Raw genomic sequence first — 60,948 nt, forward strand, 5'->3', positions numbered from 1 at the left:
TCTGCTTGAACTCAGTGCTGAATCACAATTTTAGAAACAGGAGAAAAGATATGATTTATTATTTAAACAGCCGTAACATTAAACAAAACCTTTAGCAAAATAACTACATAATTACTGTTCCACCATGTACACCTGTCACTGCTTTACATGGAGTCAATTTGGATAGAAAAAAATACACAAGAGAAGATAATTAAACAGAAAAAATGTGAAATTAATACTAATAAATAAGATCACAATGTTTAAGTAATTAGTAAAAAGGAACCAAATTACATCCAGGTTTTGTGGTATAAAGCAGGCATGATTATCTGTGCTTATGACAGCAGAACTGAAACAAAAACCATAAAAACCTGCTAAAGGAAGCAGTTTTGGGTCATATAAACAGCACAGATAAAATATTAAATGACTTTTCAAAAAATATTGAAGCTCATAGAGAAGGTTAGTCAGTATTCACTGGTTCCTCATCCTTCCCTCTTGACCTCTAATCGCTGATGGAAGTAAAAGGCGCTGCCTGAATTTATCCTGCTTCATCCTGCAGATTTTGCTTCCTCTGAAAATTTATGATGCTGCAAAAAATGTTCTGCTATTAGCCTCTTCACACACACTGTTAGAGCACTTTGTCTGCATTCACACACTCTCACACTCTGGCAGTTCAGTACTCTCCCACCAAAGCTTCAACATGCATACTTGAAGAGGCAAGGCTCGAATAACTAACTTTCCCATTAGTAGATCAACCACTCCACCTCCTGAGCCATAGACACCCGAAAACTCACTGCTGTTTATTCTGCACCTCCTTCTGTGTTTAACGAAACTGGTGTGAGTCAGTAAATCACAGCAGACTGATGAGCAGGAGGCACAGAGGAGAAAAGAGCTAAAGGAGGAGAAAACTGAGATTAAAGAAGGACATCAGGATTTGCCTGAATTCAGACAAAAACAGTGTGTAATAAAAGAGGAGTTAATACAACAGCAGATCATGGAAATCACAGCAGCTGAGAAAACAGCTACAGCAAAGTTACAGACCCAACAAGAAGACTCACAGGACTCCAACTAAAATGAGAAACCTGGGAAAGAAAGCTCTAAACCAGGGGTGTCAAACTCCAGGCCTCGAGGGCCGGTGTCCTGCAGGTTTTAGATATCACCTTGGGTCAACACACCTGAATCAAATGATTTGTTCATTACCAGGCAGGGAGACATCTACCTGGACATGGATCACCTGCTGCTGCTGCTGCTGCTGTGGAGCACAGGTAGGACTCTGACACACATATTAAAGTTAAAAAGAGAACTTCAAGACATGTTGAGGAGGTAATTTAGCGATTTGAATCAGCTGTGTTGGATCAAGGAAACATCTAAAACCTGCAGGACACCGGCCCTCGAGGCCTGGAGTTCGACACCCCTGCTCTAAACAAACAAACAAAAAGAGAAGAAGAGAAAGACACACAACAGGCCGATCTCTCACTGTATCTCCCCTGAAATAGCATCAGCAGATCCAGAGCTGATTGTCACCCATCCTTCAGACATCACCAAGGAAACCAGCGAGAGGAGGTGGAGGTTAGAAAAAAAACAGGAATATTAAAAGCTGAATAAGAAATATATGAAGCTGAAAGTCTGTATGCATAAAAGTTTAAACTTCTAATGAAGTGACTGTAAATGTATTGTTTCCATAATCTCAAGATTAAATTATAATTAAAGTTCAAAAGTAAACTTATGATGAAGAATCAACACATAAGGGTTTGCTGATAACACATTTAAAGAAATGTTGATGATTGGTATCTGTGGAAAATGAAGAAATGAAAGTCGTGTGGAAAGCACCAAATGGATCAAACACACAGATGACTGGAAAGGAAAAGGAAATTCGATTTTTCATCACTGAGTCAGCAAGACTTTAATTTAAATGTTTAGAAAACTAAAGATGACGAGAACTATTTGTTGTTATTTGCAGATGTTTGTTCAGTAGAAACCAGTCTGTGTTTTTACAACTGAGAAGTTCATCTGGGTTTGAGACAAGCTCCTCAGAGGTCGTTCTCCGCTCCTTCAGCAGCACGAAGACTGAAGTTACAGAAAACCAGCTCAGTGTTCTCAGGTGTGCTCGGCTTCTGCCCCCAGCAGGCCTGGAGAAACATGACAGGACATATCAGACTGACTGGATTGATCCACCAGTGAGAGCTTTGTCCTCAGTTACAAACATGTGTTCAGCACCTTACAGCCCACATGAAGGGCAGCAGAACGAGCCACACCACCCCAGGGTTGGTACATGCTACACCAGAATATACAATGAAACAGTTCTCAGTCTGATTCTAAGGTTTTCAAATGACAGAACATTATCACCATCATCTCTCCTGCTCAGGAGATTATCAAAATGATTTGTTCCTATGAAGCTGAGACTTTCATCACACAGGAGATTTAAAACTGATCACATGCTAATGGTTATAAGTTGTTATTTAAACAGTGCCAAGTTATTTTCCTGAGAATTTGTTCTGGGGAACTTTGAGATAACATTGTTAACTTCTGTCCTACAATCCAGGAACACCACCCACACCAACTTTCCTTGTTTTCCTGTGAGTAGGTTTTTTGTTGTTGTTGTTGTTTTTTTTATAGTGGTCACACTGTTAAAATTCTTCTGGTGAAACTCTGTAAAATGAAATGGGAATATAAAGAAAAAGGATGGAGGTGAAAATTGATTTGATGTTTAAGTGTTAACAGCAGTGAGTGAGTCTTTATATTTCCACAGGTTTGCAGACAGTGGCAGGTGCCTGCAGGATGCAGCTGCTCTCAGTAGTGACACCAGGGCTTTGGAAAATGTGAAGGAGGGAGTAAATGTTGACCTTTAAATGTATTTAAAGCATTTTACAGCTTTTCAGAGCTGAAACTGAGAGGTGAGGAGATGTAGTGGCCATCTCTCACCCTCTGTGAGTGATCAGAAAGGAAGGTTTTTATCCAGAGGCAGATGGAGTGAGGCAGTCCCAGGTCTGTCAGTTTGCTCATCAGTTTGCAAGCAAATATGGTTTTAAATGTTGTGCTAAAGTCCCCAATAATTAAATATGCATGTACACAGTGCACCTTTGTACAGTGGCTTGCAAAAGTATTCAGCCCCCTTGAACTTTTCCACATTTTGTCACATTACAGCCACAAACATGAATCAATTTTATTGGAATTCCACGTGAAAGACCAATACAAAGTGGTGTACACGTGAGAAGAGGCGTATATTTTAAAGTAGAGGCTTTAAATTATTAGGTAATGTTCAAATAATTTTATCATTCCAGTGTTTTCAGTGTGGGAGAAAGTACTTACTTACAAGTTACACACTATGAAAGGCAGAAACAAGTTTAATATTCAGAAACCTAAAGTATGTATCAGCAGCAGAATGGAGCTAAAAATAAATGTTTGTTTCAGTTCTATGAAGCTTTGAGTATTTTGGATTAGTAGTACTGCTGTTTGTTGCATCATATTGCTGTAATTGTTTATATGCTTTATATATTCTGAGGTAAGTTGATCTATAGTGTTACATCATATTCTATAAGGATGTTATGTGTTTGTATACTTTCTGCCCAGTTTGACCCATTTAGCAGAAGTCAGCCTGTTTAAGGCTCTGATATCTATTCTGTGTGACTTAAAGCAGTTATGACATGGTCTGATTTTCTCACCCAATAAAGGAATATTTAATATATCAGTCTACTCTTCATTCTATCAGAAACAGTTTTCACAGCTCGTACATTTGCTTTTTACACATATATGTAAGCATTGAGCCAAATTTAGTAATGCCAACAAATTAAACAAACAATATTTGTCTCTTATATATGATACATCTATATATACACTGTCAAAGATACTTGTCTTTGAGTGAAGATTTAAGGTGACAGGAAATATAAATAACTGCAACAATCTTGGTTCACTGCTGTAATAACTAATCATGATAAATATATGTAACGTTGGACCCAAGAAACATGAGCCGGAGCGAATTTGACGACAGCAGAACTTTTATTTAACACTGTGGTTTACTGGGACACAGACACTCCAGCTCTCTCTCTCTGCTGTCACGACCGCCCTCCTCCTCCGACTGTCACTGCCAACATATAAAGAGACACAATCACTGTCAGATCCCAGCACACCTGTTCACCCCGCCCCTGCGCCGCCCCGGGAGCTCACTGCGTCACCCCTCCTCTGCAGCTGGCCAGAGACCACACCCACGCCACAATATAATACTAACTTTAATATTGGCCATATTATATTTACATTACCAAAGTGAGATGACATTAGTCTCATGAGCAGCATAAGCAACATAATTGTTATTTACTAACTAATCTTAAAATGACTGTTCAGTACAGAAATGAAGCCCAACAATCATGTTTTACAGTCCCGTGGTCTCAGCCTCAGATACTCAACTAATCAAAGTGATGTAATAAAAAAATGAGCGAACAAAGAAACATTTTTTCTCCTTCATTTCTGTCAAACGATGCTGTATGAAACATTTCTCGTGGTTAGATCCATGGTTGCTAGACAACCTGAGCAGCGCGACGAAGGCTAGACTGTCCCATTTCACAAGCCTCTCACTTCCGCAGTTCACGTACTCTGAAGCGTGCGGTCGCTGGATTGGGACACAGCCTCTGTTTCTGTGTTATCTGGCTTCATGGATAGATAAAATTGGGTGCCATCTGCATAACAGTGAAAATGTATGCTATGCCTTCTGATGATACTGCTTAAGGGAAGCATGTATAATGTAAACAGAATTGGTCCAAACACTGAACCCTGTGGAACACCATAATTAACCTTAGTGGGTGAAGAGGACTCTGCATTTACATGTACAACTTGGAGTCTATTAGATAGATATGATACAAACCACTGCAGTGCAGTACCTGTAATACCTACAGCATACTCTAATCGTTCTAATAGAATATTATAGTCAACAGTATCGAACGCTGCACTGAGGTCTAGCAGGACAAGCACAGAGATAATTTCACTGTCAGAGGCCATAAGAAGATCATTTGTAATCTTCACTAAAGTTGTTTCTGTGCTGTGATGAGCTCTGAAACTCAAATAATGCCATGCAGACTGTGGGGATGTGAGGAAGGAGGACCCAAAATGCAGGACTCTTTGATGAAGGCGGTGCGTTTATTTACAGTGATGTAACAATCCAAACAACAATAAATCCCCACTGCGATCCCGACTCCCGTTCCGTGTCTTCTCCTTACTCCCGTGCTCCGTCTCCGCTCCTTGTGTACAGTCTGTCTGCTGCTTCCTTGTTTCCACAAATCCTCCTGTGGAAATACACATACAAAGGCAGCCGTGAGTACCTTTATATAGCGGCAGACTGGCACTGACTTCGCACATTTACTGAGAACTGACAGGAAGTCACTCAACAACAACAATAATAATAATAATAATAAATTTTATTTTCTGAGCGCCTTTCAAGTCACCCAAGGACACTTTACAATAGGATAAAACACATAATAGAAAGATGACAAAATAAGAACAATAAAACAAAAGCACAAGATAAAATTAACAAACAGTGGATTCACAGCGAATATGCAGATTTGATCAGATGGGTTTTGAGTTGGGATTTAAACTGGGGGAGAAAACCAATGTTTCTTACTTCTGGGGGTAGAGAGTTCCACAGCCTGGGAGCAGAGCAGCTAAAAGCTCTGCTTCCCATGGTGGTGAGGCGGAAGGAAGGTACAGCAAGCTGGATAGAAGAACAGGATCTAAGTGAACGGGCAGAACAGGTAGTGCTTAACAGGTCAGAAAGGTAAGGAGGAGCGAGGTTATGAATGGCCTTGAAGGTGAGCAGAAGAAGTTTGAATATTATCCGGAATTTCACTGGAAGTAGGCAGAATGGGTGAGATTATTGATGTGAGATTTATAGGAAAGTGAACTGTCTAGGATGACACCAAGGCTCTTAACCTGAGGAGAAGGGAAAACTGTGGAGTTATTGATGGTGAGTGAGAAATGGTTCGCCTTCAAAAGGTTGGATTTGGTGCCAATAAGGAGGATTTCAGACGAGAGCGGAATTATTTTAGTTGAATAAACTGGGAACGGTCGAGGAGATATGATTGAAACCAGGCAAGGGGTGTGTCAGAGATGCCGAGAGAGGAAAGTCTGCTTAGAAGTACAGAGTGAGAAATGGTGTCGAAGGCTGAGCTCAGATCTAAAAGGATGAGAATGGTGAGAAGACCAGAGTCAGCTCCGATTAGAAGATCGTTAGTGACTTTAAGTAAAGCAGTTTCTGTACTGTGACATGAGCAAAAACCAGATTGAAATCTCTCGTAAATATTATTATTAACCAGGAGTAACTGAAGTTGAGCTGCAACCACTTTTTCGAGTATTTTAGAAATGAAGGGTAAATTGGAAATCGGACGGAGGTTGTTAAAGTTGTTAGGGTCTAAAGAAGTTTTTTTCAGTATAGGAGTGACTAGAGCAGTCTTGAATAAGGAGGGAACGATACCGGTGGTGAGAGAAGAGTGAATGATAGCAGAGATGAGTGGGAGTAAAGAAGAGAGGCAGGATTTCACAAGCCCTGTGGGCATGGGGGCAAGATGACATGTGGCAGGCTTTGATTTACATATGAACTCAGAAATATCGGCTAAATCAGGAAGATGAAAAGTGGAAAACGTTTCAAAAAGGAGAAAAGATTCTGGAGAGGGGGTAGACACAACATATGAGCTGAGTTGCTGGTGGATGTTATTGATTTTCGTAGTCCAGAACAGCATCAAGGAGTTGCAGGTTTCAGAGGAATAGAAGTGTGGTGGTAAAGCGTTGGGGTTTTGAATTAGTTTGTTAAAAACTGAAAACAGAGTCCTTGCATTACCCTCATAAGAACTGATAATACCAGAGTAGAAGCTTTGTTTGGCCTTGCTGATGGAGTCTTTATACTGAAGTACATGGTATTTATAGATTTCTGAATCAACAGTTTCTTATATTTACGCTCTAGCTGACGAGCTTTGGCCTTCAAAGCTCGGAGGTCAAAGGTAAACCAGGGAGCAGAGCGAGCGTTTTTACAGGAGCCAGAGAATCAAGGACAGTGCGTAGACAATTATTATAATATAACAACAAATCATCAGGAGTAGAATAGAAGTCCGGAATCTGAACATTATCCAATCTGGTAGTGAGAATGTCCATATCAATGTTCTTGATGTCGCGGAAAGAGATGAGACGGGTTGGCTTGGTAGAAGAGCAGCAGAGAGTGAGGTTAAATGAGCATTCCGGTTGCGCCGTAAGATGGCTGCACCGACGAGAGCTCCCAGTCATCTCAGCAAAAATGTTATTATTTATTTTGTACTGCTTTCAATTTCTGTGCACACAGCGCGATCATACACTCGGTATGACAGACAAACGCTTCTAGAGCTACGTTCGTCAGCCAGTTTGGACTTTACAGCGGGTTTCGACTCCGTGGACGCTCTGCTGCCTGGGATCCTTTGTTTACTCGCGCGACGTCGAGGGAAAACAAAGAGGGGGAAACGCGCCGGAGTTTTGTGCCGAACGCGACAGAGAAACAGCAAGCCACCTCTCCCCAGCATCCTGCTCGCGAATCTCCAGTCTCTGGACAACAAACTTGACGAGCTGCGTGCACGGATTAAACACCAACAAGACATCAGGAACTGCTGCGTTCTGGCCTTCACAGAGACATGGCTGGAGCCCAGCGTCCCCGACTGCGCCATCACGCCGGATGGATTCACTGTTTACCGGGGAGACCGAACGAAGGACTCAGGCAAGAAAAGGGGAGGAGGGGTGTGCTTTATGGTTAACTCCTTGTGGGCTAGAGATGTGTGTATCTTAAAAACTTACTGCTCTCAGAGCCTCGAGCTGCTGACCATTAAAGTCAGGCCTTTTTACCTCCCGAGGGAGTTCAGCTCAGTTCTCCTCTCAGCTGTTTACATTCCTCCACACGCTGATAAAGCTACGGCTATGGACGAACTGTATGACATCATTACTGGACTTGAGAACAAAAATCCAGAAGCTGCCTTTATTGTGCTGGGAGACTTCAACAGAGCCAACATGAAGAAGGTTCTCCCCAAATACTATCAGCACATCTCCTTCCCCACAAGAGGTGATCAAACATTGGACCACTGTTACACTCCATTCAAAGAGTGCTACAAACCCTTCCCCCGCCCAGCTTTTGGTAAGGCAGACCATTGTTCCATACTGCTGCTGCCTGCATACAGACAATGACTGAAACAGGAAAAACCAGCTTCCAGGGTTATTTACAAATGGGACAGTGAGGCTGAGGAGGTCCTGCAGGACTGCTTTGACACAACTGACTGGCAGATATTTGTGGATGCAGCTGATGGCAACATCAATGAACTCACAGACTCTGTCACTGGATATATTGGAAAGTGCATGGATGATACCATCACAAAAACCACTGTCCGCATATATCCAAATCAGAAACCCTGGGTAAATAAAGACGTTCGCGCCAAGCTAAAAGTGCGGACCTCTGCCTTTAACTCCGGGGATGCTGATGCATATAAAGCAGCCAGGTATGACGTCCGAAAGTCCATAAAAAAGGCCAGAAAGGACTACAGGGACAAAATGGAGTCCAGCTACCACAGCTTTGACACCAGGCGACTGTGGAATGGACTGCGCTGCATCACTGACTACAAGAAGGTCAACACAGTCAGTGTTCAGCCCACTGCATCTCTTGCAGACGAGCTTAACAACTTCTATGCTCGTTTTGACGCAGACAACAGAGAGCAGATCCTGTACCCTCAGGAGGACAGTGAGGCTGCAACTTTAACTCTGAAAACAGAAGCTGTGAGATGGACCTTTAAAAAGGTAAATCCTCACAAAGCTCCAGAACCAGACAGCATCCCAGGCCGGCTACTCAGAGTGTGTGCAGACGAGCTGGCAGAGGTGTTCACCAACATCTTCAACCTCTCCCTGAGGCAGTCAGTGGTCCCCACGTCCCTCAAAGCATCCACCATCATTCCCGTTCCCAAAAAATCAGTGGTCTCCTGTCTGAATGACTACCGTCCTGTTGCACTGACATCCGTCATCATGAAGTGCCTGGAGCGGCTGGTCAAAGGTCACATCTGCTCCTCCCTCCCTGACACACTGGACCCTCTTCAGTTTGCCTATCGGACAAACAGAGCCACAGAGGATGCCATCGCCCTGGCAACGCACACCACCTTCACTCACCTGGAGAAAGGGAATACATATGCAAGGATGCTCTTCATCGACTACAGCTCGGCATTTAACACCATCATCCCCTCAAAACTTGCCACGAAGCTCGTCGACCTTGGGCTGGGAACACCGATCTTCAGATTGATTCTAAACTTCCTCACAAACAGGCCCCAGGTGGTGAGAGTTGGTAAGCACACCTCCTCATCACTCATCCTAAACACAGGAACGCCACAGGGTTGTGTGCTTAGCCCCCTCCTGTATTCCCTGTTCACACACGACTGTGTTGCTAAACACGTGTCCAACATCATCATCAAGTTTGCGGATGACACAACCATCATAGGCCTCATCACAGACAATGATGAGACGGCCTATAGAGAGGAGGTGATGGCGCTGTACGAGTGGTGTCTGGAAAATAACCTGACTCTCAACATCAGCAAAACTAGAGAGATGATAGTGGACTACCGGAAACGACCAGTCAGGGAACACCAGCCCATCCACATCAACGGTGTCAAGGTCGAAAGGGTCAGCAGCTTCAAATTCCTTGGAGTCAACATCACTGAGGACTTCTCCTGGACCCTTCACACAGACACTGCTATCAGGAAAGCTCGCCAGCGGCTTTACTTCCTGAGGAGGCTGAGGAAGTTTAGCATGAACGCCAACATCACCTCAAATTTTTACAGGTGTGCAATTGAGAGCTTGCTGACGAGCTGCATCACAGTTTGGTACGGAAGCTGCTCTGCCAGCAGCCGTAAATCACTACAGAGGGTGGTGAAGGCAGCAGAGCACATCACTGGCACGAGGCTTCCTGCCATTCAGGACATTTATCTCCAGCGATGCCTCCGTAAAGCACACAACATCATCAAGGACCACAGCCACCCAGCACATCAGCTGTTCTCCTTGTCACCATCTGGCAGACGTTACAGGAGTCTGTCTGCTCGGACTACAAGACTCAAAAACAGTTTTTACCACCAAGCCATACGACACCTCAACCACAACACTTAAACACACACAACACAGCACTCAGAAGCTACCCTGCAGCTTCACAAGTACTCTGTTTAATCTGCACTGGTCACTCCACTTTATTGTTATTGATATTTATATTTAAAAGTGCAATACTGTGATTTTCTGCTGCTCATTCCTGTGCAATATCCCATCTGCCCTCCCGTCATATTTCTTTTCAAGATTTTCTTATTTAATCACTAGTGTACATATATTTATATTTATAGATACATATATATTTAGTCATCTTTTCTCTTTTACCTTGTCTCTCTATTTTGCTCCTTACCATTTTTCTATTTTCTTTATTATTTTATTTTATTTTATTTTCTCCTACTGTATCATGCTGCTGAGTGACTGCTGCTCGTCAAACACATTTCACTGCAATGTTGACCCTGTGCTAACTTGCATATGACAAATAAAACTGAAACTGAAACTGAACTGAAAGGAGGAAGATAAGATAAGATAAGATAAGATAAGATGAGATAAAATAAGATACCTTTATTAGTCCCACGAGTGGGAAAGTTCATGTTAAGGCTGCCGACCTATTGCACGCAATGGTGGCGCCATCTTACCCTCCGACCATACATACGTTACACAAAACATCACATGGGGAAGACAGGTCAGAGAGGTATAACAATGAAAAATGCACCACATGAGGAAAGATAAGGAGAAAAAAATAACTCCCCCAGACTGAGCTCCAACAGGGAGATCAGTTTGAGAACAGAAAAAAAAACCACCTCTGCATATAGCACATGAAAAAAACTCTTAATACACCAAAGAAACACATGAAAAGCCACAGGGATGGGTAAAGGGTGAGAGACAGCCGATGTAGACAGTACATTGCTGGGCCTAGAGATGGATTTTTAAGTAATGTTTTAAGTACTGCCAGCTTAAAAGCCTGTGGTACATAGCCTTTTAAGCCTATGTACCATATTTAAGATTTAAGATTAAAGCATTAATTAATGACAAGACTTCTTTGACTAGACTTGTAGGAATGGGGTCTAAAAGACTTGCTGATGGTTTGGAGGAATTACTGAAGTTAACTCAGGTAGATCAAGTGGAAAAAAAGGATCTACATAAATATCAATGGTGCTGAAAGTACCTGCATAATGTTACATCTGTAAGACGATTTTGCGGGATTTTTTTCTCTAATGGTTAAAATTTTATTTGTGAAGAAGTTCATGAAGTCATTACTAGTTAACATTAAAGGGATGGTTGGCTCAACAGAGCTCTGACTGTTTGTCAGCCTGGCTACAGTGTTGAAGAGAAACCTGGGGTTGTTCTTATTGTCTTCAATCAGTGACAAATAGTAAGATGGCTTCATGGAGGGCTTTCTTATAGAGAAAAACAAAATTTTTCCAGGCTAAATGATGATCCTCTAAATTTGTTATATGCCATTTTCTCTCCAGCTTACAAGTAATCTGTTTTATACTACGTGATTGAAAGTTATACCAGGCAGTCAAGTATCTGAATTAAGGCTCTGTTTTTCAGAGGAGCTATAGTATCCAGTATCATACGTAGTAAAGAGGTAAAATTATTAACAAGATAATTGACCTCTGTTGTAGTGGTGCTCAGGTAGCTGCTCTATGTTGGTACAGGGCATTGAAGATGATAACAGTGGGTGGATTATATTCTTAAACTTAGTTACAGCATTTTCATAAAAACATCTACTGTGATGAAGTCTACTCTCCAGTGCTGTGTAATCAGTTATTGTAAATTTAAATGTTATCAGGAAATGATCAGACAGGAGAGGGTTTTCAGGAAACACTGTTAAATGTTCAGTTTCTATGCCATATGTTAAAACAAGATCCAGAGTGTGATTAAAGTGGTGGGTGGGTTCTTTTACATTTTGAGAAAAGCCAATTGAGTCTAATAAGAGTCTAAATACTGTGTTAAGGCTGTCTTTTTTTAGCATCTAGATGGATGTTAAAATCACCCATAATAATTATTTTATCTGAGCTGAGAACTAAATCAGATAAAAAGTCTGAGAAATCAGACAGAAACTCTGTGTAAGCATCAGGCTTTCAAACGAATTAAAAGTCTGTCTTGGTCTTTCGTTGATTAATAGGCTGGTGGGAAAAATTGCTGCCACACCGCCCCCTCAGCCTGCGCTTCAAGGTTTCCTCATAGTATGACTCGGGGGTGTTGATTCATTTAAACTAACATAATCATCCTGCTATAAGCAGGTTTCTGTAAGGCAGAGTAAATCAATTTGTTGATCAATTATTAATACATGTACTAACAGACCCTTGGAGGAGAGAGACCTAATGTTTCATAATCACACATTTTACTGTTTTACTCTTTGGTGCAGATGTGGATACTGTATTGTTCTTTCTTTGTAGTTTTTTTTTTACGTTCAAGTCATTTTTTTTTTTGCTTGTTTTTAGTTTGTTTTTTGTCTGTTTGGGAGCTGACACAGTCTCTAAGGAGACGGGGTTTTGGGGGAATAATGTGAGGAGAGAAGCTGCAGAGAGGCGTGTAATGATGGAGGTTTGGTTTGAGTTTAATGTTAAATCATAGCAAACAGCAAATACTTGATTTCAAAATGACCTTTAATATTCTAAATGTAAAGTTTTTCATTTTTTAAAGAGCATTACAATCGCCTCATGTAGTTTTTATTTTGTGTTTCTGTTGCATTTTCTATTTAAGTCTGTTACAAGTGTATTCATATCGTATTCAGATTACTTCTTCAAATAACTGTCCACACTGTTCTTCAACACAAAATAATTAAATAATTTTTACCAAAAGTAAGTATAAAATACTTAATTGTAAAAATTAAGTGATATAACAGCAAGTACAACTACAATAGCAGAAAAAAAAATCATTTTTATGAAATAATTGTACAAAGATTTACCAAAGACTTTAAAGGTAACAAACACAATTCCAAGTGTTGATTATTTTTTCAGATTATTCTGAAAAAATAATGAAGGGAAATCTTGTTTTATAAAAATGATTGAAAGCCATAATTACACATAAGAGCACTTTTAGAATATCTGTAGTCGATAATGGGAAAAGGTCCAAATCTCAGCTAAATCAACTCTGTAGGTGCTTCAGCTGTTCAGTGACAGACAGTTGAGGGACATTTTTTGTCTCATTAAAATGACACAATGTTTGACTCACTCTGACTCTGAGTGATGGCTGTTTTTGAGATATTACAACAGAAGTGTCAGTGGGAATAAAAAAAGGATGAGTTTTTCAGGTTGTACCTCAGAAGTCTGCATTTAGCTCATTTTCTGCATCTCATGACACCAGCAAGTTAAAGAACTCAGAATTTGGTTTTTATAAGCTGCAATCAAATAACTGAGGCTAGCAGAGGCAAGATTACCAGGCACCAGGAGGAAAACAGTGGACCCTGGTTCGTCTCAATGCTCAGCAAAGAGCTTGTCTCTGATATGAAAAATATTCAAATGTCAGTTTTAGGCTGATAAGATAGTATACATTGAGCTGAAACAGGCTGACAGTCACGGCTCATGTAACAGTGGAATGAGAAATGTTTCCATGTGATTACAGCACCAGTCCATGAAATGCCTTTCGCCCAACCACATGAGATTTGCCTGAAAGAATCCAAGGTAAAGATATAACACACGCTATGTGTCATAATGGCAGCCAGCACAAATCCTCCCTTTTTGGCCTTCTCTGCTTCCAAATCAACTTCTTCTGTTGTACATGAATAATTAATTAGATTCATACTGAGGAAAATGGGCAAGATACTGAACCTCGAGTTTCCCCCAGAGCATCAATCAGACTGTGCGCGCGTTTGTGTGAATGTTATATAAGGTGCTTGGTATAGAAAAACTGCCTGTATGAATGTGTGTGTGTGAATGGTTGAACGAGACTTGTAGTAAAAAGTGGGTGGTGCTTTGTCACAGAAAGGTCCACAGATGCAGCATAGCAGTCTGACGAAGGAAGGGAGCAGTGGTCTGGAAACAGAGAGACAGATCAAAGCAAAACTTTCTGTTTCAGGAAGAGCTCTGTCTGATTTTCATGATTTGCTGATCACTTTTCCTTGAACCGCTGCTTCTCTGGGTGAGTAGTGTGACAAAATGTAAAGGCAAAGTGTGTGATCTGTGTCATTCTCTTCAAATTGTTCGGAGAGCCCTTGTGTGCTGTGGAAGAAGATCTCTGTCATCAGGACAGAGAGGTTTCTTGTATAAAGGCGATCATTTAGAACTACATCACCCTGACCTGCTGTGACTCTTCACTTTTAGTGGACACGTGGAGCCAAACCGCGGCAACAGATCTGTCGTGGCCGGGGTTTGGGGCCGATTCCAGGACTATTCTAGTAATCCTGTGCTTTAGTTCTTCTGGTATTTTTCAGTTCAGGTTTGAGTCCCTGTGATAGGTATGACTTTGAGTTTATGAGTTGATTTTATTGTTATCTCTTCTTGTGTCGGCCGTGACCTCATATTTCCTCCTCTGTGTTTGTTTTTGCTCTCCTGTCTTTTCTTTTCTCCAACAGTTTGTTTAATGTTAGTCTTCATGTCTCCATGTCAGTTATCATTTGGTTATTTTCTGATTGAGTTTAAAATTAGTCTTATCTGGTGCCTTGCATTACAATGACTTTTTCCTCTCTCCTTTATGACTGTCTTTAGATTTCTGATTCATTTGGACTTTTGGACTTCTGCTTTTCTCTGGTTTTCATGCTGTGTATTTACCATTTTGGATTTATGTGCTATGATCTGAAATGTTGGCCTTCTTTGCTCTCGTTATTAGTTCAGCAGGTTTAGTTTGGTTGCAGCCTGCCTCTGCATACCATTTCATGACAAGAATAGCGCCACAGCTTAAGACAGGAAACAGATCTCCTCATGAAAGGAGGTTCAGCTTTTCCAAATAAGCCAGTTAGCTAGGGTGACCAACTGTCCTCTTTTTTGCACTTGTTGACTTGTAAAAGCCTATATGACATTTTTTTTTTATTTCACCATTCATTAACTGTACAGAGAAGTTCTCTTTAAGCAAACAGTATTATAAAAGTTCTTCATGACTGGGCCAAGTGTCCTCTTTTTTGGAAATCAAAATATGGTCACCCTACAGTTAGCCAATAAGCCAATAATGCCTCAGCTATTCCTTCTTATTTCAGTAACACACACTCAACTGTGAGGCCAAAATCAACAACGAGGGCTCTCAGCCTCAATGAGTGAAAAGTGCTCTGTTTTTAGTGGTGAAAATTCAGAGTTTAAATGTGATGTGTTATAAAAATGTATTGTATCTTTTGTGGCCTGAAGGCTGATTGTAAAACTACAACAGCAAATGTGGCTAAGACAATCATAATGACAACAACAGTAACAAAACCAATGTGCACCATAGCTGGAAGCCACAAGTTCAGCATGACATAAGACTGTAAAGTATGTTGAACAGAGTCAGTGAAGCCAAAGAGAAGTCCCTGAGGGGAGATTACAGGTGCTGAATTAACTTCAGGATGCTTAAAATACTGCTCATGTGTAGCCATGTCTAAAGTTTTTTGTATATCTTCACTTTTGTTTTCTAAAAACGTGTCACAAACATGTGCAGGTCAGATTTCTGCTAGAAAGCAATGACCTGCAGTTTTTTTTATATACATGTGCATTTATTGGGTTGGTCTCTCTCTCTGCCCACACACACACACTACTCCCTGGTGGAGTAGCAGTGTGGAGTCACCCACACAGTAGAACTTTGAACAGCTGGCTTCACTTATCAGTTAGCACTCAGATCAGGAACTGACTGGTTAATAACTCAGGCCAAGAATTGAAAATTCTCATAGATCATCAGGCTGCTCGTTTCCTCAGCTAAACTATTGAGTTTTTGAGAGTTGTAATCATAGCAGAATTTACACAGCTGTAGGCAAAAATATAACTTTAATGATCTACCTGCAATATCTATTGAATTAATCTTTAACTTTAACCTTGCTTTTGGCACTTTTTCAGCAAACCACCTGACAAAATTACCTGTATTATGCATTACGTTAACTTCAGTGAATTCAAATTAATTCAAATAAATTCTATTTACAAAGTGCCAAATCACAACAACAGTTCCCTCGGGGTGCTTCCCGGTCATTCTCTTTTAAATAGCTGTCTGTATTAGTGACTCCCCTAGTACCAATGTAATCAGTATCAGATTACTTAAAGACATGAACTACTGGCTGTTGTTCACCTCATCAGCTTTTATCTTTTGATAATTCTTTCTTTCAGTCTTCTCAGACAGAAAAAAACTGAACGTGTGACACTAAACCATGTTTTAAAAAACTGATACAGTGAAGCGAAGCTCCGCCTCTTTTTGCTTATGGATAAACCCAGAGGACAGCATCAGAGAGATATGGATCAGCTGGTGGTGGTGGTTCTGCTGCTGTGGAGCTCAGGTATGATTCTGCTTTGAAGACCAGCAAACAGCTGGCCTACACACCAGCCTCACCCAGAATCAACCACATCACATCAAAGGTTCAGAGGAAGAGAATAAAAATGGAAAGTTTGAGAACTTTAAGAGTGAAAGGAATGGAAGTTAGAATCCTTCAGATTAGATTTTGACAACACATTTAAGAGAGTTTTAACAGATCTAGCAAAAAAATCTTTGGACAGCTCAAGAAATCCAAGATGAGCTTGTAGCAGAATTATGGGAAGAGAAAAGTATAGAGAAGGAAAGTAACAGCTCATGATCTGAAGGCTGCCACATCATCTGTCAAACATGGTGCAGGCAGTACAAAGGAATAAAATAAAAGGATATTTTTTCAAGTATTAATATGCCAATGAAACATTTAATCTTAAACAAAATATTCATTTTTAACTCAAGTAATTCCATCTGTGACTTTACATTTATACACCAAACATATAATTGCAAGCAGGTAAAATAAGTCGGTCAATTCACTGACATGTTTCAGAGTGTTTGCTCTGTCCACAGCTAACTGCTGAAGGTTGTGCTCTGATTGATTTTCCTCAGGACTTCAAGCTAAAGAAAACTACAATTCAACAGGTAAATATTAAAATCAAAAGAAATATATATAGAGAGGCAAAATCAGCAGTGAAGTTTGACATTAATTTTTCAAGAAGTAAATTCATTTCTTTACTGATGACTCTCTGCTTTCTGAGTTCAGAGTTTGTCAGGTTGATGGGAGGAGTCAGTCGCTGTACAGGAACACTGGAGTTGAAAAATCTAGGAGAATGGAGACCAGTGGATTTCTCTGACTTCAGCCTAAAAACAGCAGCTGTTGTCTGTGAACATCTGGACTGTGGCTCTGCTGTTTCTGCAGAAGCAAGAAATGAGTCCTCAGCCAGATCTGTGTGGAGGATCAAGCCTGACTGTGTTAGACATGGCGCTGCACTGAGACAGTGTGTAGTATCAAGACCCACTTACAGTATTGTGAATCTCACCTGTTCAGGTGAGCCCATCATACATCACCTGTGTTATTGATGTATTAGATTGTGACCAGTGTCGGTCAAGTTACTTGAAAAAAAGTAATTAGTTACTAATTACTGATTACTTCTCCAAGAAACTAATCCCGTTACTTTACTGATTAATTACTTTTGAAAATAAGTAGTTACTTTTTTTTACTTTAAAAAAAAAAACATGATACACAACCTGAATATGTAATAAAGCAATAGACCTTTCAGCCCAATTCTATGTTTTCTACATAATCCATCATATAAAATTTAAAAAATTAATTAAATGAAAAGGTCTCTTTTTAAAACTTGTTTTAATAGTTTTAATCTTTTAACTTTATGCACATTGCATCAAGCAAAAATGAAATTATATGCAACAGTCTTTGACTTGAAATTTGTTTAACATTTAAACCTATATTCTGCATATTCCAGCACATAAAATGTAATAATTTTTTCACTCACTCTTTCAAATAGATACAAGTAAAACACAGTAAAAAATAAATCAAATCAAAGATTCAGCAACACTAATTCCTGTCGCTCTTAAATCCATTTCCATTTTTTAGCAGGAGTGGAGTGGAGGTTTGCCCGGTGCCGCAGCGGTCATGTCAGTGGGGGGATCCGGGGGTTTCTCCGTGAATTTCACATTCTCGTGGCAGCTTGCTAGCTGCTTGCTCAGATTTGAAGTTAAATTTTTCACTGTAGAAAGAAGTTTTCTTCCCACGCAGAGTGTACAGTGGATGTTTTTTGTCACTTTTTACAGAATCAAACTCAAAGTAATGTCAGTTCTTCCAAGCATGGTCGTACTTGCTCCTGCACTCCATATAATTCATTGTGGATCTACACACGTCTGTTGCTGCCACGGACACCACGCGCTCGTACGTCATTGTCATGAGACACTCTCACAAATAAAATCACAGTTTAGTAATGCAGTAATGCAGCGTGCTTATGGGAAAGTAAAAGTAATCTAATTACTTTTTTGCAATAGTAATCCCTTACCTTACTGGTTACTTGAAAAAAGTAATTGGATTAGATTAACGTTACTCCTAACGTGTTACTGCCCATCTCTGGTTGTGACACACACAGTAGATGACTGTTCCAAAGCAGGGACAGAGCTGAGCATCAGGAGACACCAGAACCAACAATAGGCTCCTGAAAATCTTTGAGCTTCCTTAGTTGCCCTCACAAGCAAAAGAACAAGTGAGCTATTGGTCACAAATTTGAAGATCTCAGTCTCACAAAGATTGACATATTGACAAACTTCTTTAGACTTGGCAGTTTTTTTTTAAAGAAAACAATTCAGCCAAGTATCATTTTAGAAAAAATGTTGACTTTTTCATGCAAAGACCGTGGAATTGCTCAGCAGAGGCCTTTACAAATCATGATGATGTACCCTCAATTGAAAATAAAAGACTACTGAGAGCTCTTCAAGTGTATACACTGTAAATGTGATGCTAACATGTCTCCAGTGTGTGATGTTATAAAGATGTATAAATGATGAAGTTATGTTGGAGTTGTGTTGGGTTTGAATCAGTGAATAGTTGTTTGCTGCCATCTTTTTCTTGTGTGTCTGCTGTCTCTGATCTCTCTGTTTGATCTTCTCTGATGTCTCCAGACTCTGTCAGGCTGCTGAATGGTTCCAGTCTGTGTTCAGGCAGACTGGAGGTGAAGTCTAACCAGAGCTGGTCCTCAGTGTGTGAAGCTGACTTTGACCAGCAGGATGCAGAGGTGGTCTGTAGGGAGCTCGGCTGTGGGCCTCCTTTGGCCCTCCAGGGGGCGCTCTATGGAGAAGTGGAGGCTCCAGTGTGGAGCAAAGAGTTCCAGTGTGGAGGCCATGAGTCTGCTCTCCTGGACTGTAGAAGCTCAGGCTCAGCTAGAAACAGCTGCTCACCTGGCAAAGCTGTTGGACTCACCTGCTCAGGTAGAAGAGGAGCTGCAGCTTTGATGTGGTTCAAACTTACTTTATTCTTTTACTGATGACTCTCTGCTTTCTGTTAGAGCTTAGACGTGTCAAGTTGGTGGGAGGAGCCAGTCACTGTGCAGGTATACTGGAAGTGAGCCATCTGAGGAAGTGGAGACCAGTCAGTCACTCTTACTGGACTCTAAAGGCAGCAGCTGTTGTATGTGAACATCTGGATTGTGGCTCAGCTGTTTCTTTGGAACCTGAATTATCAGGAAAATCTTTGTGGAAGATCAAACAAAATTGTATCGAATCTGGATCTGCTCTGTGGGAATGTGCAACATCAGGTTTTTCATCTCACATCCTGAAGCTCACCTGTTCAGGTAAACCCGTCAGTCAAAAATCTTCTGACATAATCAGAAAAAGATCTCATATAGACACTCAGGAATGTTAAATATTATGCATCTTCATAAGGTGAGTTTTATGTTTCAATATTACTGTTTTTAGGCTTCAGTTTCCATCCTGCAAAGGCCAACACCACAAAACATATAATGCTTGTTGACAAAAAACAGATTGTGGTCTACCACATTTTAATGAAACAAAAAATTTTCACAAAGTCCAAAAGAGTGTTATAATGACAGACTCCAAACAATAATTGTGTTATGACAGTGGAAATGGGTTATAGTCTGCTCAGTGTTTCAGCATTACAGATATATAAGCAAAGAATGCTTTTCAACAGAGTAACTAGATATGCTGTACCTTATCTAATAGTGTATTTTTATGTAGCCCACCTTTCATTTGAGAAATGTCCTTAAACCATTTTTTAGCCACAGTAGTTCTTAATTCTGGAACTAAAAGACAAAATTCATAAGTACAAGAAATACGAATATAATAACTAGTTTGTTGAAACGATTTTACTAAAACACCTCTCAGTCCTGAACACAAATCCTACTTACTGTGTTTTAAAAGCTATGAATAAACTGTTGAAAAAAAGGTATGGCGGCATTTAAAAATGTATCCTAATGGCGTAAAGGAGATGTTTTATTTGAATGTTGATTTAAAATCCAAAGGGAAGATAAGTTATGACAGACGAAAAAGTATTGCAAGTGTTTTTATTTATTCAATTACAGAGTTATTTCTCTCTCCATGTTCATGTGTGTCTGATGCAATGGCTGTGTCCCAATCCAGAGACCGCACGCTTGAAGTACGCATTTTAAGTGCGATTACGTCACCGCGACGCGACGACGGCTGTCCCAATTCGAAGTGTACTTCAAATGCATACTCCAAATGCGCTGTCAATTTCCCCAAATATCAAGCGTGGTCCGGTGCACGCTTCGTGGTCCCATATATCCCACAATTCATAGCACGGCGGTGGGTGTGGATAATTTTGCCGCAAAATGCGGCAGAAGGGAGCGGCCGAAGAGTAGACCTTCAAAAGTAAGTACTGAATATTATGTCACTTATTTATGTGCGAATGTTTAATAATGAAGAACATTAAAACATTACTGTTGGCCACATGTCGGCAAAGTTATGTGACATTAGTGATGTTTGTACTTTCAGCGTTAACTTGGTTTTAAAGCCTTTACTTTAAAATATACGCCGTTCAATAGTTGGCCTTAATCTTACAGAGAATGTGACGATTTTATGGATAATTAAAGTCAGTCATATATCCACAAACACAACAAGCTGAAAGTCAGTGATGCTGCTCGGTTTGCAGTCCTGAATATCACGGCACAAGCAGGATCCACTGCACTGTTAATGTTAGCTATGTTATATTGCTGCCTCTGTTCGGTGGTGTCGAGCCAAACGGACTTTAACGTGTGTTTGAACGAGCTGACGGTTCACTCGTTAAGCTGAAAGAAAGATGCTTTAATCACAGGAGTCACACATGTGTCCACTGTACCATCTGGGAACTCTTCTTGTTTAGCACTCGTAATAACACAAACACTAAATCCTCCTTCTCTGTTTTGTAGCAGTGTATACACCTGAGACTGTCACCTGTCTGTCTGTCCTGCACTCTCTCTTTTTCTTTCTCTCTGATTGTGTAATAAAAGTATGAACATGTATTTATAAGTTACACTTGTGTTTGAATCCTGCAGCTTATCACACATTTGATTTCCATGTGTGACAACTGCAAGTGTCCAGAGTGAGGACAGACTGAGGGACCCACTGCTGCACATCATCTGTGAGGCTTTGCACCCCTGATGATCCACCATGACAAACTCAGCAGTGTGTGAGGAAGAGGAGGAGGAAGAGCCAGCAGCAGCTGACAGATGGAGAGAATAGACAGACTGTTCCCTGTTTGTGAAGGACTGCTAGAAAAGTTTAAAATAACTAATTGTCTGTCCTGAATCAGTCTTATTGGGTAATGTTCAAATAATTTGATCATTCCAGTGTTTTCAGTGTGGGAGAAAGTACTCAGGGCCTTCAAGTTACACACTATGAAAGGCAGAAACAAGTTTAATATTCAGAAACCTAAAGTATGTATCAGCAGCAGAATGGAGCTAAAAATAAATGTTTGTTTCATTTCTATGAAGCTTTGAGTATTTTGGATTAGTAGTACTGCTGTTTGTTGCATCATATTGCTGTAATTGTTTATATGCTTTATATATTCTATAATGATGTTATGTGTTTGTGTACTTTCTGCCCAGTTTGACCATTTAGCAGAAGTCAGCCTGTTTAAGGCTCTGATATCTATTCTGTGTGACTTAAAGCAGTTATGACATGGTCTGATTTTCTCACCCAATAAAGGAATATTTAATATATCAGTCTACTCTTCATTTTATCAGAAACAGTTATCACAGCTCGTACATTTTGTTTTTATATATGTAAGCATTGAGCCAAATTTAGTATTGCCAACATATTAAAAGAACAATATTTGTCTCATATATAATACATCTATATATACACTGTCAAAGATACTTGTCTTTGAGTGAAGATTTAAGGTGATAGGAAATATAAATAAATGCAACCTGAATCTTTGACACAGAGTTCAAGCTCACTGCTGTAATATATCCTGTAATATATATCATAATAATCTGACAATACATATAATATTGTCACTCCTTTTATTGTGGTTACATGAATATGCATAGGGTCATTAACATATGACGTCTACATACACACAAAGAGTACCTTGCCAATGTTTATTAAAAAACATTCAACTTAATAGGCAAAAAATACTTAAGTAAATACTTAAGTAAATTTTTTGTCTTCTTCTTTTTTTTTCTGCTGATCCGAAAATTGATCTGATCCGTGACGGAAAAAAACGTGATCCGATCCGAACCGTGAGACTTTTGATCCATTGCACCACTAGTAGTAACTACTTACTAGTTACTAGTAAGTAGAAGTAACTAGCAACTATAACAAATTACTTTTTTAAAGTAAGTTGCCCAACACTGGTTCTTAAGCATCTAAATACAATTATTTTCAGCAAATATGTCAGTGTACCTTTCACTAATAATATAATTACTTCCAATACTACTATTGCTAACAATAATAATGTTGTTGTTGTTAATGGATTTTTTTTTAAGTCTCCAGTCTCTCCACCTGTTGAACTGTATAAAATGTAAATGTCATGCTAACATGTCTCCAGCGTGTGCTATTATAAAGATGTGTTACTGATGAAGTCACGTTGGAGTTGTGCTGAGTTTGAGTCAGTGAATAGTTGTTTGCTGCCATCTTTTTCTTGTGTGTCTGCTGTCTCTGAACTCTCTGTTTGATCTTCTCTGATGTCTCCAGACTCTGTCAGGCTGCTGAATGGTTCCAGTCTGTGTTCAGGCAGACTGGAGGTGAAGTCTAACCAGAGCTGGTCCTCAGTGTGTGAAGCTGACTTTGACCAGCAGGATGCAGAGGTGGTCTGTAGGGAGCTCGGCTGTGGGCCTCCTTCAGTCCTCCAGGGGGCGCTCTATGGAGAAGGGGAGGCTCCAGTGTGGAGCAAAGAGTTCCAGTGTGGAGGCCATGAGTCTGCTCTCCTGGACTGTAGAAGCTCAGGCTCAGCTAGAAACAGCTGCTCACCTGGCAAAGCTGTTGGACTCACCTGCTCAGGTAGAAGAGGAGCTGCAGCTTTGATGTGGTTCAAACTCACTTTATTCTTTTACTGATGACTCTCTGCTTTCTATTCAGAGCCTCTCAGGCTGGTGGGAGGAGCCCACCGGTGTGCAGGTGCAATGGAGCTAAAACAGGGAGAGTGGAGAGCAGTCAGTCACTCTTACTGGACACTGAAGGAAGCAGCTGTTGTATGTGAACATCTGGACTGTGGCTCAGCTGTTTCAGTACAAGCGAAAAGTAATTCAGGGACGTTTCTGTGGAGGATCAAATCTGACTGTGTTCATTCTGGATCTGCTCTGCGGGAATGTGCAACGCAGAGTTACATTTTATCATCCGTCCTGCATCTCACCTGCATGGGTAAGCACATTAATGAAATATTTAGATGCTGGTCAACATATTTACTGAGAGAAATATGAAAGTAAAAGTAATTCCAATAGTTTCAAAGTATTTCCTTCAATTAACGTATACAAGTATTACATGTTTAGTTATAGGGGAATTAGCAGCAACACTACAAGGTTCACCAACACAATTACTGAGAAGGGGGGGGGGTTGTCGCTGCATACAGTGTGGATAGAGTGAAGGTGTGTTTTTGGACAGTCTCCCAGAATATTTTCAACCTAATTTTTTTTTTCCACTGAGCAGTGTCACCTATGCAGGGCATGGTCATTTCTGTTGGAGCTAGAGGTCTGTGCAATAGTGATGGGATTTCCGTCTCTTTTTTAGAGAACCGGCTCTTTCAGCTCGGCTCACTAAAAAGAGCCGGCTCTTTCGGCTCCCAACCGGCTCTTCGGGTTGTTTTGTTGCTTTAATTAATTTATTATTAACAACAATATAAAATTATGCACAAAAGGAATTACTAATGTAAAAAAAAAAAAACCTTTGTTTTTCTTTATATATGTTTATATATAAATATATATGGTGGCCCCTAGAGACAAAGCACGTACAAATTCCAAAGCACATTTCTAGCATTAACTGAACTTCCAAAAAAGAGCTACCTAGATCACTTAAATTACACAATTGAAAGCATATGTGTATTGTTTGTGTATTTATACACAAGCACTCATATATATTCAAATAATTTTTTAAAAAAAAGTTCATTTACCTGTTACTACCACACACCAAATCCGGTCGTTGGTAATTCCTGGCTTGTGTAGCCACTAGGTAAAAAAGCTCAACACTGCGCCTAGCATCCTGGAGCACTTCTGTGTGTTTTGTACGTGTTTTGGAGTTTTTACGTGTTTTGAAGTTTTTACGTGCTTCTGGGTTTGTAGGTGCTATGGAGTTTTTATGTGTTTTGGAGTCTGTATGTGCTTTGTCTCTAGGGGCCACTGTAAATATACTTTTATTTATTCACTCCACATAAAATGTAATAAATAAATCATATAATACAAAAATCAACTATTCACATTATAACTTTTAACTATTTAAATTTTCAGCTTTTTCCTTTTAAACAAATTTAAATCGAAACAACAAAAACACTGCAAACCACAACACAATTAAATAAAAATATGAAAACAAAAAGAAGATGCACATTCTCTGTCATGTAGGCCTGCATGAATAAACTTTCTGAATCCTTTATCATCCGCAACTGAAAATAGTTGTGGATGATTTCTATACCTTTCTAATGTGACGTTGTTGTCCCTGGTAGTGATGCGCGAGTCATGAACGAATCGTTCAATACTCGAGAATCACTTTACTGACTCATGAATCATGATTCACAAGCCCAACTGACTCCGCACACGAGCCTCAGTTGGACGAATGGGGTGTGTGGCAGGCAAGTGGTATTTGGGGTCCACTGCAGGGGAGGGGGGTGGAGCAGTGGGCTTGAGGGGCAGTGCTAGGGAGGCTAATGTGGCAGCTGTTCCTCATCTTCCTAATTAGTGTCTTCCCTTTTTAGTGACGCCAGGATAGGAGAGAGTGGGGAATCAACTGGAAAGCTGAGGAGGCACAGAAAATGGTGTGCTGAACTAAAACAGTGTGCATGTCAATGAAACAAGCAACCTGAATACTGTGGGTCCCCATCAGTTCACAGAGACAAAGGCACAAAAAGAACCCGACAGACAAGAAAACATGAACCAGGAATGCAAATAAACTCAGAGATGGTAAAAGAACTAAACTGAAGACTAAACCACATAAAACTTGAACTTAAATCATCTTGATCTTGATCTTTTTCTCTCTTGCTCTTGACGAAGGAGGTCGCACTTTTCTCCTCTCCTCCTCTCCCTTAGCTTCCCTGCTTAGCCTCTTATGTCCTTGTCTAGTCTCGTGTTTTTTGTATTACTTTTCCCTGGAACACTTTCTCACAGTCTGTTCTCTAAAACCTAAAAGAGGAATTATGGATTTGATCAACTGGTCCCTGAATGCAATTGACACCCTTTTCTCAACGAGAAGTCTGGGCTTGGGTGAACCTGAGTGCTGAAGATATCTACCTATTCGGAACCATGATAACAGGGTTCTTGCTAATCGGAGCTGGCTTGGCCCTGGCTTTTCGAATAATTAAGAAAGCGGAACCGGCTGTTCAAACCCCCACAAGGCTGCCCGCTGGGATTGAAACGATGGGACGAGGCGTGAGTTTCTCAAAATGGGCTCATTGAGTGCAACACGGATAAGATCTTGGAGAAGCTTACGGCTGTCGTGAATACTCAGAATAACACCTCTGAGCGCAAATTGAATCACATCTTGGAGAAGCTCACTGCGGTCGTGAGTTCTCAGAATCGGCTCTTTGAGCACAAGAATGACAACATCACAGAGCGTAAGTTTAATAACATCATGGAGAAGCTCACGGCTCTCCAACGGGAGATTGAGAGACCAGTGTCGGACTGTTGAACAGCTTTGAAATTCATATGCATTGTTCGCACAAAAGTAAAAACCACCATCACTTCATGTGGATACCCCTTCGGCGCCAGCTGCGGTCTCAAGGCTGGAGCTGAACAACAACACCCTGATACGGGCTGTGTTAAACTGTTCTTCCCATTCCATGCAAGGCCACCTGGGTTGGCTGGAAGACTGTTTACTTAGCCTGGCAGGGCGAAGGACACTGTCTCAGCTGAACTCTGGACTTATACACACACACACACACACAGACATATATATATACATTCAGATGTACACTCATCCCCCCTCCAAACGCCTTCGACGCTTATTTCCTTCCGATGCTGACGGTGGCTCAAGGAGACCAGCGCATAGGCTGCAGGCCCAGATGTACTGTCTACATTGGCTATCGTTCACCCTTTACCCATCCCTGTTGCTTGTCATGTGTTTTCTTTGGTGTATTAAGAGGGTTTTTTTTCATGTGCTATGTGCAGAGGTGTTTTTTTCTGTTCTCAAACTGATCTCCCTGTTGGAGCTCAGTCTGGGGGGAGTTAATTTTTTCTCCTTATCTTTCCTCATGTGGTACATTTTCCATTGTTATACCTCTCTGACCTGTCTTCCCCATGTGATGTTTTTGTGTAATATACGTATGGTCGGAGGGTAAGATGGCGCCACCATTGCGTGCAATAGGTCGGCAGCCTTAACATGAAATTTCCCCTTGTGGGACTAATAAAGGTATCTTATCTTATCTATAATGCAATGGAAAGATTCATGAATCTAAAAAATAAACTCCAAATGCTGGGTCAAAGACCCAGCATCATGGCAAAGGGTGCCCTGGTACTAAGTGCACCTATGAGCAGTCTTATTTTGAAACAGTGTTGGAAACTGTTTTCAGCACAGTCCAACTACAGAACTGCACTTTATTTCAGAACACGTAGGCATTTCCTTCTAAACGCAGTCCTCCAGGCTGGCTGTCATTGCCCATTTGAAACTTGAAGTTCCCCAACATCAAAATGAAATCCCTGGTGGTTATCTTGTAAGCACAAATGAGCAGAAAAGCAAGAGAGATCATGCAACATTCAGGCCAAGGACCCAGGGTGACACAGGTATATGCATGCCGGCTCAAAACCTCTCGGCTAGGGTAACTCCAGAGTGGAATAGAGTTCAGCTCTACTCCAGGATATTTGTTCCAGAGCTCCTAATGGTTGTTGTGGTAACCATTTACTATATTGAGTAACTGTCTCTGAACCTTAAAACATCTTCCACTGTCAGAGTTAGGTAAATAAGTTTGTTCTTGTGATTTTGAAATTTCAAAATAGGCAAAACAGTAGAAATGGTATAAGCCTTTTTTTTTTTTTACAGTCTGACCTGCGTGACCGTTCTAACAATTCTTCATTCATCACAGAGCTCCTCCTACTGTGATTTCTACAGGAGGTGGCCCAAGATGCGGGGCACAGGGTGACAAAAGTAAAAGTTCAAAATTCAAATATTTCATTCAAAACCAGATATTGAATAACACATGAGTAAAAGCAAAGACTGAACACGAGAGAAAAAACAAAACAAACAAAAAAACCCCACACGAAATACGAACAACACTAGGAATTGCTGGAAAGCTATACTGAAAATAGTGCAAGGTGTTCTGATAAGTAAATCAAAGCAGGAAGTATCTCAAGTGAGAATGTGCTTTTGCAATTTTCTCACGAGGGTGGATGTGTTAGTGCTATTTTAACCTTATTCTTCATTGTTACTGTTTTATTTGTGTGATTAGTTGTTCAGTTTTTGTAGCATTCCTCTCTGGTTTGCTTAAAAGCACAAAGCAATAAAAGATGACAAAGCCAACAGCTTACTACAATTTTATGCATTTCATCTTCTCTGATGTCTCCAGACTCTGTCAGGCTGCTGAATGGTTCCAGTCTGTGTTCAGGCAGACTGGAGGTGAAGTCTAACCAGAGCTGGTCCTCAGTGTGTGAAGCTGACTTTGACCAGCAGGATGCAGAGGTGGTCTGTAGGGAGCTCGGCTGTGGGCCTCCTTTGGTCCTCCAGGGGGTGCTCTATGGAGAAGGGGAGACTCCAGTGTGGAGCAAAGAGTTCCAGTGTGGAGGCCATGAGTCTGCTCTCCTGGACTGTAGAAGCTCCGGCTCAGCTAGAAACAGCTTCTCACCTGGCAAAGCTGTTGGACTCACCTGCTCAGGTAGAAGAGGAGCTGCAGTTTTGATGTGGTTCAAACTCACTTTATTCTTTACTGATGACTCTCTGCTTTCTGTCAGAGCCTTTTAGGTTGGAGGGAGGAGCCAGTCGCTGTGCAGGTACACTGAAGGCTAAAAATCTTGGGCATTGGAGACCAGTTTCTTACAATGACTGGAACCTGAAGGCAGCAGCTATTTTGTGTGAACATCTGGATTGTGGCTCTGCTGTTTCTGTGAAGCTCCATAAGTCATCAGTGAATTCTGTCTGGAGGATCAAACCTGACTGTTTTACATCTGGATCTGCTCTGTGGGAATGTGCAACACCAGATTATTCATGGCACATCCTGAACCTTACCTGTTCAGGTAAGGCCATGAGTGACATTTTCATAGAAGTCATTTCTGAATCAAAGCCCTACTATTCCCACTGCTGCTCCTGCTCCTTCTCCTACTACTATTACTAATAATAGTTTGATCTTCTCTGATGTCTCCAGACTCTGTCAGGCTGCTGAATGGTTCCAGTCTGTGTTCAGGCAGACTGGAGGTGAAGTCTGACCAGAGCTGGTCCTCAGTGTGTGAAGCTGACTTTGACCAGCAGGATGCAGAGGTGGTCTGTAGAGAGCTCGGCTGTGGGCCTCCTTCGGTCCTCCAGGGGGCGCTCTATGGAGAAGTGGAGGCTCCAGTGTGGAGCAAAGAGTTCCAGTGTGGAGGCCATGAGTCTGCTCTCCTGGACTGTAGAAGCTCAGCCTCAGCTACAAACAGCTGCTCACCTGGCAAAGCTGTTGGACTCACCTGCTCAGGTAGAAGAGGAGCTGCAGTTTTGATGTGGTTCAAACTCACTTTATTCTTTTACTGATGACTCTCTGCTTTCTGTTAGAGCCTGATGATATCAGACTGGTGGGAGGAGCCAGTCGCTGTGAAGGAACTTTAGAAGTGAAAAATCTTGGCGAGTGGAGACCAGTGCATGATTTTCATTGGACCCTGAGAGATGCCGTTGTTCTCTGTGAACATCTGGATTGTGGCTTTCCTGTTTCACTACAGCGGAGTCAAGAGTCCTCAATGAAATCTGTGTGGAAGATCAAACCTGACTGTGTTCAGTCTGGATCTCCTCTGAGAGAGTGTGCAACATCAGATTATGATATCTCCATCCTGAATCTTGCCTGCTCACGTAAGTCAGAGTCACATCATTCACGACATCATTTAAAGATTTCAAGATTTCAAAGCAATTATTGTCATGTGTACAAAGAAAAACATTTCTCTGTAAAACGAAATTATTTCTCTGCTGTCCACACACAGATGCTGGTTAATATGTACAAATAGATAAATATAAATAGTATGAATAAATAAAATAATTGGAGACAAAAAAAGAAGTATCACAGTACTGTAACAGGTTGAGGTACACAGCAGATGGAACATCAGCTGAATCTTTCCACCAATCATGACATGTCGGAGCTTCAGTCCTCAGAGCCAACCTCCAACCAGCCTCTTTCTTAGAGGCTGGAGCGAAACTGGTTAACTGGAGGTAAAATCAACCAGAAGTAGAGAGCAGGACATAAGGTAGACTGGAGACGTTTGGCTGGAAAGAAGCTGGGCTTACAGAAGGAATTCAGGTCCTAGGAAACCTGGAAACCTGGAGCTGAGGGTTATAAAACATATCAATCATATGAAAAATGTTCAAAATTGGCCATAATGAGCTGGACTGAAACATGATTATCACTATTGTGAGTGAAATGACAGTCAGACAAACTGAGATGGTAAAATGTAATTAAGCAACACAGTATAATTCTGGGATTATTGTGACGCTACACCAATGCACTCCCCTTTCACAAACTGGTGAATAAGACCTCAAGTCACTTCTGTCCTTCACTTCTGGAAAATTAAAAGTGTCTTTTTTTCATTCTCATGTTGGTACCTTACAGGAGATTTTCCAAAAGTACTATATCTTGAAATGAGTTGAGCAACTCAAGATGGAGGAGGCACGGGTGAAGTTTCTTTCTTGTGTGTGTCTATTAATTACTGTGATTACATATAGTTGAAAGTGATCTCTTTTCTGAGTACACAATGGCTATTCATACTTTTCTCTCCAAAGAGCAGAACATCTGAAACACATATGAGACATCTCTCTACAACACTGAAATGGAAAAGCTTTATACAAATCCATACAGACATACGTTTATTTGCACTTTGGCAAAACTGGTTCCACCTATAAAAAAGCATGATGGGACTGAAGTTCCCATCATGTTGGTTAGGTCAGGGGGGAACCATATGGTGGTCCAGGGTGGCTATATAACTGTTTCACCAATTGATTTGCAAGACCTAGTTTCCTCTATTTTTTTTCCCCACCTGTCCCGTTTTGTTCTTTTGCCATCAGAATTATTGTATAAAGGCAAAGAAAGATGCCCAACGGATTTACTTTACCAAATGGACCATCCCAGCCTTGCCGTATTGGTCTATTTGATTCACCTTTGCTTTTATTGGTTATCTTATTTTATTTTCACTTGCTAAACACGGGACAGACTTGACTGGGGAAAAGAAAAGGAAGAAAGAAAGAGGGAAAGAAATACAGCGGGGAAGAGGAACAGTGATCAAGGGTAAACAAAACAAAACAAAAACCAACAAAACAAACAGACAAAAAATACATATATCAATCACCTGGATCACCTGTTGAGAACGTAAAAAGAGAAAACAAGCAAAAAAAAGAGAGCAATATAATAAACAAACTCATCGCGATGATCTATGTGAATATAACAGTAAATACTAAATATTGAATATTATTGTGTGTAAGATCGACAGCGCACAGTGTGCTTTGAGGTAGGAGCCAAAAAGGGTGTAGTTTGTGTGTGTGAGCACCCGTGTGTACACCTGTGAGCATGAGCGCGCTTGTATTTAAAAGGTTCCTTCATGTAATGATCTGCTAGAGCAGCGGTCCCGAACCCCCGGCCTCGGACCGGTACCGGTCCGTGAGTCGTTTGGTACCGGGCCGCAAGAGTTGAGGCTCAGGTGTGAAATGTATGGTTTTCAGGGTTTTTATCGGTTTTCAGTGTTATTTTGTTATCGTTTTTATCGTTAACTCGGTTTTCCTGGGTCTTTTCACGTGTTTTATGAATAAATCTTCTTTTTTTGGGTACCGGTACTAGTTTTATTTTGTTGTATTTATCCGCGACACCTTAAAGGCCGGTCCGTGAAAATATTGTTGGACATAAACCGGTCCGTGGCGCAAAAAAGGTTGGAGACCGCTGTGCTTGAGGGTGTGGGGAGCCATAGCCTCGTGAAGCAGGCATGGAAGAAATCAAGGCTTCAGATATCCAGAGGCCCTCAGAGCACAAGAGACCAAGGAAGACCAACGGAGGGGCAACCGTGCCACTATCCCCGAAAGAGCTGAGGAGAGCCCCAGATGAGGAGTCACTCAGCAGCCGTGGAGCAGAAGCTAGGGGGGGGGGGGGTTGCAGTGACGTGCCCGTGTGCTCCGCCGGCAGCCAGCTGTGCCAGAGTGACCGAGCCCCAGCCCAAGAGGCCGAGGGCACCCCACCCCCAAAGGGGCCCGAGCGAGCCCCAGGCTCCAGGCCCCGACAAGCAGCCACCAGGAGTGAGCCGGTGCGTACCTGTAAGCCCATCCCTGGACACAAAGAACCACCAATGCACCGATGTCTGAGGGCGTCTGCCACTGGCAGGGGGAGTGATGGCGGGAGATAGGCCTCCATACCTTGGAGGGCCTGAGATGTCCCTATAGAGGTGGCGTCTGTTACGGATTCAAATATTGGGGATGGATACAAGAGGAAAAACCACAATAACAACACTGGTCCGGCCGGGTTGAGTCAAACGATGATTTTAATGATCACACGCGTGGGAGATGGACACCGTACGCAGACAGCATCAGATCTCACCTCAAAAACCACATCACAATAGTTTTATGAAATCAGGGTATTAGAACGCCCCCTCATGCGTACGACAGGTGCAATACAATCAATGTTGACAGTTTATTTAACACAACAAAAGAACATTCTCTCCTTCCCGAGGACGGGCACTGACTCCCGCCTATCTCCTGGAGCCAACTGTCCCCTGCGGAGACACAACATTGCAGCTACAAGGATTTCCAGATTGGTTAAGGTGATCAGTGTGTAATGCTCTGAATCAAGTATGTAATATTAAATGAATGTTGTTTAATCAACTGCCACTACTTAAAAACATAACAAAAGATATAACTGAATACAAAATCACAACGAATAACATGCTATCAGTGTTGTGTAAGCACGTGCGGCCTTCTATGCTCGAAGCCTTTCCCTTCCATAGATCAGCCAGACATTCTAGCTTTTGACCCTTGTTAACTTGAGCACAACTCTATAATGAGCAACAAACTGCAATATGTATGAGATGATCATGGTTACACCTGCAATGAAAGATCATATGATTATTCTGGCACTTGTAAATAGAAGATTAACCTGAGGTTATAACAATCACTGTAATGCAAATGTTAAATGTAATGTCAAAAGCTTCAATCAATGTTTAATTCAAGACTGATTATATGATTCTGATGTAATAATAATGCCGATAATAAAATAACAGAAAAACACCCCCTTCTTATCCCACAATTCCCTCTGTTGACCTCTGGAGAATCCAGAGGTCACCACACTGAGAGTTGTGTCACTCCTCGGCCTACACAGTCAGTTCTACGTGCATCATGGGCATCATGGACATTGGAGTGACAACTCTGGGGTCCACTGCCCTCATAAACATCATTTCTAACACTCTTCTGGCACAAGGAATGAGACAACAACAACAGGTAACCATAATACCCACCAAAACAGATAAAGAAAGCATGACCGAAACTATCAGCCCCTTCCACCGTCCGAACACTGAGGTCAGCCAGCCCTCCAGCGGATTGTCAACACCGGAGTGATCATGCATAGTTTCAGAAAGGCTCTTTAGGCCCTCCAGAGCCCGAGTCACTGAGCCATCTGGAGCAGTGTTGTTTGGAATGAAGGTGCAGCACTGATCGCCAAACATGGAACAGACGCCCCCTTTTTCTGCCAATACCATATCAAGGGCCATCCTGTTCTGCACGCCCATTAACGAGGTCGGACCCACTTGCTCCGCCAACCCCTCCATGCCGTCTCTGGTAAGGTTAGAGAGCCTCCTCAGCACATTATAATGAACATAATTTATCCTATCTACGTTCTTGTTTGGGGTCACTGGAAAGAAAGCAGAGATTATTGGAATATTTTCAAAGCCGGCTGCTATTTGATCAGCAAGCTTAAATTCATTTGGAACCCCCCTGGGCACTCCAATGGAGTCAATCCAGGTGGGGGAATTCATCCTAGGGTCGTAAGCATGTGTGCCATCAATTCCTCTCTTTATTAAAATGTGTCTTTTGCGCCTGGCAGCCAATGTGCGCGTGTTGTGTTGTGGAATCGCTTTTACCTGATTTCCAATTAGCATAAGTGGCGCTCCTAGTCTCACCATCGCGCACGTCCCCACGCTCCCCAGAGGAACACGAACCAAAAGAGTCCTGTGCCCGCAATAGTAATACAGCCCGCTCCTAGCCCAAGTTCCAATTAGGGTGGCTGCATCACTCACATTGTTGGTGGTCCTCCCCGTCCGGGTGACCGAACACCAACTTGGATCGATTTCCCCTAACCGATATTTAACCTTATCCGTGGAAAACGTAAAACACGTATAGTTATCTTTTCTGGGCATAAACGGTCCTGCTCGCGTGAGTTTGTCAATAGGGGGAAATAGACTGGACAAAACAGTGCAGTTCCCAGTATTAACAACTTCTCTAGTCATTCGCAACATACAGTTATAGCCCCACCGATCATCCGGATGCAGCGGTGCAGGCTCTGTAAATAAACGCGGCCTTGCGGAAGCACAAGCTACACAGTTAGATACTTTCTGTTCTCTAGCATTTTGAGCCATCCAGTCCAGCCAGATGTTGCTGTCACTGAACCCGGTGGCGCGTTCAATCAAATCTTGAGGTTTTAACGTGCTGTAGTCCACCGAAATGACTCGTCTATCTTTTGGTTCCCGCTCCTCTGGTCCAGCCTCCGACGACCCGCTTCCCTCCTGCCCTGTAAAAGATGTAACAGAGTTCATTGGCTTGGAAATCACGTGAGTTGTCATTTCTTCTCTACCTGGCGGTATGGGATTAGGCTTTTCTAGGAAATTAACTTTAATTAACCCTTTTGGATCAACCCCTGCAGTTTCCACCCCCAAGACTAAGTATACAGGTTTTTTCCGACGCCAATTCCCCAATGACAAGGTTAACGGATTTTGAGATGGACTGTAATCCCTTTGAAGTTTAAGCTCGTTTTCTGGTCCTAGTTCTGACGGTTCCCAATTTTCCCCAGTGTAACCCCTTACCTGATTCCAATTACGGCACCAGCTGTCATAAGGCCGATTTCCCCTTTCACAGTGTGTACTCACGGAATAGTCCCAACAGACCCACACATTATATCCCCTCCAGCTACTGCTGACATCCTTACAATTAAAAACATCACACAAATCAAACGCAAAAGAAGTAGTGGAACCGTTAACATAATCTAATTCTAATCCACCGTATGTGCTGAGACACTCATCCTTTTTACCAGAGACCTCGCGCTTCGTTCTCGCCCACGGCTTGAAGTCACTAAGGATCATGAGTGGTGTACGTGGTGTATCAAACAACGACTGGCCGGCATGGCCTCCGTGCTCAGACAGTTTTCCTGGGTCGGTCTGCAACAAATAAACCAAAAAACATATAGCTGTGATTAATAACATAAACGACATCAAACATATGGCATTATTTAACATTGTGATAGCCTTTGAAGCTTTTCTCTCATCACGAGTGTCTGATTGTTGTGATAGCATGGTGATATGTGGATGTTATATTGTAGCAAAGAAGTTCAAAGCCCTTTATCAGAGCCCCCTTTTCAGAAGTTCAGTGTGGTACCGCTCCTTTTCGTTGGCGCGGCGACTTTCTCCTAGGCTGCTCTTCTTTCTTCGGCCTCCCAGGTAGACTACCGGTCGGCCCGTTGCACAGGTGTGAGGATTTATTCTGCCTCTGAGTTTCACCTGTGTTGGGTGGAGATTGATTTTTCCCCACCAAGCTCTCGTGCGCCGCTGCGCACTGCGTCCAGTGATACCAGGTGTCGCCTTTCCCTTTCAGTTGGACCGCTGTAGCCGTCCGAGCCGACACCTCGTATGGACCAGTCCAACGGGGTTCCTTCCACTTGCGTTTGATGACCTTCAGACACACTGCCTTCACGTCCGGGACCTCTCCTCCTCCCGTGGGCCTTTCACAAGCCACCTGTTTTGTGAAACTGGATACGAGCGCTTTTAATTCGTTCCAATAGTCTGCGTGAGACCTGTTCCCTCTTGTGTCCTGTCCCACCGAGCCCACCGTCCAAGGTGCCGGGAACTGTCTCCCGGTTAGCAGCTCGTAGGGTGTGAAACCTGTGGATTGATTAACAGAACATCTTATGGTCATCAAAGCAACCGGCAGGGCTGAGACCCAATTTAGCCCTGTTTGCGCGCAGATTTTAACCAATTTGTTTTTCAAATTTAGGTTCATTCTTTCTACTTTCCCCTGATATTGAGGATGATAGACTGTCCCAAATTTGTGCTGAACTCCCAACATTTTCTCCACCTCTGCCAAATCTTGATTTTTAAAATGGGTTCCATTGTCTGATCTAATTCTTTTGGGGAACCCATGTCGGGGAATGTAATGATTGATTAAACACTTAATGACAGTCCTAGCATCCTCCTTTTTTGTAGCCCATGCCTCTGGCCAGCCGGTCAGAGCATCTACACACACCAACAAATATCTTACACCACCAGGCCCTGAATCAATCATATCAGTGAAATCAATAACAATCTCCTCTCCCGGCCTCTCGGGCATCCGAAACTTACCCACTTCCGGTTTGACCGCTGGCTTGGGATTGTGTGCCCCACAGATTAAACACATCCTGGCCTTTTCCCTTATCATTTCTCTCAACTCAGGATGCCACCAATGACACAAGTTTCTCTCCATCTGGGCTACCCCCACGTGGGCAAGTCCGTGGGCCTCATTCACCTTTTGTTCTGCCATTTTGGCTGTTAACACGGGGCGCCCGTCTGGCCCCCTCCACAAGTGTCCATCCTGCCAGGCTCCTTTGCTTTCCCACACCCCCTTTTCCTCTGGGGATGCCTCCTCCTGAGCCTGTTTGACTTCCTCTGTCAGGTTAGTGGATACTTCCTCTTCTGCAGTTACCTGTATCATTTGTCTCCGTCCTTTGTAGCCTGCCGCCTCTTTTGCGGCTTCATCTGCTTTCTGGTTTCCTTTTGACACCATGCTGGTTCCTTGTGAGTGCGCTTTGCATTTTATGATACTCACCTCATCTGGGTCAGCCAAGGCCTTTTCCAGTTCCTCCATTTCGTTTTTGTGGCAAATAGGTGCATTGGTTGCTGTTCTGAATCCTGCTCTTCTCCACTGAGCCAGCTCCACATGAGCTGCTCCAAATGCATACGCTGAGTCAGTGTAGATGTTCACTCTCCTATTCTTGGCTAATCTCAAAGCTCGAGCTAGGGCTATCACTTCAGCTCTCTGGGCCGACTGCTGTCCCTCAATTCTTCCTGCCTCTTTGACCTGATACTCTCCTCCTACTCTGCAGACTACCGCATACCCTGCTTTCAGTCCTTCTTCATCTCTGTGGCAACATCCATCTGTGAACCAGTCCTCAGCTCCAGGTATAGGTTCCGCCTTCAGGTCCTCTCTAACTTTTTCTTCAACCTGTGCTCTTTTGACGCAGTCATGCGGTTCCCCTGCTCCCATTAAATCTGCCATGTTAGTTCCTTCATGTGTGAATGTCAAATTTGGGGCCTCTAAGACTTTGCTCAATCTCTGTTGTGCCCGCGGTGACATACTAAATGCATGTGAGTTCACGTATGCCACTATGCTGTGTGTAGTGAGTATTTTTAGTGGGTGCTCTCTCACTACATGTGCTGTTTTTTGAATGACTTTGGCGACCCCTGCTGCGTGTTGTGTACATGTGGGATGCCTTGCTTCTGTTGGATGTAGTTTTATGCTGACATACATGAGCACATCCCTCCTCCCCCCTTTTTTCTGAAACAACACCCCATTTACAACGGAATTTGTTTCAGAAACATCCAAATAGAATGGCTCATCATAATTGGGTGTGGCCAGATCAGAAGCCCTTGACAAATCCTGTTTTACCTTAATAAACGCGGTTTCAGTGTCAGGCGTCCAAGGCAACTCAGCTTTTAGATTTCGAACGCCAACTTGCTTCATTAGGCCCCTTAAAGGGGCAGTTTTACCTGCACAATCCGGAATGAACTGTCTGCTGTAACCTGTTAAACCAAGAAAAGAAAGCATTTCTCTCACAGTTCGCGGTTTTGGGTGTGACAGAATTTGGTCTCTGTGGGTGTTCATCAAACCCACTGATTTGTGTGCAATTACCCGGCCCAAAAAAGTTACCTCAGGTCGAACTAGCTGCAACTTTTCTTTACTCACTTTGAAGCCGCCCTCTGCCAATCTATTCAACACGACGAGCGAAGCCGCTGCGCAATCTGCTGCTGACGGGGCTGCAATGAGAAGATCATCAACATATTGTATTAATGTACATACATCAGGCAAATTACTGTGGCAAACGTGTGTATCTGAATTGCTGACCTCTGTATGTGAATGAGAAAATGTCCCTAAGAGACTCATGCAGTGGAAGACAAAAGAATGCATTTGCCAGGTCAATACACGTGAACCACTTCTGTTCACACGTGATAGCTGATAATGCTGTGTATGGGTTTGGTACAGGTGCAGTGTTAGTGAGCAGTATTGCATTTATGGCTCTCAAATCATGTGTCATGCGGTACTTTCCTGTCCCATGTTTTTCCACCGGCAGAATTGGTGTGTTCCAATGTGAGTGAGATGGTTCTAACACTCCGACCTTCAACAGGCCTTCAATTGTTTCTGCGATTCCTTCTTCTGCTTCAGGTTTATGTTTATACTGCGGTCTGTTAACTGGTATGTCTGACCTCAGCTGGAACAGAACAGGCGAACAAGCAGCCAGGCCAACGTCCGTGGGCCCTTTGGCCCATAGGCTGTCAGGCAGTTTTGACAGTTCAGCAACTGCATCAGGATGGTCTGCTCTCTCCTTTCCATGTGTTCTTGAAATTTCTTTATGTTCCAAAATTACTGCATCATTATACACACAGGTTATGCGATAGGTCTTACAATTTGGTGCATAAAACAGGTTTGGAATTTGGGTGCTTTGCCACCCCGTGTCGTCCAGCGCCCGCCTGACCATTGGACCCAGATCACCCACCCCTCGACCTTCGTGGACCGCCAATGTAATGTGAGGGGTCGAATTTTCTCCCACATTATACCAAGGCAGTTGTTCATCAGTTAATTTCACAGCCGCGGCTACACCTTCTGGTCCGATGTAAATGTTATGTGTTTGCACATTCCAAGTCTGACCCTCAAGATCAGACTGGAATAATTCACGATAGGTGTCGTCATTATCTTTATCATGAAACAAGGTCACGTGGAGGGGGTCACGTGGAGGGGAGTAGACTGCCAAGCTCATTATCCAGGGTCTCCACAGCTGAAATTGCCTTAGAATGTCTTCTTCAACTAGCCTTCCCCAGTAAATGTCGGCTTCTGCTCTTTCACAGTCCTGAAGCAGATATTGAGTCTTTGAGTGTGATCCCAGGCACGGGAAATGCTGTCCCCCTGGCAGAGTAACAGATAGTCCATCTGCTGAGCACATGATAGTAGCGCCCAGCTTCACGAGCAGGTCCCTGCCCATGAGATTCACCGGCACTTGTGATGACACCACGTATTCGTGTTTCAGAGTCTGCTTGCCCAGCTTTATCAATGCTGGATCGGTCAGTGGCAGAGTCATTGGGACCCCGGAAAAACCCACCACATTAACTGTGTGGCAGGATAGTGTTGCACTGTCTGGTGCTGCTCTCAATGTTGAGTATGTTGCTCCAGTGTCCGCTAGGAAGGGCAATTCCGTCCCTTCCACAGTCATTGACAGCATAGGGTCTGCCATTCCCATGCTGTTTGGTCTTTCCGGGCCAGCACCGCCGAACGGAACCACGCTCGATGCTCACCTTCTCTACCTGGATGGGTCCCTGTTTCTGACAACCACTGCTCCTTGGCTTTTTCTAAAAACTCTCTAGGTGTGTTACCCGACCTGACATATAGACACAAACAAACAGGCACACACAGATACAAACATCCATTCCCACCCTCATGCTCTCATATGTAATTACTCAGCACTCACCCAACGTGGAGAAAGACATAAATAGACACTGTACACACAATCACACTCCCCAAGCGTACTCTATACCCCAGGTCTAAGTACCCTTGCCCCTGGAGGGGGAAACTACATCCAGACCCAGGTAGTGTTACCCTCTTCTCTGGGGTGGAGAGAAGCAGACCGCCCCGACTCTGCAGCAGCAGGGAGACCCCACATTCCAGACCCCAATCTGACGGCCAACTCCTCCCAGCCCCCCCGCCCCAACAGGCAACAGAGAACGGGGGTGTGTGAAGACTCCAAACCTCCCTCCGCCCATGTAGTGTTGATGCATGTGTGTTCTAAGGTGCATTTAAAACCCAGGAGGGCACGCTGTTACCTGCCAGAGAGCAGCAGGTAAGCGCATAGCCCCTCCTGATAGCCCTCAGTGTCTACGTGTATTTAAAATTGAGAGGTGGGCAACGACGCCAGGGGTGACGTTGTGCACCCTGATGGTCATCTGTATGCCGTATAGCATGCCCACCCCCAAGGTCCTATATGTATTTGTTATGAGAGTGTTAGTAATGTGAATGTCTAAGTTGTGAGATAAAATTGAGGCACAGGCAGCCAGAAGGGGACAGAGGGGGGGATGCCTCCCCTGCACCCTGGTGACACACCTTTACCCCAAGGCCCTGCATGTGTGAGTGATTGTGGTGGAGCGGGAAGAGGGAGGCAGCTGGAGATGGGGAGGGAAGGAAGGGAGAGGCAAGTCCCCCGCTGACCCCAGTAGGCACCCACATACTCTGCAACACACCAGGGCAAGGGGGCCAAGGACCATCTGGACCGGGGCCCAGTTTAGCAGTGCCATCCGGCCCCGCAGAGCCCGGGACAGCCCACGCGACCCCACCATAGAGAAAACTGCACCCACCCCATCATCCACTCATCTTCCAGAATACACAAGACAACGGACACCCATCTTGAGGAGTTTGCCCCCTCACATATACTAATGTGCCACAAACAGTATTTTAATATCACCGACCATTCCCATGTTATTACGGTGTATCCATATAAATGGCCCACCCTGTAGTTAGATCTGCAAGCTTGGGAGAAACATTAATACCTAAAAAGTTTATATTTCCCGATTGCAGTGGTAATAATAATAATAATAATACATTTTATTTATAGGCGCCTTTCAGACCCTCAAGGTCACCTTACAGTAACATGTAAACAATACCATAAAAAACATAAGAAAAATGTGTATATATAGCAAACATGGTAGATAAAATTTAGACATAAACAGTCATAAAAGTATAAAAGCAAATATAAAAACTGAGCAAGTTAAAAATGGCCTAAGACAGATCAGGTGTATGCAATTCTAAACAGATGGGTTTTGAGTGGTGATTTAAAAGTGGTGAGACAGTTGTGGTCAGTGGTGTAGAAGAAGAATTATGGAAGGAGCAATTAATTGGAAGGACTGTAGATTTTGACCAGTTAATTGAGTAATCTGATATTCTTGCAAAAGAGTTTGCAATTACCCCAGAGAGATTGGTGTGTGAGTTTTGGAGAAAAAGTAACACATCATCCGCATAAAGGCTGATTTTATCTCCCATGTTCTTGCATTTTATGCCCTTAATTACTGTATTCTGTCTAATTGCTGCTGCTAGTGGTTCAATAACAATTGCAAACAGTGAAGGGGAGAGTGGGCATCCCTGCCTGGTGCCCCTCAGGAGACAGAAGCTGGAGGATGTTTGGTCATTTGTTTTGACACAAGCTGTTGGGGAATTATATAATATTTTTAACCAGTTAATGAAAGAGGTTCCAAAACCAAATTTGTGTAAAGTTGCAAAAAGAAATTTCCAGTTAACTCTGTCAAACGCCTTTTCTGCATCTAAAGAGTAGTCTATCAAATTAAGTAATCTACGTGTATTTGTTGATGAGTGCCTACCATTTATGAAACCAGTTTGGTCAGGATGAATTAAGAGGGGGGTTATTTTCTCCAGTCTCTTTGAGAGAGCTTTGCAGATTATTTTAAGGTCTACATTTATAAGGGATATTTGACGATAGCTTGAGGGATATACAGGGTCTTTGCCTGGTTTTAGCAGGAGATTAATGTTTGCAGAATTCATATTTGATGGAAGTCTGCCCTTTTCTTTGATTTCCAACAACGTTCTGTAAAAAATTGGTGCTAGAATCATCCAGAATTCTTTGTAGAATTCTGCAGGAAAGCCGTCTGGACCTGGAGCCTTATTATTGGGCATACTTATCAGGGCTTTCTGGAGTTCACCTGATGTCAGTGGCGAATCCAGTGCCATTGCTTGAGTATCTAATAATTTTGGAAGAGTTATGTTGTCCAAAAACTGATCAATTTCATTTTTAGACGGGTTTATTTGTGGTGAATACAACGTTTTATAGAAATCCTTGAAAATGTTGTTTATTTGTTGAGTCATATATTGTGTTCCCAGATGAATCTTGAACAGCACATATAGTTGTTTTTTCTTTATTTATTTTTAGTTGGTTTGCTAGAAATTGACCGGATTTATTACCATGTTCATAATTTTGTAAGCGTAGTCTTTGTACTAAGAATGTTGTTGTTTTATCAATTATCTCATTTAAATTCTAGTTTAGTTTTGCGTATTTTGTTCAGTGTTTCCTGATCTTGGTGGGACGCGTAGGCTTCTTCTAGTGATTTAATGTTTTTTTCTAATTCCTGAATGTTTTTGTTTTCTTTTTTCTTTTTATGTGATGAGAAAGAAATTATTTTACCTCTCATCACAGCTTTCCCTGTTACCCATAAAACAGAAGCTGATGTTCCGGGAGTGTCATTAAAGTCTAAATATAGAGTCCATTCTTTTTTAAAATATTTAATAAAGTCTTTATCTTTGAGCAGCGATGTATTAAATCTCCAGTTTTTACTTGGCGTAGTATTTTTCTTTTGTATTAGTGTTAAAGATACAGGAGCATGATCGCTGACAGCTATAGGGTGAATCTCAGTGTCTGAAATGTCACTCAGCAGTGAGCTGCTGACCAAAAAATAATCCAGACGAGAGTAGGAGTGATGGACATGTGAGAAGAAAGTATATTCCTTACTGTTGGGGTGAAGGGAGCGCCATGCATCGCAAAGACCAAAGTCGCTCATATACTGTTTGATTATATTTGTGGATTGCCAATTATGCTGAGTTCCTGCTGTATTGAGCCTATCCATTTCTTCATTTAGTCCAAGGTTGAGGTCGCCTCCAAGAACAAGTGTGCCATCTAAGTGTTCAGAGAGTGCACTGAAAAAAACGTGAAAGAATGAGGGATTATCAACATTTGCACCATATACACTTACAATACATAGCTTTTTATCAAATATAGATAGTTTAATGATTAAGAATCTTCCCTCTGGATCTATAACTGTATCGAGTACTGTGAAATTAATATTTTTATGTATTAAAATTGCTACTCCCCTTTGTCTAGAATTATAACAAGCTGAGAACACATTAGGAAACTCAGGTGTTTTAAGTTCTTTTAAACCTCTAAGAGGTCTGTGGGTCTCTTGTAAAAGGACAACATCTGCCTGTAGTTTTTTTGAGTTGGTTAAATATTTTTAACCTCTTTTCTCTGGAGCCAGCTCCATTTACATTCCATGTAACGAACTTAGTGCACCCATAGATGTGTGCGTATAACTAGGGATGTACGCTGTGTGTGTCGCTTAGACAGGTGGAGAGAATACATCACTTGCTCGTAAATAGAGAGAAGGAGAGAGAAAAAAAATGTGTGGCGAGATGCTCCCTGAGTCTGACTATGTGTGTGTATATTTACTAATATGAGTAGGCTTGACTTAAGTGTGTGTATCCTATACGTTTGTGTGCTGTCTGATTGATGTAAATGCGCTGCCGTTGAGCGCATGACTGTGCGTGATCGTGCTGTGCATATGTGTCGAAATAAAGGATGTTGTTTGTGGATGAGTCTGGAAGCAGGTGATTGAGGCAGTGAAAGAAAATAAAAAGAAAGAGACCAAGGACAAGGGTGAGCTGCATAAAAAAAGAGGGGGGAAAAGAAAAGAAAACCAGAAGAAAACAAAAATGGAAGCATTCCAATTAAACCATTGACGGAGAGTGACGGTGTTCATTCTGCTATGAAATCAATTTAATATTGCTAAGTTAAACAGATGTTAATGCAAGTTAGTGTGAGTGGATAGGAAAAGGGTGAAGCAGATTCTTATCTGGTGAGAAGTTAATACAGCCATGGAGTGATGCCGGGGTCGTGGTAAAGCTGTCCATCCACGTAGAGCCGGTGTTGTGCCAAAAAGTGATTTCCAATGTTTCTGTGTATTTTTTATCTGTAATATCTTTAAATAGACTTTGGTGAAAAGGGTTTACAAAGGAGTTATATATAGAATTAAAAAAATATCTGTTTTTCAAGTATCTTTACAACTTGGTGTTATTGTACTTACAATATAACCAACCAGTCCTTTATCGCCACTTAAAATATTTTTACAGACCTATTGTAATATTTGCTCCCATTTCTGCTGTCCTCTTGGCCAACTTACTCTTACAAAAGAGATTTTTAATGTTGATGAGATTTTTTTTTTAACTGCATAAATAAAGGTTATATAAAAGTCACTGCCAAAAACTGATTACAGCTTCTACCTTGTTACACGAATGTTGTTTGTGGCTCAAGATGACTTTATGACATCCATGAGGGATGCATTTGACATATGTTTCACATATTATAGCCCAACAAGCAGGGGTGGAAGTAACGAATTACAAATTAAGTATTTTTTTGGGTACTTGTACTTTTATGAGTAATTTTTCAAGTGTGTAATTTTACTCATACTTGAGTACAACTTACAGCATGTAATCTACTTCGCTACTTCTAAAATCAAAAGTCACTACTGAGTACGCCCACAATTTGAATTAATATTCAAACCTTTCATCTGCATTTTTGCAGCCAATAAGGCCGTGCAATCACGACCGCGCCAATTTAAGACGTAAGCAAAGAATAAACTCTGCGTCAGGAGCAGGCACAGGTGTCTAGAGGTGCTAAATGGTGGAGTATAAACTACTTTATAGATGGAAGATTTAGAGACAAAGAAGCCAAAATGGAGACAGAAGACAACACTGTCAACCGTGAAAACGACATAGAAAAGACAGAGGACGCGTGCCTGTGGTCGTACCTGGAGGAATTTTTCATGTACAGAGGAAGAAAAGGAGACAGCGTCCAGATGCAGTGCAAACTTTGTTTGACCTCTACAGTCATTTCAGCTTACAAGACTTCAGCGTCTAATCTAGAAAAACACATTGAGGTAAGAGGTTTTACAACTATACGTGTACGATATTGCTTTCTTATTTTTCATGTGTGTTAAGGTTATTAGTTTGGCTAAGATATTGTCACCGCCATTGGTTAGCCTGATATTAAAATAAGACGGAGCTAGCTAACGTGCGTGTGTGTGTGTGTTTTAGCTTATTATTTGGACAACCACTGTCATTACAATAAATTAAGTTTGTAGGCCTGTGAGTTTTAAATGACTACAATCAGCTGGCCTATATTTAAAAAAATAAAAAATGGCACACAGTGCTGAGCTGCATCTCAAATTAATCTTCCAGCTCTCAGCTGACATGTACCAGAGCCCCATTGATGGATCAGTTGATCAGTATCATTGGCCTGATATAGGTCTATCATAGTGACATGGCTCTTAATCAGTACACAGCAAAATCTCCAGTGTTAAATTAACACTAGAGAGTGTCTATATGGGTCCACACCTCTGAGTGTTAAATACAACACTGTTGAGTGTTAAATTAACACTTTTGACAGTGTTATATGTTTAAAAGTAACCTAGTCAGTTTTGAAGATTAACAATGGCTAACACTGAGCAGTGCTGATTTTCTAACACTGGAATATTTCTAACATTTTGAGTTATTTTCCAGTGTTAGAAAATCAGCACTGCTCAGTGTTAGCCATTGTTAATCTTCAAAACTGACTAGGTTACTTTTAAACATATAACACTGTCAAAAGTGTTAATTTAACACTCAACAGTGTTGTATTTAACACTCAGAGGTGTGGACCCATATAGACACTCTCTAGTGTTAATTTAACACTGGAGATTTTGCTGTGTAGGGTTATATGTTTCCCAATATGATATTTTTTTTTTAAAGAACATAAATGTGGATTGTTTTTATTTGTTAACTGTATGGGCAGCAATTTTGTGTATGTGATCCCTTTTCTTAAATTAGATTTGCTATATACACATATTTTGCTCTCTTAGTATTTTTAGGACCTGACTGATACTGAAAACTTTAGGGTGATACTGATAAAAAGGAGTTAAATATTTAGATACTGATACATTGGTCAATACTCTTTTTACAGATAGTATACAGATTACAGAACTTAGAATGTATACAGAAATACATGTTTTTTGCAATGATCGTTCAAAATTGGTTTACACTTGTGAATAAATACAGCAATATATCTGCAAAATTTGACCAAATTCACCACTCTTTTATACTATGCTAAACAATCAAAGATTAGCTCAAATTGTTACTCTATCAGGGGTGGGCAACTCCAGGCCTTGTGGGCTGGTGTCCTGCAGGTTTTAGATATCACCCTGGCTCAACACACCTGAATCAAATGTTTAGTTCATTACCAGGCCTCTGGAGACTACAAGACATGTTGAGGAGGTAATTTAGCCATTTGAATCAGCTGTGTTGGATCAAGGACACATCTAAAACCTGTAGGACACCGGCCCTCGAGGCCTGGAGTTGCCCACCCCTACTCTAGTTGAATGTTTTAAAATTTTATTTTCCTTTATTTTTAATCACAGTGATGTTATGAAGTAATGTATGAACCTGATGTATGATAATATTTATCTCTACAAAGGAAACATCCATCGAAGATTGAGCAGTACAATATCACTGTGGCATCAACATCTCGTCAGCGAAAGACCACAGCCACACCAAACAAGCTCTCAGCAAATACACAAGCCAAGTTACCAGACCTGATGTGGAGAGCTGCAAACAAACATGTTCCACAAGCAACTGTTGACAAGCTTGTCATCAATTTCATATGTGAGGGTCTACAGCCATTTGCAGTGGTAGAACAGCCATCTTTCAAAGAATTGGTTACCACATTACAACCTCAAGCCAAAGTCATCTCCAGACCCACTGTCCGTGCCAGAATCTGTGAAGCTGCTGATCACATGAAGATGACTTTGGTTGCAGCATTGGATAAAGTCAAATTTGTTGCTACCACTACTGATTGTTGGTCAGCTCATCAGAAAAGTTACCTTGGAGTCACATGCCATTGGATAGAGGAAGAGTCCCTGGAAAGAAGATCTGCAGCACTAGCGTGCAAAAGATTGAGAGGGTCTGACACATTTGACATGCTTGCTGGTGCGCTTGATGATATCCATTGCCAATACAAGATTAGAGGCAAAGTTGTAAGAACCACAACTGATAGTGGATCCAACTTTGTCAAGGCCTTCCACATGTTTGGGGCACAAAATGATGCAGATGAAAATGAAGATGAAGCAGAACCAGAAACTCTTGACCTGATGACCATATTGACTACCATAAGATAAGATAAGATAACTCTTTATTGTCATTGCACACTCATACATAGTACAATAGTACAATGAGATTGGAAAACTGTCCTACATCGGCACTACATATAACACAACACAACACGATATGACACATCACAACGCAACACAAACAACACAACATAGTATATTAACTTAGTAATAAGAAAAGAAGAATAAGTGTATGTGTATTGCACACTGTTATTATTGCACCTTATAAATATAAATATTATTATTGTTATTGTTTTAAACATTGTTACCTCCCCCCCCCAAAAAGTCCAGGTAGGTAACCAGTCAGGTCAGCTATTTGCATTGATTAGGGCTATTGCCCTGTTGTAAAAGCTGTCCTTGAGTCTGTTTGTCCGGGACCTCAGCAGCCTGAACCTCCTGCCAGACGGCAGCAGCTTAAACACCCGGTGTCCTGGGTGTGTGCAGTCCCGTAGGATGCTGCGTGCCCTCTTGAGACAGCGAGTGCTGTACAGGTCCTTCAGGGAGGGAAGAGGATGTCCAATGATTTTTTGGGCCATATTGATGACCCTCTGGAGTGCCTTTCTGTGTGCTGTAGTGCAGCTGGAGAACCACACACCGATGCAATATGTCAGCACACTTTCAATGGAGCAGCGGTAGAAGACGGTCAGCAGCTCCTTCTTCAGGTCCATTTTTCTGAGGATTCTCAGAAAGTGGAGACACTGTTGGGCCTTCTTTAAAACCACAGAGGTGTTAGAGCTCCATTGGAGGTCTGTGTCTATGTGCACACCCAGAAACTTGAAACTGGAGACCCTTTCCACGCACTCCCTGTTGATGCTGACAGGCTGCAGCTCGGACTTCCTCCTTCTGAAGTCAACTACCAGTTCTTTTGTCTTGGTGGTATTGAGGTCCAGGTTATTATCTACACACCAATCTGACAGCCTCTGAACTTCAGCTCTGTACGCCGTCTCATCTCCCCCTGAGATGAGCCCCACCACGGTGGTATCATCTGCAAACTTGTTGACTGTGTTGTCTGGGTGGGTACTAACACAGTCATGTGTAGGGATGGGTATTGATAAGATTTTCACGATTCCGATTCCATTTTCGATTCTGTTTAACGATTCAATTCTTTATCGATTCTCTTATCGATTCTTTTTAAAAAAAAGGAGAACACTAAGGTCGATTAGCTTAGAACTTTGTTTTATATCTTCTCTTTGAACAAGATAGAAATTTAGGTGTAACATGGCCTTACAAACCCAACAGTGAGATCTTAAGAGATCCAGCCTACGGCTCTTCAATGGGGCGTCACAGGGTCCCCAGGAAAAAAAATTGTAAATGTAAAATAATAAAATAAATATTCTTCTGTAGCAATAACAAAGTATAAGATAAATTATTCTGTAGCAATTACACAAGAATATCCAGTAATGTCCCTGCCTACAATTAAACACATTCACTTACCGAAAATCGGGGGCATCTGCCGTGGCAAATGGGTGCAAGCCTTTTACCACAAACTTAGTCACTGCTCGGTGACATTCGTCTATCCCGGCCTGAAAGGAGACGCTACCGGTAGACTGCAGCGAGAACTGCCAGCATCTGAGCCAGCCAGACTCTCTCTCTCATCATGGGCACCTAAATGCACAGTAATGGCAGGTTTTGTAATAAGGCAGATCGCGCTAACATAATATGCACTGTTAGTTGATTATTTACCTGCCGCATTAACGGGAGAGGACGTGCAAACGTTACCGCTGCTGCTGGGTTGAGATTCACGAGTCCGGAGCGGAATTAAAAACACGACATTCATTTAAGGTCATCGCGTGTTTTGTGAGCAAATGCTTTTGCATATTCGTAGTGTTTCCTCCCTTAAATGAAATATCTACTTTTCAAGTATTGCAAGTCGCCCTGTTGTCATCCATTCTGGTAAAGTATAACCAAACTTTTGAGTGTTTGAGCCGCTTAGGCGCCGTGTTTCCTGCCAGGTAAATGACGCTCCGCAACGTGGTGACGTCATTCAGGGCGACTGGAATCGATAAGGGAATCGTTTGCAAAAATGGCAAACAATTCCAAGGAATTGAAACAGTGGGAACCGGTTCTCAACAAGAACCGGTTTTCGATACCCATCCCTAGTCATGTGTGTACAGAGTGTACAGTACAGGACTCAGTACACAGCCTTGTGGAGAGGTGGTGTTGAGGCTGAGGGCTGAGGAAAGATGAGGCCCCACTCTAACTCTCTGTACACGGTCTGAGAGGAAGTCTCTGATCCAGCGGCAGGTGGTAGAAGGAAGTCCAGTATCCAGCAGTTTAACTATTAGTCTGTCCGGGAGTATCGTATTGAAAGCAGAGCTAAAGTCAACAAAGAGCAGCCTGGCGTAACGGCCCTGCACTTCCAGGTGAGAGGTGGTGTGGAGCGTTGTAGCAATGGCATCTTCAGTTGATCTGTTAGCTCTGTATGCGAACTGGAGCGGGTCGAGTGTGGGTGGCAGGCAGGACATGATGTGACGTCGGACTTCTGTGTCAACAGTGACACTGTTGACACAGAAGTTGATATATGAGAGCACTGATGTTGTGTGCTCTTCAAGGTCCTGATGTTCGAACACGCTCCAGTCCGTGTTTTCAAAACAGTCCTGCAACTGATGTGATGCACCTTCTGGCCAGGTTTTCACAGTTTTTGTGACGGGGGGGCTCTTCTCCTAATGGGAGTGTATGCAGGGATCAGCAGCATGGACATGTGGTCTGACAAACCTAGATGTGGTAGGGGTTGCTCAGTAGTCTTTTTGCATGTTGCTGTAGGCTTTATCCAGTGTGTTTTTTCCCCCTCATTGCACATTTAATATGCTGTTCAAATCTGGGGAATACTGACCTTAAGTCAGCATGGTTGAAGTCCCCAGCTATAATGTGCACTGCGTTTGGATGGGAGTTCTGCTGATTGCTTATTGTCTTGTGCAGCTCCTCCATGGCCGAGTTAGCATTAGCATCGGGTGGTACATACACGGCCGTTACCATGACAACAGAAAACTCGCGAGGTATGTAGACGGGTCTGCACTTCACAGTCAAATATTCCAAATCCGGGGAACAATGGCTGTCTACAGTCTTTGTGTTTTTGCACCAGCTGTCATTGGTGTAGATGCATAAACCCCCTCCTTTGATCTTACCGGAGTGGCCATTCCTGTCGTGACAGTGGGCCGTTCGGCCTGCTAGCTCAATAGCCGAGTCCGGAATTGATGGCTGCAGCCAAGTCTCTGCGAGTAATATTATGCTGCTGTCCCGTACACACTTGTTGACTGCAATCTGTAATCTCAGTTCGTCGATTTTGTTGGTTATGGACCTGACGTTGGAGAGGAAAATACTCGGAAGCGGTGGCTTAAATGGCTGTTTCTTTAGCCGTGCTAGTGGGCCCGCCCTGCAGCCACGCTTTTGCCTCCTTTGTTTACGTTTCCTCTTTGTCTTGCCGCTGGGAAGAACCAACCACGGAGACCCTGGAGCTCTTATTATGTCCTCCGGGATGCCGTGAAAGTGGTGGTAGTCCGACGTAATGCTCCTTGCACAGCGTAATCCCAAACTCAGAAGGTCCTGACGACTGTAAGTGGACTCTACTCAATGTATAATAATAAAAAACACACACATCCACACAGATACACGTAGAAAAAGTAAAAAACAAAACACCGAACGTGAGGAGCAGTGAGCCGCTGCGTCTGTGCGCTCTACTTTCTTTAAAAGAAGGCAAGTGCAATTCTTGATGAAGACTCTGGTTTGGAGTATCAACTCCCGCCTCATCAGCGATGTGCATGTCACCTGCTAAACCTTGTGGCAACAACTGATGCTGCCCTAGCAGAGAGCATGAATGACACCTACAAGAAGCTCTCCAGTGCAACCTTCGCAAAATGCCAGGCCATTTGGAACAAAACTGGCAGATCTCATTTGGCTAATGAAGTGGTAGAGGACAAATGTGAGCTACAGATCATTCATCCCAATGAAACACGGTGGAATTCAAACTACCTTGCCATTGAAAGGATAATACGCATCATTGATGAGAAGGGGGAAGATGCCATCAGGAGCATTTGTGAGGAGTTCAAGGTGAAAATGTGAGTAAAATTGGACACCTACCAATATGGTTGCAAATTTTGTGAATTTTCCTTAATGGATGGTTAAAAACGTGAGCAGACTCTTAATATTAAATCAGAAGATCCCTATTATAGTCATGGTGGGTTTTGTTGTGTCTTACAGGTTGAGTCCTGCAGAAGTTGCATTCCTAAGGGAGTACTGTACCACCATGAAGCCACTGGTGAAAGCTTCAAACATCCTTCAGTCTGAGTCCACTTCATTATGGGATGGCTCCTGCCAGTAATCCAACAACTACTGTCCAAACTTAGCAGGCTGGAGACATCACGCAAGACATGTATGCCACTCATCAGAGCATTGCAAAATGGCCTTCAAAAGCGTTTTGGACCGATGATGGAGGATCCAGAGTTGGCTGCAGCTGCAGTCCTCTTACCCAAGTTCAAGACTTCCTGGACTGACAGAGCAGATGTAATAGAGGCTGGTAAGGATTCATGTGATCCCATTTTTGTGTATTTTTACATTTGAACACATGCTTAAGTGAGTATTTCACCTAATACGTTGTAAGTTATTGATGGTCTGTCCTGAATACTAAACAATTCTTTTTGAGAATTTGACGATTTTAAATTTGTGTTCAAGAATAATCACTGAAATTTAAATGACAAAATTGTGTTATTTACTTGCAATTACAGCCTTGACATACATCAAACAACATCTTGAAACGACGGAGCATGAGAGTGAGGATCAGCAAAGAGAGTCATCTGATGAAGATGAATTCTTCTCCAGACCAATCTCCAGAAGTGCAGTTGAGCTTGATGGTTATCTTGCTTTTGCCACAGACACCATGGAGCTGCTGCACTCCTTCTCAGCCATCAAAAACCTCTCTCTGAAACTGAACACAGCTCTGCCTGCTTCTGCTGCATGTGAACGACTTTTTAACTGTGCTGGTCTACTCTTCACAGCCAAACGAAGTCGGATAGCCTCTGTTAATTTAGAAAACCAGCTCTTGCTGAAACTGAACAAAAGGTTCAGAAAGTAAAGTGTGAAAGAAATGCTAAGAGTTTAAGACACTTACCTGCCTGTTGTTCAGTGTATGGGGAAAAGTTAAAACGGTTCTACGCATGTTCAGAAACATTTTTGTCATTGTTTTAACAAACAAAATTCCTTCTTTTATATCTACATTTATTAACAAAACAAGTTACCTTTCTATACCTTGTTCATCTGAGAAATGTGCTTTGAACATAAATATTTATACTGGTGAATCGAGTCGAATGCCTGCTATTGACGACAAAATAAAACATCAGTCTGTTAAAGTAATTAATACTTAGAGTAGTTTTTGAGAAGAGTACTTTGTACTTTTACTCAAGTATTTTTTTAACACCAGTACTTTTACTTGTAATTGAGTACAACTTAACCAGTGTAACAGTACTTGTACTTGAGTACAAATTTTGAGTACTCTTTCCACCTCTGCCAACAAGTTACTTATAGCAGTTTAAATACCAGCAATCAGTTTTTGGCAAATACCGGAAATCAGTTTTTGGCAGACAATCACTTCTTGGCACAACACCGGTCCACAGCGATGACAGCGCAGGAGCCCTTCTGGATGAAGGCGCTTCGGATTGGGACTTCTGCGACTTTTCACCTGTTCCTTTTGTTTGAAGTGGCCGAATTTGGCCACAATATGACTTCACCTGAACCTCCTCCAGCAGCTTCAGGTGGGTTTTGATGAAGCTTTTCACCGTAGTCTCCGCGTCTTCTCCAGCGGATTCTGGAATACCAGAAAATACAAGATTATCTCGCTTGTAGATCAATAACTGTCTCTTTTATTTTTTTATTTTCTCTATTTAGCTGGGTAACATTTTCAGTAAGACATTTGATGGACTACCTTAGCATGGCATTTTCAGCAGCGAGCATTTCCACCTGCTGCTGGCTGAACTCCATGGATTCTCACAAAGATTTAAGATTTCAATTAAAGGACAGCCTTGCATCGAAACTGGACAATCGTTTGTCCATTGACTCTAGGATGTCTGCAATATCTTTGCCGGCTGGCGATGTTGTGCCGGGGGAATCTGCCAGGTGATATCTTTTCGATGACGGCGTCTCAGATTTGGCTGGGGAAGATGCACTCTGAGCCTTCTTCATTATGAGATCCTGGAAGCACTGATCAATGTAATCTTGGAGAGCCTCTAAACTCTCCCCGTCTTTCTCCAGGTTGTTGGAGATCATTTAGACAAATGATGTTAGTTATAAGAGAATTGATAAGTGCATTTGGTAAAATTGAAGTTTAAAAGGAATTTGTTCAATTCTAAGCTACCATTGGCTTTAATTTTCTGCCAAAATCTCTGGCGTCTGACATCAGTTACAACATGAGTCGCTTACCTTGCCTCTGGCCCCCTCGATTTTTTAATATTTCCCCTCTGAATGGAAATATCTGATCTCTCTGTTTGATCTTCTCTGATCTCTCCAGACTCTGTCAGGCTGCTGAACGGTTCCAGTCTGTGTTCAGGCAGACTGGAGGTGAAGTCTAACCAGAGCTGGTCCTCAGTGTGTGAAGCTGACTTTGACCAGCAGGATGCAGAGGTGGTCTGTAGGGAGCTCGGGTGTGGGCCTCCTTCAGTCCTCCAGGGGGCGCTCTATGGAGAAGGGGAGGCTCCAGTGTGGAGCAAAGAGTTCCAGTGTGGAGGCCATGAGTCTGCTCTCCTGGACTGTAGTAGCTCAGGCTCAGCTAGAAACAGCTGCTCACCTGGCAAAGCTGTTGGACTCACCTGCTCAGGTAGAAGAGAAGCTGCAGCTTTGATGTGGTTCAAACTCACTTTATTCTTTACCGATGACTCTCTGCTTTCTGTTAGAGCCTTTTAGGTTAGAGGGAGGAGCCAGTCGCTGTGCAGGAACAGTGGAAGTGAAATATCTTGGCGAGTGGAGACGTGTGGGTTTCTTTGGCTGGTCCTTGAAGGAAGCTGCTGTTGCCTGTGAACATCTGAACTGTGGCCTTCCAATTTTTGTAGGGAAGAAAACCCACAAAATCTTAGACAGAAGTATGTTGTATGTGAAACCTGACTGTTTTCAGCCTGGATCTGCTATGAGGGACTGTGTGACATCAGCTTATACGATTTACAACCTGGATCTCACCTGTTCAGGTAGGTGATACCATGTACAAGTCATCGATGCCAGATAATGTTTCCTCTGTCACTGTGACATTCATTTCTGTTGGTCACAGACTGCTGACGGAACACGCTTGTAGTAAAGTGTTTTCCACACACTTTGGTTATCCCATCCTCATCTTTCAACTTTGGGTTTACAGACCTGCTGGCTCAGCCAATGATCTCGGTGTCCTCCACTGATGGGGTCTCCATGGCCCCACAGCAGGGGCTTCAGGTATCCAGGGGCTCTAACTTCACCATCAGCTGCTCTATCCAGCCACAGTACCCAGGGGGCTCCTTCCAGCTCACCTTTACCTCCTCCAGCACAGCATACAGCTACAGCCAGCCAGCTGTCAATCAATCTGCCCATTTCCTGGTCCCTGCTGCAGAGCCCGCGCATCAAGGAAACTACAGCTGTGTTTATCACGTCTACATTTTTTCTCATGACTTCTCCTCTGAGAGCCGCCTGCTGCCTGTCACTGTGTCAGGTGAGCTGAAGCAGAGACTCTGAAGACTGTTTACAGTTCTGAAAAGGAGTAAGTCCAAATTGAATTAGTAAGAGAGTGACCCAAAGAACCATATCACAGATGCTACAGAAACTGGATTCCACCTAAATGCCTGAGGAGCTCACTCATTTAGAAGAAGCTCACCATAGAACCATTACCCTTTTCTATTAAAGTACCCAAATGAGTTGGTTTGGTTTTAGGTGGAGGATGCCTCCTAACCATCTCCTATTTGTTTCAAGGCATTCAAGGCACATCCTTGTATGACAATAAGTAGGACATGATGAACTGCGTCAGGGCTGCCCTTTGTTACTGTTCATAGCTTTTATATACAGAACGGTGGCCTCTAGCTTGCATTGGAGTGGTTTGCAGCTGAATGCGAAGTGGCAGGAATAAGAATCAACTCCTTTTGCTGTGTTGTTTTCTGTGTTTTTTACCAAGATTTGGATGTGGTGCCCTGCCTGGGATGATCATAATGACCCCAATATCTCTGAAAAAGCACAGAGATGATGCTTTCAGGAACCATTGGAAAGTTCTACAATCACACCAATGGTTTAAGAGTTATGGTAGTTTGGTACTGTAGGTTTTAATGAGTTAAGTCTCTCAGAGTCTTGTTCATGAGTGTGAGGAGAAGGGAGCGGGAGACTGAAAGATTGAAGAAAATGGATGGATAGAAATCACTCATGTTTTAAAAGAACAAATAAAGTATTAGTTGGTGTATATGTTAACTGGTTCTGAAACAAAAACATAAGTCAGGGCAGTGTCATCCTTTAAATAGAATATTCTTAAGTAGTGGATTGAGCTGCAGTTTGTAACAATTTACAGCTAATTTGTTCATTTTAAATCAGTATTTCATATATTCCCTCATGTAACACGGCCCAGTTTAAGTTCAGAGATAAAAAAAATAATTCTGATTGGGATTTATCATAATAAGCTACGTTGAAGAAATAACTGTGACTGCATTAAACCAACTCTAATAACAGATGCTGTGTGATGACTCTGAATGTGTTTTTATCAGCTCCAACAGATTTCACAGTTCTTATCACTATGCTCGTCCTACCGCTGACTCTGCTGCTGGTGATCACTGCCTTTTATTTCTACTGTCAGGTACTGAACACGTGTTTGTATCTGAGAATGAAGCCCTCAGCCTGTGATGCTGTCACTCTGATCTCTCTGTTATCATGTGTCTCCAGGCCAGCAGGGGGCAGAAATCCAGCAGACGGGAGAACACTGAGCTCCTTGAGTGTAATCGGGGTGTTTGTGAGGCTGAAGGAACGCCAGCTGCAAATAAAGGAGCTCAGGAGGACCTCCAAGAAGCTCATCCTACATCCACATAAATTTATCGGCTGATGTGACTGACCATCAGCTCAGTTTTCTACTAAAGACACACACTCCATACAAGTGTTTCAATTCCTTCTCTGCTGCTTGTCTGAAGGCTGGGTTACAGTGGCAGCAACTTAAGCAGAGAAGCCCAGACTTCCCTCTCTCCAGCCACATCCTCCAGTTTATCCAGGGGACCACCAAAGCGTTCCTAGGTCAGCTGAGAGACAGCTGAGATAATCTCTCCAGCATGTGCTTTGTGTACCTCGGGAACTCGAAGGTACACACATGCCCAGAACATCTGGTGGTTCAGGCAACTCGGTCAGATGCTGAACTACCTCAACTGCCTGCTTTCGATGTTGAGGAGTAGCAGCTGTACTTTCACAAACATCCTCCTAAATAACAGAACTCCTCATCTTATCTGTAAAGGATAGGTCAGTCCCCATTCTTTCACTCTACCCACAATTTGTAATCATAGCTGAGGCTCGTAACAGAGATCAACCAGTAAATCAACAGTTTCGCTTTTGCACTCAGCTCTATTTTTACCACAACATGCCAATACAGCATCCTAACTGCAATTTGCCCCAAGCTTTTTGTCATCTCCCCTCACTCATAAACCTGATGTCCTTAAACTCCTACACCTGTGGCAGCAACTCATCCCTGACCCAGAGTGAGTTCTCCACCCTTTTATGGTAAAGGACCATGGCCTTTAATTGCAAAGCTCAGCTCCTCCAGTGTGAGCTGGAGACCACCAAAGATGAAATCCTAATGCCAGTTCCACTGCTTGGGTCCACCTAGAAATTCTGTCCATAAAAATTATGAACAGAATAAGAGACAAAGAGCAGCCCTGGTGAAGTTTAAAACCCTCTGAGTTTATTGATTCTCATCTGAGTAGCAAAGCTAAATAACCCAATACTCCAGAAGCACTTCCAACAAGATACCTGTTGAATATCCTTAAGGGAATAAATTTCCAGCATTCCACGTTCAGGATAAAAACTGCAATGCTCCTCCTGAATCTGATGCTAGACTAACTAATGAGCTGTTCTATCCAGTACCCTGGCAGTGACCTTCCCAAGAAGATTGAGCAGTGTGATTTCTCCCCCCCCCCCCCAATTACTGGAGTACATCCTCCAGTCCCCTTAAAGATTAGAACCACCTTTCCATAATACCAATACAGAGGCCCCACCCCAGATCTCCACCCCACCCAACTATATCCTCAGTTAAATTCAACCGCACCCCACCTGCTCTATACATTGTGTAGTGCACCACTTTCCCCTTCTGAGTCAGCTGACGGTTTGCAGGAATTGCTTAGAGACCGACTGAAAGTCTGGTTCCATGAACTCACCAAACTCCTCCCACATCTGAGTTCTGCTTGGTCTGGGGGTACCCATCAACTGACTCTGGATTCCCACAGGCTAAACAAGCCTAATAAGACTCCATCTTCAGTTTAATGGTTCCCTTCACCTCCAGTGTCCACTGTCTGATTTGGGGATTACCACCATGACAAGCACCAACCACTGTGCTGCCACAGCTCTGTGCAGCCGCCTCAACAATGCAGGTGCAGAATATGGTTTATTCACAGTAAATGTCCCTAGCCTCCCTAGGAATACCATCGAAGTTCTAATGGACGTGGGAATTGAAGATATTGTAGACTGTGTATTGTAGATGAGTGCATGCTAACTATACGTTTGGGCATGCAGGTTTGCAGTAACGGGCAGTGCAACAGTTTTAGAGATACAAATAAGCTTTTCAGCAACTGACATAGTTTCTGTTTTAATTATGAGGCCCTAAAGAGGTCAGTGGATTTTATAACAGGATAGTAAAACATGCGGTTTACATTAAATCATGTCATTAAAGTATATTTTGATGTGATTCTGTGAGCCCCACTTATAATTAAATGTTAATGCTTTTGCACACTTACAAATACTTGTACTTTAAGCTGACTTCAGTCAGTGATAAATATATTTTGTACACTGCTCTGCTTTTAATAATCCTACTTGAACTATTAATTCTAAACATTTTAAAAGTAGTGAGGCAATAAATAAAACATACTTCATTAACTACTCATCTGTGTTTCTCAGTACTACACACATAAAAAACTGGACTTCCAGTCGATAAATAAGCCAACACAGCACAATGTATAAAAAAAAAACACAGTTACAGTGAGTTAAAAGGAGTGAGCAGAAGTAAAATTATTAAACAGTCAGGTCTAAAACCAATAACAGCCCCAAAAGCCAACAAAAGAATTCTAAATGAAGGATTGAGAGGTGGAGAAAAACAAAAAGGAGAAAGAGGCTGAAGTAGAAGTTGAAGACATTGGAGAGTAGAGCAGTGGGCTCAGGGTGTGGTGCCAGGGGAGGCTGACCAGCTGATCTCCATCATCTAATCATGCCTCACTTGTATGAATGGGATGCTGGGATCTGACCGGGAGTTCTGTGTTGTGTGTTGAGCAGCAGAAGGCAGTAGAAAAGCAATGCAGAACAAAAATAAAGATCAGAACGCTGTATGTATCACTCCTTTGTGTGTTACAAAATAAGCTGAAGAATACAAAGAGACAGAAGCTGGAGCCAAGGAAGAAATCTTTGTGTTCTGCTCTGATTTTGTTTTTCTATGTTCAGGATACTCGCGTTACTGATTAGTGATATTAGTGCTTTATGAATGTAGTACCATTAGTATGTTTTGTATTTTAGGTTATTAGTGTCGCCTTGTAACTTGTTGTGTTTAGAGCTTCCTCTTTGTCTTTCGCAATGTCCACACGTAAATGGGTATTTATGAAAACTGACATTTTCTGTTTTTGTTAAAAAAGAAAAAAATCTTGTCCACACGTGCAGTTTTGGAAAAATATCTCCGTCCACGTTTCACTAGCAGGGACCACTCCCTTGGTAACGATGAGCAATGAGGGATGAGGGAGTGTGATTAGTGCTGCGGTTTGGGGAAGGCCTTGAAGGGGACTGGCGACGGCTCTCGGGCCGGGCAGAACCCCCTGTAATAACGAGAAATAAGGGAGGAAAGGAAGAGAGGAGAGGACAGGAGAAGAGAGGAAAGAAAAAAGGGGGGGCAGGGGGGGGCATGAAAATGAGAAAAGCAGGTGTTGGAGAAGGGGGCCTTTTATAGCCTGAGGCCAGATGGGGCGTGAAGGAGGAGTAGTCCCACTCCTGAAATTCAGATGATATCGCCACGTAAATGCAAAAAACTAAGTCAAACACTGTCAACAACATGCCAAATCCTAACCCTGTAGAAATGTTGGCCAATCAGAAGTCTAGAAGCCTGGGAGGGAAAGAGTAAACAGGGTTTTGTGTGGAACAAAACCTGAAGTACTTCTGAAAAGTTTTTTTTGTTTTTCTGGAAAGGCAGCTAATTTCGTATCACTTTTCAAGTTCTTTCATCATTTCAAATGTTAATAACTAAAGACAGTATTTTGGATTTTGTCTCACTGGCTCTCACTCTCGCACAGCATGACATAAAAACATATGCACACCTTTGCGTGACAAGAGCTCCGTTTTCCTCATCCACACGCAAAAAGGGAGTTTTCAAAAATCTCCACCCTGTAGGAGTTTTTAATAATATCTATTTCTATTTAATAATCTCTATATTTATCTCTATTTAGTGATTTAAAATGCTGTGTACGTGCAGATGAAAGGCCCAAACGCACGGAAAAAGCTGTGTTTTCAAAAATACCCGTGGACACAGCCTGAGCGGCTGTTAACCTGCCCGGTGTGTTCCCTGCCTGTTTTTCCACCTCATGGATTTGCTATTTTCAACTGATGCCAACCTCAGTGAAAGGTTTTTGTTTAGTTTTGTTTTTTTTGCTTCAGTCTGTCTCCAAGTCCTGTGTTTGGTTCCTCTGAGGTAGTTGAAGACAATTAAGTCAAACGATTTCAGGTGTTCATTGGGAGTGAGCAGAAGGACAAGATTAGAAATGAGGACATAAGAGGAACAGCTCAGGTTGAGCAGTCTGGAGAACCAGAACAGCTGCTTCAGGTGCAGTAGGAGAAGAGGAGTCACCTGAGAGAGTCACATGAGTCTCAACGAATCAGAAATGTGGAATGCATCACATGAGGCAGAAGGTTTCAGTGTAGCACTGACAATATCATGACTAAAGGAATGAATTCATGGTAGATGTGCTCCCTCCCTGTTACTTAGTATAAACCAGCTGATTCCTCCTCCTCCAAAGGAAGAGGCACCAAAACCAGACACACAGCTGTAGGTAGAGGATGAACAATAACTGAAAAACAAAAAGTTCAACATAATTCTAAGAAGTAAAAGTTAAAGTGATTAGAGTAGCAGGAGAGCTGCAGTCAAGTCCTGTTTGTCTCTAAAAGAAGACTCACCAGAGTCCATCAGGTTTCTCTCAGCAACAGTCAGAAGTGCAGCTGATCACATTTCCTGTTTCTACACAAATCTTCAGTTCACTCTGTTCACTTCATGATGACTCATTACAGTCACATTGGTTCCATGGAAATCTGCTCATGTTACCACAGATCGTCTATAGAAACACTGAACTGCTGTTTGAAACAGTCTCATTGTGGCACTGCTCAGAACTGTGGACTCAATCTGTGCTTTGGATTTCAGACTAACTCCAAACTTCCTGCTCTTATTACTGTTTATTCATATCTTCCTGCTCTCATTAACATATATTCATCCCTTTCTCCCCTTGATGTTGTTCATTCATCACTTCCTGTTATCATTACTGTTTATTCATCACTTCCTGCTCTCACACTATTTATGTCCCGCAGCTCTTTCAGAATAACAGATAAGCAGAGGGAAGCTTTTATTGTGAAGCAGTGACAGAAAACACAACGT

The 60,948-nt window shown here is 42.2% G+C and overlaps 3 protein-coding genes across 3 annotated transcripts in view; 1 reads left to right on the plus strand and 2 right to left on the minus strand.

The window, feature by feature from the left end:
• Window positions 1-892, minus strand: part of LOC146383270 (CD5 antigen-like) — a 10,000-nt gene extending 9,108 nt beyond the window's left edge. The window contains 2 exon segments of the mRNA XM_084936778.1: window positions 1-17; window positions 771-892. The exon segment at window positions 1-17 is cut by the window's left edge and continues 178 nt beyond it. The gene's annotated coding sequence lies outside the window, so the exon portion shown is untranslated.
• Window positions 893-14,028: 13,136 nt separating this feature from the next.
• Window positions 14,029-55,096, plus strand: LOC146383271 (scavenger receptor cysteine-rich type 1 protein M130-like). The gene is made up of 13 exons (XM_084936826.1): window positions 14,029-14,133; window positions 16,272-16,438; window positions 17,014-17,046; window positions 17,168-17,452; window positions 19,066-19,371; window positions 23,476-23,757; window positions 28,097-28,402; window positions 28,479-28,760; window positions 28,889-29,194; window positions 29,272-29,562; window positions 53,650-53,955; window positions 54,032-54,319; window positions 54,484-55,096. The coding sequence occupies exons 2-13, from the start codon at window positions 16,363-16,365 to the stop codon at window positions 54,831-54,833; spliced, it is 3,111 nt and encodes a 1,036-aa protein (XP_084792952.1). The 5' UTR covers window positions 14,029-14,133; window positions 16,272-16,362; the 3' UTR covers window positions 54,834-55,096.
• On the minus strand, window positions 35,308-36,458 carry LOC146383272 (uncharacterized). Its single transcript, XM_084936822.1, has 2 exons — window positions 36,279-36,458; window positions 35,308-35,822 (listed from the first exon to the last, which is right to left on the minus strand). The coding sequence occupies exons 1-2, from the start codon at window positions 36,454-36,456 to the stop codon at window positions 35,308-35,310; spliced, it is 693 nt and encodes a 230-aa protein (XP_084792948.1). The 5' UTR covers window positions 36,457-36,458.
• Window positions 55,097-60,948: the final 5,852 nt, after the last annotated feature.

Source organism: Perissodus microlepis, chromosome 7, assembly GCF_051167445.1.
Source record: "Perissodus microlepis isolate ML-2025 ecotype Zambia chromosome 7, ASM5116744v1, whole genome shotgun sequence".
Taxonomy (NCBI): Eukaryota; Metazoa; Chordata; class Actinopteri; order Cichliformes; family Cichlidae; genus Perissodus; species Perissodus microlepis.

Bases quoted from the DNA above. Each gene is read 5' to 3' on its own strand.
- LOC146383271 (XM_084936826.1), top strand. From the start codon at position 16,363: ATGGATAAACCCAGAGGACAGCATCAGAGAGATATGGATCAGCTGGTG. The intron at 16,439-17,013 runs GTATGATTCTGC...GATTTTCCTCAG, and splicing joins TCTGCTGCTGTGGAGCTCAG to GACTTCAAGCTAAAGAAAAC. The intron at 28,761-28,888 runs GTAAGGCCATGA...TGATGTCTCCAG, and splicing joins CCTGAACCTTACCTGTTCAG to ACTCTGTCAGGCTGCTGAAT.
- LOC146383272 (XM_084936822.1), bottom strand. From the start codon at position 36,456: ATGGCAGAACAAAAGGTGAATGAGGCCCACGGACTTGCCCACGTGGGG. The intron at 35,823-36,278 runs GTAAGTTTCGGA...ATCAATCCACAG, and splicing joins AGCGGTCAAACCGGAAGTGG to GTTTCACACCCTACGAGCTG.